We start from the raw sequence: 72,089 nt of genomic DNA, 5'->3' as shown, positions 1-72,089 counted from the left end.
TTGGCCATGAAGCATCTTCCAATTCCTTCATTTGGTGAGTCAAATATGTCGTAGGAGTTGGTTGACACAAGTGCTAGACCGGCAACACCTTCATCTTGAGTATCTTCGGAGTCGGAGTGATAACTTCTCTCGGAGTGGCTGTCGGAGTCAGAGCCGGATACCCATTCACCAACATGAGCTTGATGTCTTCGTTTTGTGTAGCTCCTTGATAATTTTTCCTTCCTTTCCTAATCCTTGCTTCTCCGTGAGTATCTTCGTTCATAACGATCATCTCTACTCCTTCTCTCTCTTGGTGGTGATTCTTTGCTTCTTCTTTTTGGAGAATCTTCTCTTCTCTTGTAGGGAGCCGTACACTCATTGGAATAGTGTCCGGGTCTTCCACAACTGTAGCAGTTTTGCTCTCGACTAGAAGATCTTTTGTCATTGTAGGACCTTGACTTGAAGCTTCTATCTTTGCTTCTACTCTTGTAGAACTTGTTGAAGTTCTTCACCATTAGGCTCAATTCTTCATTGAAGTTTTGTTTCTCACTTGATGATGTAGGGGCTTCAATGAGGCTTTGTAGGCACCACTTGATTTGTTGTGAAGTTCCTCTTTATCCTTAAGTGACATCTCATGAGCAACAATTCTTCCAATCACCTCCGTTGGCTTGAGATCTTTGTAATTGGGCATCATTTGGATCAATGTGCACATGGTATCATATTTTCCATCCAAGGCTCTTAGAATCTTCTTGATGATGAATCTATCGGTCATCTCTTCACTTCCTAAGCCGGAAATCTCATTTGTGATGAGAGCAAGCCTAGAGTACATTTCAGCGACACCTTCACCATCCTTCATTTTGAACTTGTCAAGTTGACTTTGAAGCACATCCAACTTGGATTCCTTGACGGAGTCGGTACCTTCGTGCATATCAATCAAAGTGTCCCAAATTTCCTTTGCATTCTCAAGACGGCTGATTTTGTTGAATTCTTCGGGGCACAATCCGTTGAAGAGAATATCACAAGCTTGAGCATTGTATTGCAACATCTTCAACTCATCCGCGGTAGCTTCACGGTTTGGTTCTTTCCCATCAAAGAAGTCACCTTGCAAACCAACACACACAATAGCCCAAACGGCGGGGTTATGTCCAAGAATATGCATTTTCATTTTATGCTTCCAACTAGCAAAATTAGTACCATCAAAGTAAGGACCTCTACGGTGATAATTTCCCTCGCTAGACGCCATACTCTCCTAGGTTGTGAAACCAAGGCTATGACCACCAAAAGCTATGGAGATCAAAGCAAATGGAGACCAAAGCTCTGATACCACTTGTAGGATCGAAAGTATGTCTAGAAGGGTGGTGATTAGACTACTTGACCAAATAAAAACTTAACCTTTTCCCAATTTTAGTTCTTGGCAGATTTTAGCTATTGTAGGACAAGTCAAGCAATCATCACACAATTCAAGCAAGCATGCAAAGAGTATATTGGCAGCGGAAAGTAAAGCATGCAACTTGCAAGAATGTAAAGGGAAGGGTTTGGAGAATTCAAACGCAATTGGAGACACGGATGTTTTTCCCGTGGTTCGGATAGGTGGTGCTATCCTACATCCACGTTGATGGAGACTTCAACCCACGAAGGGTAACGGTTGCGCAAGTCCACGGAGGGCTCCACCCACGAAGGGTAATGGTTGCGCGAGTCCACGGAGGGCTCCACCCACGAAGGGTCCACGAAGAAGCAACCACCCACGAAGGGTCCACGAAGAAGCAACCTTGTCTATCCCACCATGGCCATCGCCCACGAAGGACTTGCCTCACTAGCGGTAGATCTTCACGAAGTAGGCGATCTCCTTGCCCTTACAAACTCCTTATTTCAACTCCACAATCTTGTCGGAGGCTCCCAAGTGACACCTAGCCAATCTAGGAGACACCACTCTCCAAGAAGTAACAAATGGTGTGTTGATGATGAACTCCTTGCTCTTGTGCTTCAAATGATAGTCTCCCCAACACTCAACTCTCTCTCATAGGATTTTAATTTTGTGGAAAGAAAATTTGAGTGGAAAGCAACTTGGGGAAGGCTAGAGATCAAGATTCATATGGTAGGAATGGAATTGTGTATGTGTTCTGATGGCTCTCTCCACGAATGAAGAGGAGGTGGAGGGGTATATATAGCCTCCACACAAAATCCAACCGTTACACACAGTTTTCCAATCTCAGTGGGACCGAATCAACAAACTCGGTCGGACCGAAAAGGTAAACCTAGTGACCGTTAGAGATTTTCGGTGGGACTGACATGCAACTCAGTAGGACCGATATGGTTAGGGTTTGGGCATAACGTAATCTCGGTGAGACCGATTACACAAACTCGGTGAGACCGATTTTGGTAGCTAACCAGAGAGTTGGTCAGGCAAACTCGGTGGGACCGATTTGCTCTTTCGGTGAGACCGAAAAGTTACAAAAAGGAAACACTGAATTTACATTGCAATCTCGGTGGGACCGATCCGCTCTTTCGGTGAGACCGAAAGGTTACGAAAGGAAAACAGAGAGTTTGCAATCCCATCTCGGTGAGACCGAGATCCCTATCGGTAGAACCGATTTGCTTAGGGTTTGGCAATGGCTATGACAAGTGAAACTCGGTGGCGCCGTGTTGAAAGAATCGGTAGGACCGAGTTTGGCTTTGGGTTTAGGTCAAATGTGGATATGGGAAAGTAGCTGAGGATTTTGGAGCATATCACTAAGCACATGAAGCAAGAGGCTCATTAAGTAACACCTCATCCCTCCTTGATAGTATTGGCTCTTCCTAAAGACTCAATGTGATCTTGGATCACTAAAATATAAAATGAAGAGTCTTGAGCTTTTGAGCTTGAGCCAATCCTTTGTCCTTAGCATTTTGAGGGTTCCACTTTCAAATCCATACCATGCCAATCATTGAGCTTTCCTGAAATAGTCATCTTGGAATAGCATTAGCTCAATGAGCTATATGTTGTTATGAATTACCAAAACCACCTAGGGATAGTTGCACTTTCAATTAAGCATAGCAAAGTCATAGCAACATCAATCTCAGGACATGGTGGATACTAGGGATCAAACCCTAACAAATCTAACTCGATTACATGAGAAATCTCATCCAACCCATCACCGTCCAGCATGCCTACGGTGGAATTACTCATGCATGGTGGTGAGCATCATGAAATTGGTGATGGAGGAAGGTTGATGATGACGATGGTGATGGATTCCCCTCTCCGGAGCCCCGAACGGACTCCAGATCAGCCCTCCGGAGAGATTTTATGGCTTGGCGGTGGCTCCGTATCGTAAAACGTGATGAATCCTTCTCCCTGATTTTTTCTCGCTGAACACGAATATATGGAGTTCGAGTTGAGGTCGGTGGAGCACCAGGGGGTCCATGAGGCAGGGGGCGCGCCCAGGGGGTAGGCGTGCCCCCACCCTCGTGGACAGGGTGTGGCCCCCCTAGCCTTGATTCTTTTTCCAGTATTTTTTATATATTGCAAAAATAATCTTCGTTGATTTTCAGGTCATTCCACGAACTTTTATTTCTGCACAAAAATAAAACCATGGCAGTTTTGCTGAAAACAACGTCAGTCCTGGTTAGTTCCATTCAAATCATGCAAGTTAGAGTCCAAAACAAGGGCAAAAATGTTTGGAAAAGTAGATACGACGGAGACATATCAGAAGCAAAAACAAGGTGAGTTACTTACTCGTCAGTAGCTATGTATGCCCCCCTCTTGGCCAGGAGAGCGGTGCCCCCGAGCTTCTTGGGCACAAGCTTTGCCGCGCTCTCGGGAGTGGACGGCCGCGTGGCAGTAGGCTCTATGGCGGTGGCGGCCGGTGACAAGGTGGAGGCGTCGCCCTGGGGAAGTGACGTCGTCTCGTCCTTCTTCGGGGTCCCCCGCTTCAACCTCCTCAAGGGGGTGCTCCTGCACCTCGTGGCAACCCCGGTAGAGCGTGGCGACCCCTCGACTAGGTACTCACCGGTGTCATTGTCATCAGAGAGGACGCGGAGGAGCTCACTCTACCTCGGGGGAGAGGTCTCCCCGCGCCTTCCAAGTTCGCCTCCGGGTCCCCCTCCTCCTCCTCCTCGGAGTGCTCGCCGGAGGACACCGGCACCGGAGAGCTAGGGGGCTGTGAAGGTTTGGGCGGCACGAGCCCTCGCTCATTGAAGACGGGCATGGCGGAGGCCACCTTTGCCCCATCATCGCGGCGGTACAACGGGAGATAGGCTTCTCTGAGGCTTCGCGGGTCCTTCTCGATCAAGGTGCGCATGGCCTTGCTTAGCTCCTTGTCGGAAAGGCCGTCCAGGTGCAGCCAGGGCTTGTCCTCCACGCCCTTGAGGGTCCACAGAGGGCACGAGCGCGCCTGGAGCAGAGCCAGGCGTTGAGTCAGGAATTTCCTGACAAGCATGGCTGCTGTCAGCTTCCCCACCTTCAGGTCAGCCGTCATCTTTCTCCAGCATCAGCTCCGCCCAGGGGTCGACGAGCTTCTTGTGAGCCCACCGGTCCAGCTTCATCGGAAACGCGGTCGACAGCTCCAGCCGAGCATCGGAGTGCTTGGCGTCCATGAAGATCCACATATGCCGGAAGTCCTCCACCTTCTTCCTAGCCCTCGAGATCGTATTGCTGCGATGGGATGCGACGAAGCAGACACACCCGGAGCACAGGGTACCGCTCATCCGGAGGTAGAAGAAGTGGCGTAACAGCGCAACAGAGGGTGCCACCCCCACAAACGCCTCACAGTAGAAGGCGAAGATCGACAGGAGGAGGATCAAGTTGGGATGAAGATGAAGGGCGTGGATCTGGTAATGATTGAGGATGGCGAGGAAGAAACTGGAGAAGGGGGGACGAGCCCAGCAAAGATGATGTGCAGGAAGAAGGGGTAGAAGGTCTCCCCCAAGGTTTCTGGGCTGGCTGAGCCGACCTCGAGTGCCGTCTCCGCCCGCCCCCCTCGTTGGGGCTGCTCGCCGTCAGCGGGAGCATGGTGGCAAGATGCTTTTCCTCAGTGAAGATGGGTGCACGAGGGCCGACTCGAACAAGGGGGCCGAGCGCGCAGAAGGAGCTGCAAGCTTCGCTTTTTCGGTCGCCATCGGAGGCAAATCCGGGGAGAGGTTGGCAGATCTGGAGGCGCTATGAGGAGGAGAGAAGGGGATCTAAAGAAAGACGAAGGGAAGGAAATGAAGGCTCAGCGGCATGCTCTAGCCTTTTTGTCAGCCTAGGACGGTTGCTAAGGCTGCATGGGGAAGCAGAGACGCCCACGTCCCATCAAGCGCCACGCATCGACCGAGGCCTCAGGCGGTTGGGGCCCACGGCGCTCCACCCTTGCCCCTTGGCTTCGCCTCCAAGCCAAGTCCGAGCGTGCCTTGGGCCCGGGGGCTACTGTCGGTGTTCTGGGAATGAGGGTACCCAGACTTGCCCACCCGCGGCCCATGACGTGGCCCCATCGACAGCCTGGTATGGCCCATCTCCGGCACCAACAACACAAGACCCTCGCGATGGGCCAAGCCTCGCGAGGCGAACGAAGCCAAGACCTCCAGAGGGAGCGGCCTCCTTAGGCTGGCTCCTGAGAGGCGGAGATTTCTATGCAAGCCCTAACCTCGTGAGGCTCGAGTGAGGCAAGCTATGACGACCAAGGCCAGGCGGGCGCCAGCAGGCGCAGTACAACAGGTTTCCTCTTTGGTGCTAAATAGGCAAGAACAGACGCGGAGTCCCGAGGAATCAACCAAAGGTTTCCATTTCCATGAAAGAAGACCAAGACCGCTAGGACGGCAGGACAGAGGTCATCGTTGAGCCCACCACGGCGTCACAACCAGAGATTTTGTAGGCGAAGACCACCTTTCATCAGGATAAGATGTACTAGTTGTCTCCTTTTGAATTTGGCCGTTGTGGGATCCCTTCCCACCTTCGTTTTGGGGCAACCAAGGCCACTATAAATAGATCCTAGCCACCACCTTAGACGGAAATGTGTCATTCAGACTATCCTCACCAGCTCACACAAGCACAAGAACACACCTCCTGAGGTTCCTCCTCCTCTGTACTAGTTCATCCTCAGCCCACCTCGAGGCGAATCCACCACAAAGCAGGAGTAGAGTTTTACACCTTAAGGTGGCCCAAACCTGGGTAAAATGCCTTGTCCCATTTCCTTACAATTCATCGAGCTAGGACATGAGATCGACGGGTAGGCAGACTGGGAAGGTTGAGTTCTTCGCACGCACCCTAGAGTTTGAATCTATCAAGGGTCTGCGGAGCCCCGAATCTAACAATGACCATGTGTTGATACTCATCTATGGACAATATATGTCCATCGAGTCTCCCTAAATTTCCTAAAATATTTTTAAAACTTAAAAATAATTTTAACCTATTAAACATCATTTCTGGCCTTATGAAAATTCCTTTAAATAAAATTGAAAATTAACTTTTAAAATGATATTTTTGTGGTTTTAGGGAGTCCTATATCTAATAGGATTCAAATATAATTTCTGAAAGATTTTTCACATCCCAAATTAAGTACTTGTAGTTCAATCCTTAACTCGGGTTTTTTTGGAAAACCTAATTTATAAAATATGTTTTGGCCAAATTATTTGAAATAAAATACTATCTCTCCTATACACATGGCATGATCATTGGGCAAAGTTTTGGATCAAGGAGAAGGAGTATAAGAGTTGGAGGATTTATTTAATTTTTAGAGCACTTGCGAACAGCGGACAAAATCCAATCAAAGCAAAGTCCAAAACACCCAAAAGTTTTTGTCAAACCACATTTTATCATGATTTATTAGGTTAAGTGTTTTGGCATGAAAATCAGGGTGTGACACAAACGCTTTATCCTTGCAACTCGTTTGTGCTTGGATTGCCATTGCAGTCGGTATCCTGTGGTGCTACGTTTACGTTGTGCGACCCATCACAAACAGCTCACGATTATAGAACTGTATGCGAAGCTTGAATACATCCCAAATGATTCATCTGTCGTACCTGCATTGGATGAAGACCTATCGCATGCGTTCTTCTATGACCAAATGTTTGTGATGCACACAACATCATAAACAGTGCATAATTGCCAAGCATGTGTGATAAGGTGACTTTCACAAACATTTAATAAGAAGGAATTTTTTTCGATGCTCTTGTTAATCGCACACTTTTTTGTTGGCTGATCGTGTGTGAAGTAGAGATTGATCGCACACATAGTGGATCCTAGAAACGTGTCTGATCTCCACGTCTATCGCAGACGTTTCACTTTCGCAAACCCTGTGCAGTGTAATCCCTAATTTAAAAATCACATATTTTGAATTTGATAGTAGGCAATCACTTATTTCATAGAGAACCATGTTAATTACAAATATAGGTTCAACCACGAATGCATAATTCGATGCACATGTACATATACTAAAGAACTACAGAAGCACCAAGTAAAGAATGATGAACCACAGTTGTACTAAAGACTTTAAAGAGGGAGGTGAAAGACATTCTAGTTGCCGGAGAAGGTGAAGAGGGATGCCCATATTGTGCCCTCCTCCATGCGTAATGCGCACACGACTCTAGGCCAACCCCTTGTGATGGATGCCCGTCCATCCTTCACCGTCTTCGTTCGGACTTCTCGATGCTCATTGTAGTCTGGATGAAATACTTTAACCTGCATTGCGTGTCCACCAATCATGTACTTTGCGAGGTAATCTTGAGTAAACTGCTTTGGGAACCTTCATCGCTGGGTTGACTCGCCTTGGTGTTATCCTGAGAAAAAGAGGCATCAATGATTTCAATAAAAAGACGGTCGAGGGAGTCAAGTTCTACCTTTGACTCATCATGAACCATCGACGACTCGTCTCCGGCTGCCGGCTGATTTACAACAGCTGGCTTAGTTCTTCTTCACTTTGGGGCAGGTTTTGGTTTGTGTACTTCTTTCCTTCTCCAGAAAACATCAGTTGCCTGCAATTGTGATAAGACAGAAATCAATATTATGATGAGCGAGTCAAAACGGAGAACAATGCAAAGACACTTACTCGAGGCACGTGGTTCTTCAGACAAAAAGGAGCAAGGCCAGTTTGGCTAGATTTTTCCTGAGGCTCGCTTAGTAGCTTCTTCATAGCTTTGTTGATTTCAGTTTTGGTCATGTCAACTTCACTAACGCGTTTAATGTCGTTTGACTCACCATTGTAATTGTACATCAAGGCGGTTCGATGACTTAATGGTTGAACCCGCCGGCTAATCCAGCACCGGACCAAGTCAATTCCGATGAGGCCGTTTGCTTTCAAAGCCCTTATCTTGGAACTGAGGGGACAATTTTTGGCGTTCTTCATCAGTGCCCCACCCCGGATAGACATGGGTTGCGTTGAGATGATCTGGTCTGTAACCCGGCAGGGGATTCTCGTTGGCAGGGCGGTGTTCTTATAGTAAAACCATGTTGAGTTCCATCCTTTTGGATGACTCGCCAATTTTACCTCTGCAAAAGGGCAATCCTTCCATCTCTGGAGCGATATACCACCAAGTTCAACACTAGGGCCACCCGAGCATTCTGTCTAATGATTGATATAGAAGAACAATCTAAAAAGAGCAACAGTTGGCTCTATCGGAAGATAGACCTTGTAGAATACTTCAAGCTGGCATAAATTGGTCATTGAGTTGGGACTGATGTCTTCAGGACGGAGTTTGTAAAAGTGAAGGAAATCCCTAAGGAATTTTGAGCCAGGTGGCGTAGAACACCTTTGGACATGATCCACAAAGACAATGACCTCTCCTTGACCAGGCTAGGGCGGGATTTCCCCTTCTCGTACTCGCCAGTCAATAACATTCTAAGCTGATAGAAGACCTTGAGTCACAAGATTATCAACTACCAATTTGGCCACTCGAGATTTTGCCTAGTTTCATGTCGTAGTTTTCGACATGATGAGTCGCCGAAGGGTGAAATAATTTTAGACAAATATAAATGGCTAGTCATTTATAGATGACAAGTCACTCATGGTGTATACGACAAGAAGGCGGCTCAGTAAATAGTTATGAACAAGGGGCGAATCAACATGCACATAAGTCGCCCAAATTACAAATATGCCTAAAGGAGGAATAACTATAACTTCCGCTACGGGCAAGTCAGCTGCGTAATGATGAGCAGGCAAGGTAGGAGGTGACTTTTCCAAAATTGAAGACTCTAAAGTTTAGCTAAGTGTTGAACAAACAAGTTTCTACTGAAAGGTTTGCAATTTTGGATCTACAAAACAGTTCAAAAAGAGAAGATATTTTCTAAACCTAAGATGGACAGTGGAAGAAGTGGCTAGATCATTCATACTGACTAATGAAGATCTAAAGTTCTTAGATCTAAAAATGGTACTACAACTAGCAGCGGAGTGTTTTTTATAATAAAGGCACTCGGATCTAGATCTAAATCAACAAGTCACAGTGGTACAACCTACGGGCGTGGGAGAACACCGATGAACTAGGTAAAGACGACGAGGAACATCTACAGATCTAGAAGGGAGCAATGAGGCTTACCTAAAAGCGACAAAGGCTTTGAAGCTGTTCTTAGTGTTTTCTCTAGCGGCGCACAAAGCGTTGAGGGAGCAGTCGAGGTCGTCAGAGCCCTCAAGGTCATGGCGACGGAGCTCTTGACGTAGGCAGATGAGGTGAGAGGAAGAAGAAGAAGCGGGGGCGGCCAAAGTAGTAAAAGTGAAAAAGAAACCCCCTCGGGTATACTTATAAGGAAAATGAGAAGGAAAAGCGGCAGATGTGAAAAAAGAGAAGCCATGGTAATTCTTTGAGTAATGGATGCCTCGATTTTCAGGATTAACAGATATACACAAATATCCGTTGTGATTTCTTCTACCTCTTGAGCTTGCGTTGATTTTTCCCGTGAAGAGGAAAGGGTGATGCAGCAAAGTAGCGTAAGTATTACCCTCAGTTTTGAGAACCAAGGTATCAATCCAATAGGAGACAACGCGCAAGCCACCGAATACCTGCACAAACAAACACCAACCTTGCACCCAACGAGATAAAGGGGTTGTCAATTCCTTCACGGTTAATGGCAACGTAAGATCTGGTAGAGATGGATAAACGGTAAAGTAATATTTTTGGTATTTTTGGTTGATGGAATGGAAAGTAAAAGATTGCAAAAGAAAGGAAATAGGAAACTAGAATTGTAGATCAGAAACTTATATGATGGAAAATAGACATGCGGGCCATAAGTTTCACTAGAGGCTTCTCTCAAGATAGAAGATATTACGATGGGCGAACAAATTACTGCTGAGCAATTGATAGAAAATCGCAAAGTTATGACGATATCTGAGGCAATGATCATGAATATAGGCATCACTTCCATGTCAAGTAGATTGAAACAATTCTGCATCTACTACTATTACTCCACACATTGACCGCTATCCAGCATGCATCTAGAGTATTAAGTTCATAAAGAACGGAGTAACTCCTTAAGCAGGATGACATGATGTAGTGGAATTAACTCAAACAATATGATGAAAACCCCATGTTTTTATCCTCTATGGCAAGAATACAATACATGCCGGTTCCCCTTCTATCACTAGGATCGAGCACCGCAAGATTTAACCCAAAGCTAAGCACTTCTCCCATTGCAAGAAAAACCAATCTAGTTGGCCAAACCAAATCAATAGTTCGAAGAGACTTGCAAAGATATCAAATCATGCATAAAAGAATTCAGAGGAGATGAAAATAATATTCATAGATAAGTTGATCATAAATCCACAATTCATCGGATCACGGCAAACACACCGCAAAATAGTATTACATCGAATAGATCTCCAAGAACATCGAGGAGAACATTGTATTGAGAATCAAAGAGAGAGAAGAAGCCATCTAGCTACTAGCTATGGACCCGTAGGTGTGTGGTAAACTACTCACGTTTCATCGGAGAGGCAATGGTGTTGATGTATAAGCCCTCCATGATCGAATCCCCCTCTGGTGGGATGCCGGAAAAGGCCCCAAGATGGGATCTCACAGGTACAAAAGGTTGTGGTGATGGAAAAGTGGTTTCGTGGCTCCCCCAGAAGCTTTTAGGGTATATGAGTATATATAGGAGGAAGATCTAGATCAGGAGCCCACCGAGAGGCCCACAAGATTGGGGGGCATTCCCCAGCACCCTCGGCACGCCCTCCACCGTTGTGGACGCCTCCTGGCTGTTCTGACTTGCACTCCAAGTCTCCTGGGTGTCTTTTGGTCCAAGAAAAATCATCGTGAAAGTTTTATTCCGTTTGGACTCGGTTTGGTTTTCCTTTTCTGCGGAACTCTAAAACAATGAAAAACAGAAACTAACACTGGGCTCTAGGTTAATAGGTTAGTCCCAAAAATCATGTAAAATAGCATATTAATGCATACAAAACATCCAAAAAAGATAATATAATAGGATGGAACAATCAAAAATTATAGATACGTTGGAGATGTATCAAGCATTCCCAAGCTTAATTCCTGCTCATCCTTGAGTAGGTAAATGATAAAAACAAATTTTTTGATGTGGAATGCTACCTAACATATTTATCCATGTAATTCTCTTTATTGTGGCATCAATGTTCAGATCCGTAAGATTCAAAACGAAAGTTTAATATTGACATAAAAACAACAATACTTCAATCATACTAAAAAATAATTATGTCTTCTCGAAATAACATGGCCAAAGAAAGCTTATCCCTACAAAATCATATAGTCTGGCTATGCTCCATCTTCATCACACAAAATATTCAAATCATGCACAACGCCGATGACAAGCTAATCAATTGTTTCATACTTTTGACGTTCTCAAACCTTTTTAACTTTCCCGCAATACATGAGCGTGAGCCATGGACATAGCACTATAGGTGGAATAGACAGTGGTTGTCGAGAAGACAAAAAAGAAGGAGATAGTCTCACATCAACTAGGCGTATGAACGGGCTATGTAGATGCCCATTAATAGGTGTCAATGTGAGTGAGCAGGGATTGCCATGCAACAGATGCACTAGAGCTATAAGTTTATGAAAGCTCAAAAAGAAAACTAAGTGTGTGTGCATCCAACTTGCTTGCTCATGAAGACCTAGGACGTTTTGAGGAAGCTCATCGTTGTAATATACAAGCTAAGTTCTATAATGAAAAATTCCCACTAGTATATGAAATGGAAACTTTGTTTTTGCCACTCTAGTTTTTTCCCACTTTGATTATGCCACTCTAGAATTTGACATTTCACTTTTGCCACTCTTAGATTTTGACAATATATCACTTTTGCCATTCAGTGGTGTAACACCCTGGATATAACTTTCCCAATTTGTACTCCAACTCTTGCCGTTTCCGGCGCTAAGTTATTATATTTTCTCGGGTTCGGGTTTTTGTCTCCGTGTGTTGTTGTCGTTGTCATGCATCTCATATCATGTCATCATGTGCATTTCATTTGCATACGTGTTCATCTCATGCATTCGAGCATTTTCCCCGTTGTCCGTTTTGCATTCCGGCGCTTCGTTCTCCTCCGGTGGCCATTTCTAGCTTTCTTTCGTGTGTGGGGTTTAAACATTTCTGAATTGGACGGAGACTTGCCGAGCGGCCTTGGTTTACTACCGGTAGACCGCCTGTCAAGTTTTGTATCATTTGGACTTCGTTTGATACTCCAACGATTAACCGAGGGACCGAGAAGGCCTCGTGTGTGTTGCAGCCCAACACCTTTCCAATTTGGCCCAAAACCCACCAAAACCATCTCCATCATCTAGAGCGTTCGATCACGATTGCATGGCCGAAAACCGCACCTCATTTGGACTCTCCTAGCTCCTCCTATGCCTATGTAAAGATCCCCTGAAAATCTCCTTCTCCTTCCCCCCCGAAAACCCTAGATCTCATCATCGCGTGCCGTCGGACAATTCGCCACCGATGGACATTGTCCGGATTCACCCCGCCGCCACCACGTGTCGCCTCCTCATTCGCCGCCGCCACCATGCCCACTTGGCCGCCTCGCCGGCCCGCTGAGGCCCGCCGCGGGCCCTCCCGGGATCAGCCGCCAGCGCCGCCCCGCGCCTCCTCGCCCCCGACGCCGGCACCGACGCCCGCCGCTCCGCCGCCACCTCGAAGCGGTCCGGCCGCCCGCCGCCTCCGCGACATCGCCGCCCGGCCTCTCCCGAGCCTCTCCGGCCATCTCCGCGCGCTCGGCCGCCGACCCCGCCGACCTCGTCACCGGCGCATCCCCAGCCACGCCGGCCGCCTCCGCCGCCCTGCCCTACCTCAACTCCGGCCGTCCTCCTCCTCTCTGGCGAGTTCTCCAGCGTCTACAGTAACTCCGGCGTCCCTTGATCCGCGCGCTAGATCTGGATCTGAGGAGACTCTCAGTTGACTTTTGTTCCTAACCCTAGTCCAAGTGCTCATGTTCATAGCCTCGTAACTTTGCATCCGTAACTCCGTTTTGGCATATAGCATATCAAAATGTTCATCTCTGAGAGTACATCATTTCATTCCATTGCATCATTTTCATTTGAGTTCATCTTGATGCCCGAAATGCTGTTAGAAGAGGGCTACTTGAGATAATTGTCAGATCTGCTGCTCCATTTAGCTTTTTGTCATTTTTGCCATGATTATTGTGTGCATGATATGCCCATGAGCTCTACATGTGTTTTGTTAAGGGTTTTGCCATCTTTCCGGAGGTGCAACCCATGTATTTTGTGATGTGTGTGGTGACTAGCCCAAGCTTGCAAAGTGGTGCACATGGTAATTCTGATTTCAGGGACTTAGCATTTCCACTAAGTCCTTGATCTGTTTATCTCATATGGCCATATGTTCATGTTGTTTCCTAGCGATCCGTCCCTCTTTTGAGAATGATCAGTAAGGATGTTTTATTAATCTTGTAGTGCTCTATCCATCCATGTCTTTGTTTACAATTATGGAGCACCCTAGCTTGAGTCAATCGAGCTCTACTTTTGCTACTTCGTGAATCTGGGCAGATTGTCAACTTGTTTGCAATTTTGCCGATGATGTTGTAGTTGATGCGTGCATGCTATGCTATTGTTCTTGCCATGTCTAGCTTGAATTTTGTGTATTATTGATGGGTGTATGCTTAGCTTGTCATGACTTGCTCCGTTTTGAGTGCATCGAGCTCGTAAACATGCCTACTTGATATCTATTTTCAGCGTGCTCCAGTTTTCACAAAGTCTGTGATCTGATTATGTTTTTGCCATGTTCACATGCTTGCAATTGTATTTTCTGATCCCTTTTCGCTCAAGGTCACTAAGGGACTTTTGTTAAGCTCTTTGAGTAGCTCCTTGCCATGCTCTACTTTGACATGTTTAGTTCCTGTAGCATGTAGTTTTGTTGCTCCGAAGTGTGCTACCTGATCTGAAATTCCAGATAAGTGTTAATTTCACTAAGTCTGAAATCTGTTTGCCATATGCATTTTGCCATGCTTGTTTGAACCTGTTAATGGATGGATTGGCCGTAGCTCAGTGCTAGACATTTGTTAAGAATCTTGAATGCATCCCTGCCATATATTTTGCTGCCATGTTTTAGTGCTGAGCTTGCTCATCTCATTGCATTTAGATGGCTACTTGCTGTAAATCGCAGACCGGTGTCATATTTGTATTGCTTGCCTTTTCCAAACCGTAACTCCGATTCCAGCGTTCTTTATATCGTTTTCAAGCGATTTCATCTCTTCTTTCCAGTGGCACACTTGGATTCCCAAGTTGAGGCCAGGTTCATGCATCCCTTGTCAATTCTTGCATATGCATCCCGCATCGCATCCCGCATAGCATACCATCTTTGCATCATCTTGTTTGATCCTTGCACGTGGTTGATTGTGCCCTTGTTGCTTGTTTATCTTGTTTGGGTAGAGCCGGGAGACGAGTTCGCTAATGAGGAGCCCGTTGAGTTTGCTTTCGAGGATCTAGTCAACTCTGACAACTTTGCAGGCAAGATGATCATACCCTCGAAATCACTACTATCTTTGCTATGCTAGATTGCCCGCTCTTTTGCTATGCCATTGCTATGATGCCTACCATTTGCTTTCAAGCCTCCCAAATTTCCATGTCAAACCTCTAACCCATCATGTCCTAGCAAACCATTGATTGGCTACGTTACCGCTTTGCTCAGCCCCTCTTATAGCGTTGCTAGTTGCAGGTGAAGATGGAAGGCCGTTCCTCGTTGGAACAATATTTACTTGTTGGGATATCATTCTGAAGCGGTTATGGGCAGATGGGAATTTGTTAATGTCCGGTTGTAGATAACTTGAACCTTAATTTAATTAAAATGAATCAACTGAGTGTGTTACCGTGATGACCTATTCTCGGCGGAGTCCGGGAAGTGGACACGGTGTTGGAGTAATGTTTGCGCAGGTTGTTCTCTAGTTTCCCGCTTGCGCTTTGCCTCCTCTTCTCGCTCTCTTTTGCGAATAAGTTAGCCACCATATTTTGCTAGTCGCTTGCTGCAGCTCCACATATTTACCTTACCTTACCTATAAGCTTAAATAGTCTTGATCGCGAGGGTGCGAGATTGCTGAGTCCCTGTGGCTCACAGATTACTATTACACCAGTTGCAGGGCACGATGATTCCGCTCCAGGAGACGCGCTTGAGCTCAAGTGGGAGTTCGACGAGGACTCTCAACGATACTATGTTTCCTTTCCTGATGATCAGTAGTGGTGCCCAGTTGGGGGTGATCGGGACCGTGTCGCTTGTTGGGTTATCTTTTATTTTGGCGCCGTAGTCGGGCCATGAGTGTTTGGATGATGTAATGTTTTTATGTACTTGATGGACGTGGCGAGTGTAAGCCAACTATGTTATCTCCCCTTTATTACATATATTTTACATGGGATGTTGTGAAGATTGCCTAACTTGCGACATATGCCTTCAATGCGATTATACCTCTAAGTCGTGCCTCGACACGTGGGAGATATAGTCGCATCGAGGGTGTTACAAGTGGCAAAAGCAAAAAATTTAGAGTGGCAATTGAGATACATTGTCAAAAGCTAAGAGTGGCAAAAGTGAAATGAAAAATTATCGGTTTTTCCACGGAATGGCATTTGTGATGTATTGTCAAAACAATATAGAGACTCTCTATCATGAAGATCATGGTGCTACTTTGAAGCAAAAGTGTGGCAAAAAGGATAGTAACATTGTCCCTTCTCTCTTTTTCTATCATTTTTATTTTATCTTTTTTTGGGCCTTCTCTTTTTTATTTGTCCTTTCTCCTTTCCTTTTTTTATATTTCCTCACATGGGAAAATGCTCTAATAATGAAGATCATCACACTTCTATTTACTTACAACTCGATACAGGAACACAAATATAACTCTATGTGAATGCCTCCGGCAGTGTACCGGGATGTGCAATGAATCAAGAGCAACATGTAAAAAATGATGAACGGTGGCTTTGCCACAAATACGATGTCAACTACATGATCATGCAAAGCAATATGACAATGATGATGTATGTCATAGTAAACGGAACGGTGGAAAGTTGCATGGCAATGTATCTCGGAATGGCTATGGAAATGCCATAATAGGTAGGTATGGTGGCTGTTTGGAGGAAGATTATGTGGTGGGTTTATGGTGCTGGTGAAAGTTGTGCGGTACTAGAGAGGCTAGCAATGGTGGAAACGTGAGAGTGCGTATAATCCATGGACTCAACATTAGTCATAAATAACTCACATACTTATTGCAAAAATCTATTAGTCATCGAAACAAAGTACTACGTGCATGCTCCTAGGGGGATAGATTGGTAGGAAAATACGATCGCTCGTCCCCGACCGCCACTCATAAGGAAGACAATCAAAAAACATCTCATGCTCCAACTTCGTTACATAACGGTTCACCATACATGCATGCTACAGGACTTGCAAACCTTAACGCAAGTATTTCTCAAATTCACAACTAATCACTAGCATGGCTCTAATATCACCATCTTCATATCTCAAAACAATCATAAGGAATCAAACTTCTCATAGTATTCAATACACTTCATATGAAAGTCTTTATTATATCCCTCTTGGATGCCTATCATATTAGGAATAATTTCATAACCAAAGGAAATTACCATGCTGTTCTAGAAGACTCTAAAAATAATATAAGTGAAGTACGAGAGTTCATCAATTTCTATAAAATAAAACCACAGCCGTGCTCTAAAAAGATATAAGTGAAGCACTAGAGCAAATTTTTCCTAACTCAAAAGATATAAGTGAAGCACATAGAGCATTCCAATAAATCACGATTCATGCGTGTCTCTCCCAAAAGGTGTGTACAGCAAGGATGATTGTGGAAAAATAAAAAGAAAAGACTCAAATCATAGACACTCCAAGAAAAACACATATCATGTGGTGAATAAAAATATAGCCTTAAGTAAAGTTACCGATAGATGAAGATGAAAGAGGGGATGCCTTCCCGGGACATCCCCAAGCTTAGACCCTTTGGCCTCCTTGAATATTACCTTGGGGTGCCTTGGGAATCCCCAATCTTAGGCTATTGGCACTCCTTATTCCATAGTCCATCAAATCCTTACCCAAAACTTGAAAACTTCACAACAGAAAACTTCAACAGAAAATCTCGTAAGCTCCGTTAGTATAAGAAAATAAATCACCACATTTGGTACTGTTGTGAACTCATTATTTATTTATATTGGTGTAATATATACTTTATTCCAACTTCTCCATGGTTCAAACCCCCCGATACTAGCCATAGATTTATCAAAATAAGCAAACAACACACGAAAAAATAGAATCTATCAGAAATAGAACAGTCTATAGCAATCTGGATATTTGGAATATTCTGTAACTCCTAAAATCCTGGGAAATTAGGAAGTCTTGGAAAATTTATTTATTAATCCTATGCAGAAGGACTCAGTATTTTATCATGCTTCCGTAAAAAATGAAAACTAATCTCCTGGGCGCAAAATTTTCTATTTTTCAGCAGGATCAAATCAACTATCACCGTAAGCTATCCCAAAGGTCTTACTTGGCACAAACACTAATTAAAACATAAACCACATCTAACCAGAGATTAGATGAAATATTTCTTGCAAAATAGAACCTAAAAAGCAAAAACAAAAATAAAATTGGGTTGGCTCCCAACAAGCGATGTTCTTTAAAGCCTTTTAGTTAGGCATTGAGATTTCAATGATGCTCACATGAAAGACAAGAATTGAAGCACAAAGAGAGCATCATAAAATATGTGACAAGCACACTTAAGTCCAACATACTTCCTATGCATAGGTATTTTATAAGCAAATAAATTATCAAGGCAAGCAAAAACTAGCATATGCAAGGAAGAAGAATAAAACATAGACAATCTCAACATGAAGAGAGGTAATTTAGTAACATGAAAATTTCTACAATCATATTTCCCTCTCTCATAATAATTACATGTAGGATCATATTCAAATTCAAAAATATAGCTATTACATAGAAATTTCTCTACATGATCCACATGCATGCAAAGTTGACACTCTTTCGAAATAGTGGGATTAACATTAACTAAAGTCATGACCTCTCCAAACCCAATTTTATAAAAAAAATCATGATATTGAACATTATCCAAATATGTGTGATCTAAACTTGACACTCTTCCAAACCCACTTTCAATATTATTGCAAACATTATTATCAATCTCATATACATCATGGGGCTTAAATAAATTTTTAAGATCACAAGAAGAATCACCCCAATCATGATCATTGCAACAAATAGTGGACATAGAAAAACTAGCATCCCCAAGCTTAGGGTTTTGCATATTATTAGCACAATTTACATTAATATAATTTATAATAACATCATTGCAATCATGCTTTTGATTCAAGGAACTATCAAGTATGGGTGCAATAGCAATAATCTCATGTTTAACATAAGGAACTATAGGAAATTCATCTCCACAAATATTGGCATCATGGCCATAAGAATAGCAAGCATCATATTCATCAAGGGATATTTCAATCAAATCATCAGAATCATAATTATGTATAGATTCATGCATATCATTATTTTCTTCCAAAGCAATGGTCATTCTCTCAATAAATTCTTTGACATAGGCATTATGAGACTAGTTTTCATAGCAATATTTAGGTATGTCAAAAATTTTCAGATTTGTAGAGAGTAATATCATACTTTTCAATCAAAGAAGCAACTTCATAAGCACCCTTAAAGGCAACAAATTCTTCAATTTGTTTGATATCATAGTAACTATAAACACCCTTTTCATAAGAAGATAAGATTTCATTATCATTAAACTGACATAGGTAGGGAAGGTGTTTTTAGGGTTCTTAGAGAAACAAGTAAAATCATAAATTTAATAAAGATTCCAAGCATAGCATAGAATAGCAAACAATTTATTTGATTCCATAAGAGATTCCCTTTTTCAGACAAACGATGACACACAAAATGAGCATGTTCATTTGAAGATCTTCCCTCAACTAAACTAGTTGGGGTTTCAGCACGAGCACATATGGATCTAAGATGATCCAGCTAGAAAACTTTGAGTGGATCCATATCAATAGATATTTCGCAAGCAAAGATGCAAGCAAATAGAAGGCACATGGAAACACAAGAAACATAAGATCGAACAAAAGAGGGGCGTAGAAAAGGAAAATCTTTTCGAAAATCATTTTAGAAGTGGGGGAGAGGAAAAAGAGAGGCGAATGGAAAATAATGTAATGCAAGGGATGAGAGTTTACGATGGGTACTTGGTATGTCTCATCTTGGCATAGATATCCCCGGCAATGGCGCCAGAAATCCTTCTTTCTACATGTTGAGCTTGCGTTGGTTTTTCCCTTGAAGAGGAAAGGGTGATGCAGCAAAGTAGCGTAAGTATTTCCCTCAGTTTTGAGAACCAAGGTATCAATCCAGTAGGAGACAACGCGTAAGCCACTGAATAACTGCACAAACAAACACCAACCCTGCACCCAACGCAATAAAGGGGTTGTCAATCCCTTCACGGATATTTGCAATGTGAGATCTTATAGAGATGGATAAACGGTAAAGTAATATTTTTGGTATTTTTGGTTTATGGAAGACTGCAAAAGATTGCAAAAGAAAGTAAATAGGAAACTAGAAATGTAGACCAAAAACTTATATGTGTCGGATCACGGGTTTCGGCAAAACCCTTAAGGTTCGAACACTGGGGTGCGCACGAAGATCTCCCCCCTATCGATGCACGTCCTAACTTAGCCTAGATCTCACGAACTAGCTCGACGAACTTGCAACACAAAGGACACAAGATTTATACTGGTTCAGGCCACCGTTGTGGTGTAATACCCTACTCAAGTGTGGTGGTGGTGGATAGCCTCTTGGGCTGAGGATGAACAGTACATGGGGAAGAACAACCTCCTTAGGTTGAGGTGTTCTTGTGCTTGGTGCACTTGTGTGGCTGAGGATGATCTTCGATTCTCCCCCTGCCTATGGTGGTGGCTAGTCCTATTTATAGAGGCCATGGTCCTCTCCCCAATTATTGAGTGGGAAAGGAGCCAACAACGGCCAATTTGAAAGGGGAAAGCTAGTACAAGCTATCCTAACAAAAGGTGGTCTTCGCCTGCCAAAGGTTCTAGCGGTGACGCCGTCCTGGGCTGCACGGTGACCTCCATCTTGCCATCCTTCTGGTCTTGGTCTCGTTGCACTATATGGAAACCTTTGCTTTGATGCCTCGGTACTCCGCGCCTGTGCTTGCCCCTTAGCACTAAAGAGGAAACAAGGACGCTGCGCACGCTGGCGCCCGCCTGGCCTCGGTCGTCATGGCTCACGTCACGAGAACATCACGAGGTTTGCCCGACCTTGAACTCTCTGCCCCTCATGAGCCGGCCTGATGAGGCTGCTCCTGAGGAGGTCTTGTGTCATCCGCCTCGCGAGGCTTGGCCCCTCGCGAGGTTCTTGATTCCTTGTTGATGAAGATGGGCCGTACAGGTCTCTCAGCAAAGCCACGTCGTGGGCCGCAGGCAGGCAAGTCTGGGGACCCCCGTTCCCAGAACGCCAACAGTAGCCCACGGGCCCAAGGTGCGCTCGGGCTTGGCTTTGAGGCGAAGCCAAGGGTCAAGTGCGGAGCGCCGCGGGCCCCAATAGCCTGTGGCCTCTGTCGACGCGTGGCGGTTGATTGGACGTGGGCGTTGTCGCTTCCCGAGGCTGCCTCAGCAACTTCCCGACGTGACAAGTCCATGCGACAAGCAAGGAAAACCATCATCACCTGTGATCGTGGGGGTGCTGGTTGGGCTCCACCTGGTATAAGTGAGAGGGGGGCGGAGCCCCCGTCGCCCATCCTTCCTCTTCCTCTTCCGCTTCTTCTCCTTCCTTGCTCCTCTCCTGCCACCAATGGCGCCGTCAAGGAGGTTCACCGCCGCGGAGAAGGGGAAGGCCCCTCGCGAGGGGCCCAGCTCTCCGGTGCCCAAGCGTGGATGCGTCCGTCCCGCAAGCACACCGCAACCCCCGCCGCGGCTCCACGCAGCCGCGGTGGTGCCGCTTCGCGGGGCAGGGGTCGCTCCGGTTGTGGTGGTCCCTTCGATGAGGGGAGGCACGCCGTGGTCACACGGCCTCCCCGGCCACGCTTCCACTCGGCGGAGATGCTACTGGAGTTCGTTGTCTGGTCGGAGGACCCGACCGGCAACTGGCTTCAGCTCCCGCGCTTCCTTGTCGACGAGCTGCTGGCCTCAGCTCTTGGTGGGCTTTAGCTGCAGGCGGACGACTGCTCCTGTAGGGCTTCCTGGGTTGCGGTCGAGGCCTCCGCCGCGGGCAATGTAGCTCTGGCCCGCGGTTGGCAGACGTTCGCCCGCGCGCGCGGTCTGGGCAAGCGGTGCTCCCTTCACTTCAAGCACGACGGCGATGCGACCCTCTATGTGTCGGTGTTCGGGGAAGATGGTCGTCCCGTCGGGTGCCGCCCCGAGGTGAACGACGGTGAGGAGGTGCTCGGCCTTGGCGACGGCTGCGACGATGATGGGAGCGAACTCGCCCTTAGCGCCGACCGCGCCTCGTCTGGCTACGGCAGCTCTTCACCCAACGACAGCTCCAGCAGTGGCGGCTACGACCAGCTGCCACTCCGCCGTACCCGCTTCCAAGACGGTGGTGGGTCATCTCGTCGCCGCGCCTCCGTGCAGCACGAGGAGGGGTTCGACTGAGCTCAGGCGAGCGCTGGGGCCAGCGCCCATGGACCGTTGTAGGTGCCACTTATTTTGTTCTTCCTTTCCTTCCTGCATTAAAAAGAAACTAGAATGGGCCCCGGAGGGGCGTGTATCGAACTATGGTCCCAATCGTTATGTTATGTTTGCCGTTCCTGTCCCGTGTCGTAACATTATTGTTTTATGTAGGGATAACTTAGCTCGACTTGTTTTGAGTGACCTCCTCCTCATGAGGCGCTCGCTTCCTAGTGCTTGTCGAGGTCTCCTTGACCTGATATGCACTTAGGAACTACAAAAAATTCTTAAGAGGTTTATCGCTCACCCGGGGTTTGGTTATAGGCGCCGCTGACCTTGACTCAGTGCTTCGCGTCGCGATGCCCGTGGGGCACGGACCAGGAGAGGTGCGCCAGCTTGTGGGCTCAAACGAGGGTGCCTCACAAAAAGACAGAAGGAGGAAGCTCACGAAGGTACCTGTCCAGCCCCCTTGCGAGGGACGCAAGGGATAGTTTACGTCGACCAAAGAGGCGAAGGCAGAAAGCGATAAAACGGAACCAGCAATAGACACCAGAAAGCAAACTTCGATTAAAAGAGGGGCGAACCAACTTCGGAAAGCAAATGAAAAGCCGCATCCAGCACCTAGTCTAGTCTTCGACAACTTCTCACCAGCGCAGAGCTAAGTGCTGCCACTCGGCGTGGGTGGGAGCCCCCGAGGCCCAAGGGCGGCTCTCCTGAGGCTCCCGGGCGTGTACAGCCCCACTCATTATTATGTGAGAGTGTCACGGGCGGCAATTCTTCATAGGCATGGGGCCTTGCTTCACAGGCACTGGGCCTTCTTCACAGGCATTGGGCCTTCTTCACAGGCACTGGGCCTTTCTTCACAGGCATCGGGCCTTCTTCACAGGCACTGGGCCTTTCTTCACAGGCATCGGGCCTTCTTCACAGGCACTGGGCCTTTCTTCATGGGTAGAACTTCCGGAGGTGTTGGATGTTCCAGGTGTTCTAGACGGGTACCCCGTCCCGTGTCTCTAGGCGCGCGGCGCCAGGCCTGGAGACGTGGACGACCTTGAACGGGCCCTCCCACATAGGAGAGAGCTTATGCAGCCCCTCCCTGGAGAGCGCCCGCCTCAGGACGAGGTCACCCACCTCAAGAGTCCTGGACCATACGGTGCGGCAGTGGTACCACCGCAGCGCCTGTTGGTATCTTGCCGCCCGTAGTGGAGCTTCATGGCGTCGCTCCTCCCCCGGCACGAGATCCATCCCCCGCATGGCATCCTACTACATCTCATCAAATGCTAGGACCCGTGCGGCGCAATGCTCGACCTCGTGAGGGAGGACTGCTTCAGCTCCAAAGACGAGGAAGGGCGGGGTTTCGCCTATTGGCTTGGTGGCGGTGGTGCGGATCGACCACAGCACAGACTGGAGCTCGTCGTGCCAGCCCCTGCCGCAGGCCTCGAGCTTTTTCTTGAAGGTCCTAGTCTTGAGGCCCTTTAGGACCTCCGCGTTGGCGCGTTCGGCCTAGCCGTTGCTCCTGGGGTGTGCTACTGAGGCGTAGCAGATCTGCGTTCTAAGGTTAGCACAATATGACTTGAAGAGATTACTAGTGAACTGCGGGCCGTTATCGGTGATGATGCGGTTGGGGACCTTAAAGCGGCTCACGAGGCCCTTGATGAACTTGACTGCAGAGCCAGCTGGGATGGCGCGAACGGCTTCAACCTCCGGCCACTTGGTGAACTTGTCGATGGTGACGTAGAGGTATCGATAGCCCCCAGGCGCCCGAGGGAACGGGCCCAGAATATCTAGCCCCTAGACCATGAACGACCATGAGAGTGGGATAGTATGGAGGCCCTGAGCTGGCTGATGGATCTTCTTGGCGTGGAATTGGCAGGCCTCGCAGGACTTCACCAGCTCGGTTGCGTCGTTGAGTGTCGTAGGCCAGTAGAATCCACTTCGAAATGCCTTGCCGACGAGGGTTCATGACAACGAGTGGTGCCCATAGTCTCCGCCGTGTATGTCAGCTATCAGCTCTTTCCCCTTTTCTCTAGAGATGCAACACAGTGTAATGTTATTTGGTCGCTTTCTGTATAACTCACCGTCCTGGATGCAGTATGTCGTGGCCTGACGGGCCACGCGTTCCGCGACCTCCTCCTTCTCTGGCAGCACCCCTTGTATTAGGTATTCCTTGAATTCCTTGGTCCAGCATCCCTCTTGGGGATCGAGCGCTAGGAGTAGGCGTGTTCCTGAGGTCGGGCCGCAAGCTGGGGCTCCTGAGGCTGGCGGCTGTGGGAGTTCCTCCCGAGGCTGAGTTGCTCTCGAAAGCGGCGGCGCGGCTGATGGCTTGAACAGCCGCTCCTCGAAGACGCCAGGCTCCTGGGGCTGTCGCTTGGATGCTCTTGTGGCGATGTCATCTTCTTCCTTGTTGGTGCCTCGGGGCACGTACTGCAATTCCAGGCCCAGAAATTTCTTCTGCATCTTGCGTGCCTCCATGAGGTATGCCTCCATGTGCTCGTCCTTCGGCTCATACACCTTATTGGAGAAGTTGACGAGGAGCTATGAGTCGCCCCTGATGGTGAGACGCTTGACCCCTAGTGCCGCTGCAGCCTTCAGGCCGGCTATGAGGCCCTCGTATTCTGCAATGTTGTTGGAGACCTTCTTGCCCTGCTGGAAGCAGAGCTATACGGTGTAGTACAGCTTGTCCTGAGTGGGCGAGATGAGTACAGCTCCAGCCCCCGTGCCCTGACACGCGAAGGCGCCATCAAAATACATGACCCAGCCGTCAGGCGCCTCGCTTCCCAGCGAGAGGGACCGGTCCTTGCCTTGTTCAAATGCTGGGGCGTCTGTCCACTCTGCCACAAAATCAGCGAGCGCGGCCCCCTTGATGACCCTGGTGGTACTGAACTCTAGCTGGAATTCTTGCAACTCGATGTTCCATTCAGCGACTCTTCCGGCAGAGTTGGGGCTCCTGAGAACTCTCTCCAGTGGGTAGGTTGAGACGACCTTGATGGGGTGGCCCTAGAAGTAGTGCCGCAGCTTTCGCGAGGCGACTAGGAGTGCGAGTAGGAGCTTTTGAGGCATGGGGTATCGCGCTCTTGTGTCCCTCAACACCGTGCTAACGAAGTATACCGGGTGCTCGACGAGGGTTCATGTCCTGACGAGGTTTGCGTACCCTAGGAGCTGAGGATCCTCTTGAGGGGGTTGAGCCCCTGATGCTTGGTCGCTTGCCGAAGTCTTCGCGGGTTCGGGGGCGTTGTCCTGCCGAGCCTGACCCTCTGCCGCTGCTGCTTCGACCCTTGCGGCACCCTTCTGGTCCTTCGTCGTCTTTGCTGGAGGTGTGGCATGGCGCAATGTGCCCTTGGCTTGGTTTTCTTCCTGAACCGCCACCAGGGCCACGCTGGCTGAGTACGGACTAGCAGCCAGGTAGAGCACTAGTGGCTTGCAAGGTCGTGGCGCCACCATTACTGGTGGGCTGGTCTGGTATCTGTTGAGGTCTTGGAAATCTTGGTCGGCCTCCGGGGTCCACTCGAACGGGCCCGTCTTTTTCATTAGCTTGAAGAAGGGCAGGGCGCGCTCTCCCAGCTTGGAGATGAAGCGCCCCAATGCAGTCACTCTACCAACCAGCTTCTACATTTCCTTGAGGGTCTATGGTGGACTCATGTCTTCAATGTCCTTCACCTTTTCTGGGTTGGCCCCGATCCCCCTGTGGGACACCAGGAAATCCAGTAGCTTGCTGGAAGGGACGCCAAACACGCATTTCTACAGATTGAGCCGCAAGTCCACCTGGCGAAGGCTTTCAAAGGTCTACTCTAGGTGTCGGATCGAGGTCTCCGCCTCTCGAGACTTCACCACAATGTCATCAACATAGGCTTCAGCATTTGTCCCGAGCTGCTGGCCCAAGGTGATGTGCATGAGTCGCTGCAAGGTTCCGCCCGTGTTGCGCAGTCCGAACGGCATGCAGGTGTAGCAGTACACCCCACACGGGGTCAGGAAGGCCGTCTTCTCCACATCTTCTACCACCATCTTGATCTGGTGATATCCTGAGAACGCATCCAGGAAGCATAGAAAATCACACTCGGCGGTGGAGTCGGCGATCTGTTCAATGCGCGGAAGCGGGAACAGATCTTGGGGGCAGGCCTTGTTGAGGTTGGTGAAGTCGACGCACATCCGCTCCTTCCCGCCTTTCTTGGGTACGACGACGGGGTTCGCCAGCCACTCGGGGTAACGAACCTCGCGAATGACACTCGTGGCCTCCAACTTGCGGGTTTCTTGGACAATGAAAGCTTGCTTCTCTGTGGATTGCCGCCTTGCCTTCTACTTCACAGGGCATACATTGGGGCACACCTTCAGGTGGTGCTCTATTACCTCTCTTGGGACCCCTACCAGCTGGTCGGGCTCCCAGGCGGACACTTCCTTGTTTGCATGCAAAAACATCACTAGCGCCTCCTCCTGAGCGGGCTCGAGGTTGGCGCCTATGGTAAAGGTTGCCCCTGAGGACCCGTCCTCCTCGACCAACACTTGCTTGGTTTCTGCCTTGGCCTGAGTGAAGAACTGCTTCTTCTTGGTTGGTACGGCCCCCTTGGCCTTGGAAGTATCCGTGTCGGTGGGTCGCGCTGCCGCGGCGGCCTTGAGGGTGAGCTTGAGCACCGCCAGGGCCTCCTTGGCATCCCCCTTGATGGTGAGGACGCCCTGGCTCCCCGGCATCTTCATGAGATTGTTAGCAGGATGGGTTGCTGCCATGAACTGGGCCAAAGCTGGGTACCCGAGGATGGCGTTGTATGGAAGGCCAATGCGGGCGATGTTGAAGTCGATGAGCTCGGTGCGGTAGTTGTCACACGTGCCGAAGGTCACGGGGAGGCGGATATGCCCCAGGGAGCGGGCGGGGCCCCCGCCAACTCCCAAGAAAGGCTTGCTAGGGCGGAGTCGCTCAAACAGTACGTGAAGGAAGCTGAAGGCCTCGACAGAGAGCACATTGAGGCCGGCGCCGCCGTTGACGAGCGTCTTGGTGATGGATACGTGGCAGATGGTGGGTGCGCACAGCATCGGGAGCGCATCTGAACCGACGGTGGAGCTAGGATGGTCCTCCGAGTTGAAGGTGAGGTTGGCCTCAGGCGCGGCCCAGCCGGGCGGAGCCCCCAGGCGCTTGGAGGCGACGCCGATCTGGCGAAGGAACGGCTTGAAGTGCCGATCTGAGGGTGGTGCTTGCGAACCGCCGAGAAGAGCTGCGACGACAGGGGCCGCCGGTTCCCCGAAGCGTGTGATGAAGAGGCCGCGCAGCTCCTCCCAGGTGGCGACAAAAGACTCCGGCCAGTGGAGGAGCCAGCCGCGTGGCGCGCCCGCAAGGGTCATTGGGAACCAGCTGGCCATGACCGCCGATCTGAGGGTGGTGCTTGGGAACCAGTTGGCCATGACCGCAAGGGCCATTCGGAACCAATTGGCCGTGACCGCAAGGGCCATTGGGAACTAGTTGGCTATGAGCGCGCGGCCACCGTCGGTTCGGGTGCCGATCTGAGGGTGGTGCTTGCGAACCGCCAAGAGGAGCTGCGACAACGGGGGCCGCCGGTTCCTCGAAGTGTGTGATGAAGAGGCCGCGCATCTCCTCCCAGGTGGCGACAGAAGACTCCGGCAAGTGGAGGAGCCAGGCGCGCGGCGCGCCCGCAAGGGCCATTGGAAACCAGTTGGCCATGACCTTGTTGTCGCCCCGACTTCCAGGACGGCCTCCTCGTATGCCAGCAGGAAAGCCGACGGGTCCGCCGTGCCGTCGTAGCGTGGCAGCATCTCCTGCTTGAACTTGGGTGGTCACTGCACCCGCCGCAAGGCGGGGGAGAGCGCTCGGAGCCACCAAGCGCTGTTGTGGGCATTGGTAGATCCAGCTGGAGGGGCGTCCGCCATGGGGAGCGGGCGTGAAGATGGTGGAGCGCGAGCCAACGGAAGGAAGACTCTGGCGCACCCCTACCCAGTGCGCCAAATGTCGGATCACGGGTTCCGGCAAAACCCTTAAGGTTCGAACACTGGGGTGCGCAAGAAGATCTCCCCCCCTATCGATCCGCATCCTAACTTAGCCTTGATCTCACGAACTAGCTCGACGAACTCGCAACACAAAGGACACAAGATTTATACTGGTTCGGGCCACCGTTGTGGTGTAATACCCTATTACAGTGTGGTGGTGGTGTATTGCCTCTTGGGCTGAGGATGAACGGTACAAGGGGAAGAACAGCCTCCTCAGGTTGAGGTGTCCTTGTGCTTGGTGCACTTGTATAGCTGAGGATGATCGTCGATTCTCCCCCTGCCTTTGATGTTGGCTAGTCCTATTTATAGAGGCCCTGGTCCTCTCCCCAAATATTGAGCAGGAAGGGAGCCAACAACGGCCAATTTGAAAGGGGACAACTAGTACAAGCTATCCTGAAAAAGGTGGTCTTCGCCTGCGAAAGGTTCTGGCAGTGACGCCATCCTGGGCTCCACGGTGACCTCCGTCTTGCCGTTATTCTGGTCTTGGTCTCGTTGCACAAATATGGAAACCTTTGCTTGATGCCTCGGTACTCCACGCCTGCCCCTTAGCACTAAAGAGGAAACAAGGACGCTGCACGCTGGCACCCACCTGGCCTCGGTCATCATGGCTCACGTCACGAGAACCTCATGAGGTTTGCCCGACCTTGAACTCTCCTCCCCTCACGAGCCGGCCTGATGAGGCTTCTCCTGAGGAGGTCTTGTGTCGTCTGCCTCGCGAGGCTTGGCCCCTCGTGAGGGTCTTGATTCCTTGTTGATGAAGATTGGCCATACAGGCCTGCCAGCAAAGCCACGCCGTGGGCCGCAAGCAGGCAAGTCTGGGGACCGCCGTTCCCAAAACACCGACAATACAATGGAAAATAGACCCGGGTCCATAGGTTTCACTAGAGGCGAAGTTATGACGATATTCAAGGCAATTACTTCCGTGTCAAGTAGACCGAAATGGTTCTGCATCTACTACTATTACTCCACACATCGACCGCTATCCAGAATGTGTCTAGACTATTAAGTTCATAAAGAACGGAGTAACGCCTTCAGCTTGATGACATGATGTGGAGGAATTAACTCAAACAATATGATGAAAACCCCATATTTTTATCCTCGATGGCAGCAATACAATACGTGTCGGTTCCCCTTCTGTCACTAGGATCGAGCAACACAAGATTGAACCCTAAGCTAAGAACTTCTCCCATTGCAAGAAAAACCAATCTAGTTGGGCAAACCAAATCGATAGTTCAAAGAGACTTGCAAAGATATCAAATCATGCATAAAAGAATTCAAAGGAGATTCAGATAATATTCATAGATAATCTGATCATAAATCCACAATTCATCGGATCTCAGCAGACACAATGCAAATGAGTATTACATCAAATAGATCTCCAAGAACGTCGAGGAGAACTTTGTATTGAGAATCAAAGACAGAGAAGAAGCCAACTAGCTACTAGCTATGGAACCGTAGGTCGGTGGTAAACTACTTACGCTTCATCGGAGAGGCAATGGTGTTGATGTAGAAGCCCTCCGTGATAGAATCCCCCTATGGCAGGATGCCGGAAAAGGCTCGAAGATGGGATATCACGGGTACAGAAGGTTGCGGCGATGGAAAAGTGGTGCTCCCCCAGAAGTTTTTAGGGTATATGAGTATATATAGGAGGAAGATCTAGGTCAGGAGGCCACCGAGGGGCCCACAAGGTTGGGGGCGCGCCCTCCACCCTTGTGGCCGCCTCGTGGCTCTTCTGACTTGCACTCCAAGTCTCCTGGGTGTCTTCTGGTCCAAGAAAAATCATAGCGAAAGTCTTATTCCATTTGGACTCCGTTTGGTATTCCTTTTCTGCAAAACTCTAAAACAAGGAAAAAAAGAAACTAGCACTTGGCTCTAGGTTAATAGGTTAGTCCCAAAAATCATATAAAATAGCATATTAATGCATAAAACATCCAAAATAGATAATATAGTAGCATGGAACAATAAAAAATTATAGATACGTTGGAGACATATCAATGTCATGCTAGAGATCCTGGAAATCCGGAAGATGACGTCATGATTCAAAGACATCAAAAAATAACAAGTATGAAAACATCACGAGCCAGAGTTCGAAGACTCAGAAATGATGCAAAGATGGCGGGAAGATAGCCCGCCATGTTCATCTGGTTGAAGATTGACATGATTGAAGTCAAATCAATATGGGGGCTAATGTTGGGGATATAACCCCATGATATGACCCGCCCATTTAGGGTCGAGTCCTTCCATGGCGACTTGGAGAGAAGGACTCAACACGCGGGCTATGATGTCCAGAAGACTGGTCAGGAAGATGAGTCACCAGGTGGGCTGACTCATGGCCCAGGGCCTTGAGTACTACTTTTGCCAAGACGCCAAAGGAATATTCTTACTTCAGAAACAAGACAAGTAGGAAGTCATGTCAATACACGGCTTATAGTATGACTTGGACTCCGTTACAAGCCCAGGGCCACAACCTATATATAAAGGGGAGCCTCTGAGGCAGAGAGGACAAAGTTACAAGCTCTCAAGTACTAGGTTAGCCAAGTCGCACCCTTGTAATCGAGATGATCGTCATCAATAAACACAAAGCAGGACGTAGGCTTTTATCTCCACCCTGAGGGCCCGAACCTAGGTAAATCCTTGTCTCGTGATTCCGATCAACTCCATTCAAGTAATCTCCTAGCGGTGATGGCCTCACGACTAAGTCCTTTCACGAGGACATCTGCCATGACAAAACCATGACACCTGGTGTTTTTGGTAATTCATGTCAACATACATATTGTTTGACTAATACTTTTACCTACTATATTTCAGATAAGTTCAACAATAGCATTGCAAGGACATGAGGATGTGGACCCCTTGAAAATTCTAAGGACATGGAATTGGCAAAGCTTCAAGACTCTTCATTTTTTGTTAAGTGATTCAAGATCACATTGAGTCCATAGGAAAGCCAATACTATTAAAAGGAGATGAGATTTTGATCATGGCTCAATTGCTCAAGTGCTTACTGATATTGCTCCAAAAATCCTCAAACACTTTCTCCACTCCACATATTTCCATCCCCTAAAGTTTCATCTCAGTCCCACCGAAAACATCTACCCCGAATCCACCGAGTTGATCATATATACCACTAGAGCCAAACCCTAGAATTTTGATCTCACCGAGATTGCCATCAATCTCACCGAGTTGCTGTGACCAAATTTCTGTAGTACAATTTATTCACTTCAGAATCACTGAGTTGAAATGATCGGAACTACCGAAACGAAGTCCTGCCTAGGTTATCGCATCTTGATATGTCCGAGATTTCCACTTTGGTCGCACTGAAAAGCCCAACGTTCATATGTTTTACACAGGTCGGTCTCACCGAGTATTCTGATCGATGTCACCGAGTTGATTCAAAAGTGTATAATGTTTGGATTTTGGGTGAAGGATATATATACCCCTCCACCCCGACCTACTCTCTAAGAGATTCATCAGAATGAATCTACACTTCCACCATTCATTTTCCGAGAGAGAACCACCTACTCATGTGTTGAGATCAAGAGATTCCAATCTAACCATTTGAACCTTGGTTTCTAGCCTCCTCAAGTTGGTTTCCACTCCAATCCTTCTTTTACCCAAGCTAAATTCATGACAGAAGGATTGAGTGTTGAGGAGACTATCATTTGAAGCACAAGAGCAAGGAGTTCATCATCAACAACACCATCTACTACCATTTGGAGAGTGGTGTCGCCTAGATTGGTTAGGTGTCACTTGGGAGCCTCCAAGAGATTGTGGAGTTGAACCAATGATTTTGTAAGAGGAAGGAGATCGCCTACTTTGTGAAGATCTACCCGAGTGAGGTTAGTCTTCATGAACATAAGCCATGGTGGAATAGACAAGGTTGCTTCTTGTGGACCCTTCATGGGCGGAGCCCTCTGTGGACTGACGTGGCTATTTCCCTCCATGGGTTGAAGTCTCCATCAATGTGGACGTACGATAGCATCACCTATCGGAACCACGCCAAAAACCACTGTGTCTTCATTGCATTTGATCTTCCATCTCTACCCATTTACTTTCCGCACAATTGCATTTCCGCTGCACAATCTCTAGATATGCATGTGTCGGAAGTTTTGGGTTTATCCTAACTAGTGCCAAAATCTGCCTAAGTTTCAAGAAAACAAAAAATTGCACCTTTGGTTGGTTAAGAGTCCATTCACCCCCTCTAGACCTATCTTCTCAATCCTACAATTGGTATTAGATCTCTAGTCTCCATTGCTTTGGTTTAATCACCGTTGGAGGAAGATGGATGTGTCTACTTTGGGGGGGGGGGTCTTATATGTAGAGCGCCCACTCTTGATGAAGAGTACTAAAACTCTTAAAAAATGAAGTGTTTGATATCTTTGATGAATTCAACTTGAGCAAGTATATTCATAGTCCTTATGTGCATCCTATTAAACACTTACACCCAACTCTTAAAGAGGAAATTGACATGCTTAGTAATCTTAGAGTCGTCAATCTTATCATTTGTGGATTACCTAAAAATGTGCTTGTGTGTATGCAAAAATTTGAATGCGCCTATACTTTGTGGAAGAATTTAGAGATGCACTTTCCTAGTTACTCACTAAAGAACCTCAATGAGATTACTTAAACCCTAGTGATCCTAATTTTGATGAATGACTATTTGAGGTTCATGATCTCATGCGTGATTTGGAACAATTAGCAACAGCATAATGGAAGCCATTAGAATTCACAAACTTGCACATTGTAATGATCATAAGTCTACTGAATTCATTAACCTAGGTGATGATCACATACATGATGATGATGATGTTGTTGAACATGGCTATTATGACGAGGACAAAAAATTCAACATTGAATATGAGAAGACTATGCGAAATTTTAGTCTCATTGAAAATCTTCGAGATTACATGACCGGAGGAAAAGAATGGATTCTTGATAGTGGATGCACCGATCACATGACTGCAGATATAGACATGTTTCGTGAGCTTGCTAATAATGATGGTCCATGCAAGTATGTAACTTTTTGGAGACAACTCCAAGGGTAGGTACTTGGCCTTGGTAAGGTGTCCATATCAAATGATAGCTCCATTCAAAATGTAATTCGTGTTGAATCTATTGGTTACAATCTTCTTTCCATATCTAGACTATCCGATTTTGGTTTCAATGTTCTATTTACCAAAGTAGATTGCCAAGTGTTTCTTTGAGATAATAATAATATGGTCTTTACCGGTATCCGTAGAGGTGATCTATACATTTTTTATTTCACTAAAAGAGCCCAACCTCGCACACGTCTTATTGCAAAATCTTCTAAAGGTTGGTTATGGCATAGAAGGCCAGGACATGCTGGCATGCGAAATCTTGATAAACTTGTTAAAGGAGATCATATTATTGGTGTGAAAGATGTTATCTTGGACAAGGATAGACTTTCTAGTGCTTGCCAAGCAGGAAAACAAGTTGGAGGAAGTCATCCCGTGAAGAACATCATGACCATGAGGAGACCAGCTGAGCTACTCCATATGGATCTCTTCGGTCCCAATGCTTACAAGATCATTGGTGGTAACTCTTTCGGTTTGGTCATTATTGATGATTTTTTCCAGATTTACGTGGGTGTTCTTTCTCGATGAAAAATCACAGGTACAAAAGATATTCAAGAACTTCTCTAGGAAGACCCAAAATCAATTTGAAGTGAAGATCAAGAAAGTTCGGTGCGACCATGAAAAGGAGTTCAAGAACGCAAATGTGGATACCTTTCTTGAGGAAAAAGGCATCTGACATGAGTTCTTGGCTATGTACACACCTCAACAAAATGGAGTTGTTGAGAGGAAGAACCGACCCTCATCGAGATGGCAAGAACGATGCTAGATGAATACAAGATGCCAAAACACTTGTGGGTGGAAGCGGTGTAGACGGCTTTTCATACTACAAGTCGACTTTATCTTCACAAGCTTCTTGTTAAAACAACATATGAGATACTCACCCGGTAACAAGCCGCAAGTTGGATACTTTTGAGTATTTGTCTCAAAGTTCTACGTTCTTGATAAGCATAGTTGTTCAAAATTTGCTCCTAAATATCATGAAGATTTCCTACTCGGTTACGGATCTAACTGTCACACTTACCGTGTCTACAACAGCTTCACTTGAAAAGTTGAAGAGACGGTAGACGTGAAGTTTGATGAATCCAGTGGCTCGCAAGTCAAGAAATTGCTAATTGATGTAGGAGAAAAAGATCCTTTGGAAGCAATCCATGACTTGTCTGTCAATAAGATTCGTCCGACGGAGGTGAGTACTTCGTCCATTCAAGTGCAAGCCTCAACTTCACATCACGGTGAACCACACGTTGACATGGAGGCATCTAGATGAGGGACATGTCAAGAAGAAGAAAATGAAGAAGTAGAACAAGAAGATTCACCTTGACCTCCTTCTTCGTCTCCTCAATAAAACAACAATCCCAACAACAACGACGAAGAAGAAGATGATGATGAGGAAGCTTCACCACAACCCAAGCAAAAGCTACCTCGAGTCAGAGCAAGAATTGTCAAGCATCATCACGTCTAACCAATTCTTGAGATGTGAAATCCGAGAGAATTACTCGCTCTAAATCTCATTTAGTTAACTATTGTGAGCATTACTCATTCATCTCTAGTATTGAGCCTATGAAGGTTGCTGAATCCCTCAAAGATCCCGATTGGGTGAATGCTATGCACAAAGAACTGCACAACTTGTAGAGGAATCAAATGTGGACATTGGTTGAGAAGCCCAAGGAGGAACAAAACGTCAATGGAACTAAATGAGTGTTTTGTAACAAGCAAGATGAAGATGGCCAAGTCATACGCAATCAGGCTCGTCTCGTGGCTCAAGGATACACTCAAGTCGAAGGTATGGACTATGGTGAGACTTATGCCCCCGTTGCTAGACTTGAGTCCATTCGTATTCTACTTGCTTATGCCAATCACCATGATATCACCCTCTATCAAATGGACATTAAAAGTGCTTTCTTAAATGGTGAAATTTAGGAGGAAGTTTATGTTAAACAATGTCCCAGCTTTGTTAATCCCAACAAACCAAACTATGTTTACAAACTTCGTAAAGCTCTCTATGATCTCAAACAAGCTCCTAGAGTGTGGTATAAATGCTTGATATGTCTCCAACATATCTATAATTTTTGATTGTTCCATGCCATTATATTATCATCCTTGGATGTCTTACAATCATTTTATAGTCATTTTATATCATTTTTTGGTACTAACCTATTGACATAGTGCCCAGTGCCACTTGCAGTTTTCTACAAGTTTTTTACATTGCAGGAAATCAATATCAAACGGAGTCCAAACGCAGCAAAAAATTTTGTGGAATTTTTATGGACCAGAAGACACCCAATGGGCCGAAGAAGCACCTCAGGAGTGCCTCGAGGGGGACACAATCCACCAGGCACGCTTGGGCCCCCGGGCGCTCCCAGGTGGGTTGTGCCCACCTCGGCGGCCTCCCGCACTGCCTCTTTGCTCTATAAATACCTCAATATTCGAGAAACCCTAGGGGAGTCGACGAAAATCAATTCCAGCTGCCGCAAGTTCCAAAACCACTAGATCCAATATAGACACCATCACGGACGGGTTCATCATGTTCATTGGTGCCTCTCCGATGATGCGTGAGTAGTGTTTTGTAGACCTACGGATCCATAGTTAGTAGCTAGATGGATTTATCTCTCTCTCTCTTTTGATTCTCAATACAGTGGTCTCTTGGAGATCCATATGATGTAGTTCTTTTTGCGCTGTGTTTGTTGGGATCCGATGAACTTTGAGTTTATGATCAGATCTATCTTTTTATCCACAAAAGTTATTTGAGTCTTCTTTGATCTCTTATATGCATGATTGCTTATAGCCTCGTATTTCTTCTCCGATATTTGGGTTTTGTTTGGCCAACTTGATCCATTTATCTTGCAATGGGAAGACGTGCTTTGTGATGGGTTCGATCTTACGGTGCTTGATCCCAGTGACAAAAGGGGAACCGACATGTATGTATCATTGCTATTAAGGATAACAAGATGGCGTCTATTTCTACATAAATAGATCTTGTCTACATCATGTCATTGTTCTTTTGCATTACTCCATTTCTCCATGAACTTAATACACTAGATGCATGCTGAATAGCAGTCGATGTGTGGAGTAATAGTAGTAGATGCAGGCAGGAGTCGGTCTACTAATCTTGGACGTGATGCCTATATAATGATCATTGCCTGGATATCATCATGATTATTTGAAGTTCTATCAGTTGCCCAATAGTAATTCGTTTACCCACCGTTTGCTATTTTTCTTGAGAGAAGCCACTAGTGAAATCTACGGCCCCCGGGTCTCTTCTTTATTATATTTGCCTTTGCGATCTATTTTTATGTTCTTTTATTTTCAGATCTATTAATCCAAAAATACAAAAATACCTTCCTGCACTTTATCTTAATTTTCTTTTATTCGAGATCTATTTATCCAATCTATCATATTTAATCCCGCCTATTTGCCAAGTTCTGGCGCCGTTGCCCGAAAGGGATTGACAACACCTTTAATACGTCAGGTTGCGAGTATTTTTTATTTGTGTGAAGGTGCCGTTCACATAGTTTTGCATGGTTCTCCTACTGGTTCGATAACCTTGGTCTCATCATTGAGGCAAATACCTACCATAGTTGTGCTGCATCATCCCTTCCTCTTTGGGGAAATACCAACGTAGTTCAAGCCGCATCAAAAGGAATTTCTGGCGCCGTTGCAGGGGAGACATCATCAACATCTACCAGGTTCCTTATCACGAATCTCATCTCCTTGTAATTTACATTATTTGCCATTTTCCTCTCCCCCACTTCACAAAAAATTTCCGTTTTATTCGCCCTCTTTTTGTTCGTCATTTTCTCGTCAGATCTACCCTTTTGTTTGCAATCATGAGTGACTTTGGTATGCCAGAAACAGATGATGGCTTTACTCCTAAAATTGGACGATCTAGCAATCTGGATGCTAAAACTTTTGTTTTGGGGAAAGGGAATGTTATAGGAAAAGAACCTATCCAAGAATATTTCAATTGTTTGGAAAATTTAAGTCTTGATGATGTTCCTATACTTAAGAGGACTAAATCTTATGCAGAAGCTATTTCAGCACTAGTTTAGAAACTTGAAAATAAATTTATTCGTACTCATCCTACCTTGCAAAGATTGTTCTTTGAACTACCCATTATAAAAAGACCCAAGGCTAAAAAGTTGGCTACTCTTGTTCTTATGAATGAATTTGACTATATAATACGGGAAGCTAGGGAAATCTTTGTTTTTTATGGTATGAATCGTGAAAAAACCATGATAGATGAAATTCTTTATAATAGTTATTATGCGTTGAGTCATTTGCTTGAGGATAATCAAATATTTATGACAATCTTAGAAAGGAAGTCCCTATTTTAGATATAATCCAAAAAGTTTTCAATGATGCTAATCAACATTATTCTTGGATTGTTGCCGGAAATCAAAAGGGTTATAATGAAGCAACTTGATAGTGCTAAGATTTCCATGGATAATATATTTTATGTTGTCCTTGCAAAACCTCTTGACAAGAACACCTCTAAGAAAATCAAGGAGAAAGATGACAATAATTAGATCCCTCCTTTATGCCTAGCTAGGGGCGTAAAACGATAGCGCTTGTTGGGAGCCAACCCAATGAATTAAATTTATTTTTGTATTTTTCCTTTATGTTCTTGAGTGTTTGCACAATTATGCTACATTTAGGATTGTGTTTTTTGTGTTTTATTTGGTGTTTGTACCAAGCAAAGCCTTTGGGATCATGTTGGGTGATAGTTGATTTGATCTTGCTGAAAACAGAAACTTTTGCACTCACAAAAATAATTCTCATTTTTAACAGAAGCATGATAAAATATCAATTCTTTCTGAATAATATTAATATACAAATTGCTCACTTGGTCATAATTTTTAGGAATTTTTGGACTTACAGAAGTATTTGAAATATCCAAATTGCTACAGACTGTTCTATTTCTTGATAGATTCTGTTTTCTTTGCGTTGTGTGCTTGTTTTGATGAATCTATGGTTTTGTTTGAAGAGTTTTTGCCATACAAAAGTTGGACATAGTATATATAATGGAAGAATAAAATATGAATGGGTTTGCAACAATACTTATAGTAGTGATTTGCTTTCTTATACTAACGGATCTCACAAAGGTTTTGTTCAATTTTGTGTGATTGAAGTTTTCAAGTTATGGGTGAGATTACGATGGATGAAGGAATAAGGAGTAAGAAGAGCATAATCTTGGGGATTCCCATCGCATCCCAAGCTATTATCCAAAGAGAAGCAACAAACTAAGCTTTAGGATGCCCAAGTGGCATCCCCACTCTCTTCTAACGAGCATCGGTTTTTTACTCGGAACTATATTTTTATTCGTCACACATTATGAGTTTTGCTTGGAGCATCTTGTATGATATGAGTCTTTTCTTGTTTTGATTTTATTTGAAGTCTTAAATCCTTGCTGTGTACGCCTATTTGTGAGAGCCAAAATTATGCCATGACTTGTTAGAATTGCTCTCTATGCTTCACTTAAATCTTTATGAGCCAAAATTACGGTGTGCTCAATTATTTTTGAAGATATGCCCTCATGCTTCACTTAGATTTATTTGAGAGTTAGTAATTTTTTTAGAAATTCTCTCTTGCTTCACTTAAATTATTTGAGAGAAAGAATTATGATGCTCATGATCTTCACTTATATTTGTTTGAGCTTATTAAAGCAACATATAAAATTAGTCCCAAAGTGATAGATATCCCATGAGGATATAATAAAAACTTTCATGAAGATCATTGGACAAAATTAACTTGATTCTTTGTAATAGTTTTGAGATATGATGATGTGATATATGAGTCATCTTGATGAGTAATTATGCTTTAGTAAGAATATTGGTGTTAAGGTTTGTGATTCCCTATGCAAGGACGCAAGTCAATAGTTATGCAATGAAATTACATCCTACTTGCACTACTGCAGGATGCTGGTAACATGACACTACGATCAGAGACCCTTCAACGAAACTGTGTGCGATGCAATAATCACAAACGGCGGTGTAAAAACCCATCAAAAAAGGTGCAAAATGTTTGCGATGATGGATGCATCAAAGACGGTTCGGATTTTAGTTGCGTGTGCGATGCAGGGCATACGGTTCAGTTCAATTAACTGTTTGCGATGAGGAGGAACAAAAGAAATGGGCAGACAGATGAAGGTGTGTGTGATACACAGCATACGGTTCACTCGGATGAACTATTTGTGATTAGGCAACACAAAAGAAACGGGCAGCCTGATGAAGGTGTGTGCGATGTACAGTATATGGTTCACTCGGATGAACTGTTTGTGATTAGGAAACACAGAGGAAACAGGCAGCCAGATGAAGGAGTGTGCAATGTATATCAAACGGTTCACTCAGATGAACTGTTTGTGATTAGGCAACACAAAAGAAACGGTCATCCGAATTAAGGTGTGTGCGATGTACAACATACGGTTCACTCGGATGAACTGTTTGTGATTAGGCAACACAAAAGAAATGGTCAGCCAGATCAAGGTCTGTGCAATATACGACATGCGGTTCACTCGGCCTTGCGTCAGTGTGTGACCTCTATGGCAACTGTTCGCTCACCACTAGCCTCTTCTTGTACCGTGGCAACCGTCCACTGCCTCTTCGCCTTTCCCTCTCGATTTGGAACTACTGTCGCATGCTCTTCCTCCCTCCATTTGCCTTCACCCTTTCCTTCCGCCATTGTTCGATCATCTTCTCCATGGAGGGAACATGCCAGATACGACCCCATTATTCTTGCCCCGATCTGAAAGATGAAGTCGTGGAGGAACTCATTGATCAGTTCGACGTGATCAACTCGGCTAGCATGGTAGGTTCGTTCAAGACCATTCTCGACTCAACTAATAACATCACTACAAGGAACCCAAGGGTCCAAGAGCGGTTTGATCTCCCCTATCTTCTTTGTCGTGATCCTGCTGACTGGCGTAGGGATGAGGGAAGCCTTGCCTTGTGCAAGTTGATGCTGCTTGATAATGATACATATGATGTTAAGATGCCATCGCTTGAGGGAAAGGCTTGCACAGGAGTAAATGGAGATCGAGTTGTTTCTATTGGGTACAACTGTGAGTGGGAACTTGTGAATGTGTACACTCGTCACTAGGTTCCACTTCCAAAAATCTCAAACTACCCAGAGGTTGAGTACACCGGTATTCTACGTGAGTTCAAGTACGATCATGGTGACTGTCGTCTACGGAAGATAGCAATTTGTCGAGTTCCCAACCTCTCTTGGGATTACATGAACTATGAAGTTGTTGATATCTTTGACAAGCTTGTTGCCGTATTTACTCCCACGCCTTGATGGATATTGCTCAAAAATCAATATCTGTACACAGATGACTACTGTGATGCAATTCAATACGAGGTTCTTGTGTTTGCTACCACCACTCGTGGCACTGTTTTTGCATGGAATCATGATGCTTTCGGTACGTTTGTCTTCCGCTGTAATTATAATTGTTTCATCCACATGCATGCGGGTTAGCTAGTTTCCCTTTACTAACTAATCTTCTTGTGTTTCCAAGGTCCTGTGAACATTCCACCACCTGTAGTTGAAAAGTTTTATAACCAAGGGGGAGACGACGATGCTGATGATCACGAGCATGAGGATGAGTAGGACCCATATACTCAGTGGCGCCTGGCAACTTATTCCGATGGATCACCTCTTCTTGTCTGTATATAGGGCACTACTGATGTTACTAAGGAAGCAGGTGTTGTCTCGCACGGTCGCACTCTCCCGACCTATTCCAACATCCATTGTAGGGTATTCTGGATGGATACTAGTGTACTAGCACCAACACCTTCTCCATGGTTCAATATTTAATGTCTTGGAGGAAACTCGCTCTTCCTTGGATAAAACTATCCAATGATGGTGGAAGGGGATCCAGCTGTTGTTGACACAACGTTACTACCATTTATGAGAAGCAACTGTGTATATACCTGCACATTGCTATGCTTCCCTACCGTCCTAATATGGGTCCTGACATAGGCCGCTTCAGGCTGGATGATCAGTCTTGCGTTGGTCTCGAGATTGACAGTAGCTGGCCCTTCCCAGAGAATCACTTCTGGTTCAAAGCAAGCGTTTCCAACGCCAAGGAGTGGTTGAGCTGAAGATCATTTCATCGCTTTGTTATTTGTTGTGTGAGAAAAACTTTACTTTACTAGAATGTTTTGTTGGAAATGATTTATAATCCAACGTGTATCCTCGTTGTCGTTGTGGGTTGATGACTTGTTGTATGTAATCAATGGTACATTTGCATATGCGTCCATCAACTCACGCCTGCTAGTGGTGTCCATATGAACAGTGCTAGTGATTTAGTTGCAAAAATTAGATAGTGCTAGTGGTTTTTAGCTGCATATTTTGACAAATTGGAGTGTTACAGGGTTAACAAATGGCAATGTTACTAGATAAACAAATGTAAATCTTTCCAATTTGACAAATGGCAACATACGCAAAATGACAGATGCAAATCTTACCCAATTGTTTCTACGTTGTTGCACATGGGTCATGCAAAACAACTGTTTGTGTTGAAGGGATGCACAAACCCTGCACTGCGAGGGAAGACCATAGCTCTCACTTTGCATACGGGTGTTCAATCTAAAATGTTTGCGATCAAGAGCTGCAGAAATCCTGCTCGACACATTTTCCCTTGGCTTCCTGGGGAAGCTATTGGTTTGCATACGGGTGTTCTAAATAAAATGTTTGCAATGAGTGTTTTATATTTAAATACCATTGATGTTTTTTTTCAAAAGAAAATCATTTGATAAGTCTGTACATTAAGAGAGAAAAACACAAGTTCATTCAAACCATATCTTTCATTCAGTCACACTGCGAATTTATATTCATATGATCGAGAATTCGAGATAAAGTATTAAAACCCCAAAAAAACTATTTCCGTCGACAGCGGAGGGGGAGTGCCGCACCGTCGTTGTCATTGTCGTCCTCCGGGACGCCGTTGTTGAAGTCTTCAAGGCAGCACGAAATGTTCTTCACTTGTAAATCAAACATCATGTCGTCGCGCGATCGACGGGCGGGGCATGGGGGGACGGCAACTAGCGCCGCTGAGAGGTAGCGGTCGACGGCAGCGTCCCATGCTGCTGAGGACCGGCGCCACGGTGGTTGGAGGGGTGCTCATTGGCAGGGGCACGAGCGCGGCGGGTGCAGCCAAACGCACGGGGGCCGGCGCCATGGTGGGTGGAGGGGCGCACACGGGCACGGGCGCTGCCGCTGGCATGTACACGAGCTCGCGCGGGATCCGCGGTGACCTCGCTGATGCCCGCGGCTTCTAGCTCTGCGATAGTGCACGGCGACCAGCCCGTCAATGCTACGGCGCGGGGATGGGAGCTAGGGCAGCAACCGCCGCGACCAGCTCATTCTAGGCCATGTCCATGAGGTCCCATTCCTCCTTATTTTCTACCTCCTCCGGCTCAGAGTCGACTTCACCAAACTTGAAGACTAGTGGCAGATGATCATTCTACACCATGGCGTTGGTGGAGGTCTGTGGGAGGGAGGGGAATGGGAGGCGAATAGTGGCTTGGGTGCCATTAATGGAGAGGAAGGTGGGTGGCCATGGACGTCAAAGGTCTCGCTTTCTAGTGAGCCTGCGCAACGTACAGCTTGCACGCTTCCCGGTGAGCCTATGCATTGGAGGACAGCTTGTAGGCCTCTTGGTCAGCCTGCGCACCGGACTCCGCTCGCACGCCTCCCGTTCAGTCATGGTCAAGCAGTTTTCCGCATGGCACCTCCTATAGCCATTAAAACGAAGACATGTGGCATCACGTGAATGGTTAACAGAATGCACACGATTTGAGTCATACAACCGTTTGAGATATTAAAGTGGCAGCTATTTTTTTCAAAATGCCTCTGTTGGCTCTAGTGCGCCTTCTCTCAAAATGGACATGAAAAATACCACAACATGTCGGGTGCCATTCCATGAAAGCATGCCAAGTTTCATGAATTTCAGAAGAGTTTTGAATTTACTATAATTTAAAAACAAAGTATCTCAATGTTTTGACGGCAATCAATGGTGCCCTGGTGTTTGAAATTTATTCCCATTTCTTGCATTCCAAATGACCTTCAAACATAGAAGAATTCCAAATGACCAAAATTCCACTAGATGCACCCACAGATGGAGAAAAAGCAAACTGATCAAAGCGCCTAGGGCAGAAGGACCGAATCTTCCTAATGTCAAAATGCTCCACTTAGTTTCCTGCAAACAAATTATGGAGCAGTGACTCTCCTCGATCTTAGCTCTAATATCACGCTGGCGAGCTTTAGAATTCAAACCATGCACATTCCAACACAGCACATTCCAATTACGAAACGATGTAGTCTCCATAAATAACTAACATAAAATGGTAGAATCCAACTGAACTGCGTAACAGTCCAACTATAGCCCCACCAGAGAAGCACACATCGATTTCAGAAAAGTTCAGAGCGACATTCAAACAAGATCAAATAAAAGAAAAATGATAGATGACCAGATGTGGCCCTGGTCCCAAAAATGATCTCCATAGTTCACTCATCATGAGAACCATCATCTCGTGGAGCTTGCTGGGGAGGAGCCATAAGCTTCTCCACTGATAACTCGTCTGGAGCAATGCCAAGTGAAGCGCCAATTGCCTGCATTGTAGCGATTGGCGTCGGATGTGGCAGGGGCATATCTTGGCTTGCCGCAGAGTCGAGCTTGAGCTGCTTGGCCTTGGGGCAACGAAGAGGAGTTGTCTTGGCAGGAATTGCAAAAGTGGGCTTCATACCAGTCCTCTTGCTGCAACTGCGGGTCATCTGTGTGATAGAAAAATCCAGGATCTCTTCAACACGCTTAACAACATGCTTGGGGCGACAAGATTGCCTCAGCCTCTTACCCAAGGGCGAGGGAATGATAGAGGCGAACTGAAATTCATCCTGGGTATGATCCTGCGTCTGCAAGTCGGAACCCTATGGGTCGTTAGGCAACTCCTGAAACACAACATAGGAGTGTGACTATTGGCAGAAATCGAGCTTGAAGTGAACCAGGGACTGCCAGCGTTGCTCCAAATGAGACGATCCCAACTTGACAGGCACTGGCGGCAGGCAAAGCCCTGGTAGAAAGGCCGGAATATTCTTGATCAGAAACTTTGGGATCTTTCCCAAATCATTGCTGGGGGTAACATTGGCGCATAGAACACCCTAACAATACCCAGATTGATGGGATCAAGTGGTCCTTCTGGATGAATGGGCATCAACAGTTGTTTTACCTCCTCCATATCAGCATCATCATCATCAGAGTCCATAGATGGGTTGAGGATCATGGAGTTTTGGTCCTGGGCGATTGGGTCATGCACAGGTGCTTGAGCAGGCTTATTGACTGGTTCCTCCCATGGGCCCCATCCAACATCATTGTTCAAATTCTGACACCATCCATGAACATCATTATGTCCTTCATCATGACCAGGGGCACCGCGTTCCACCCCAATGCAGGGTAAGGCGGCATGGCCCAGAATGGCTGAGGAGGAGGATTAGCGCCCGACATTGGATGTGGATTGCCATCAAGGGGCATAGGGTCCTCATCTGCTGGAATCATAGCCTCAGCAAAGTCACCATCTAGAATATAGCAGTCAGCCATCCAAGAAACTATTGCACCTCCCCAATTAGAAAATTCCCGAAAAGCAACAGAGCGTGAAATCAGAGCATTGTCAGGGAAAGATGCACGAACCAAGGACCCGACTTTCCGCCTATCTATGCTATTCCAATAGTGGAACTGGCCAAAAACACTAACCATATCCGCAATGCACTGTGTGTTACGATTATCTAGAGGTATGCCAATGAACATCAACCATCCCTTCCTGTGACCATGCAAAGCTCTGAAACCCCCCTGGTCATGTGGGATAAATCTGACAAAGAACTCATTGACATCCTCATCTAGCCCCAAAGGAAAAGGCGGATGCAAAGTGAATGAACCACGAACCATAAGATCTTCCATCTCAAATAATCCTACTCCTTGGAACCAAGCTTGAGCAGAGAGAACAGGGACATGCATGGTCTGGACTAAGAAGTTAAGCACCTGCTACCAACGAACACCGACCAGATGAGCCGGGGGGACAGGCTCGACGATAGCCACCATGTATTTCTCGTTCGCGTAGGGCGGAGGGATCGCTGGGGTGTAGTAGGTGCGAGGCAGACAATCTGCTCCACCATCTACAATGTCGAAGCCAGCAAGGACGAAGCGAAACGGATCGATCTCGTACACCACCATTGGGGGGCGGAAGAGGATCAGAGCTAGACGCAGCCTAGTGGTGCGTGGTTTGCTACGGGAGTGGCAATGGCGATAACAGTGGCGTAGCAGGAGTTGGGGTTCTCTGCAGGGGAGGCGTTTGTTCTTGGGAAACCGAAGAGGCAGGGGAAGCAGAATTAATTTCCTTCCTCGCATGATTTCCAAATCCAGGTGATGGGACTTTGGGCACCCAAAGGGATAAGTCAGGGGCGTGGCCGGTGCAATCTTTTTTAATATGACCAGAACAAAAATAGTTCCTGCACCGTATCAGGTTCGTGCAGTTCTCTGACATGTGGTGCATGCCCAAACAATTCTTACAATCCCAATAACTTGCATCTAAATCCTCAATCATCTCATCAAAACTTTGTAAATCATTGATAATATCTTTTGGAGAGGGAAACTGAATCACCGGGGAATATGGGTTGTCAACTTCATCATCTGATAGGCAAATGGGGTGGGAGCTAGAGCCCAGGGCCATGCTAGACCCCAAAGTCATAACGAAAGGCAATGCGGGTGAATCCAGGCTTGCCGTGGCAGGTAACAACAAACCGCCTAAAAATCCGGACGTGACACATGCATGGAATAAACCCTGTGGGGATGGCGGTAACGATCCAAACTGGATCACTGACCTCGCCAACGGTGAAGATGCCGACGACGGAGAAGAAGCAGCTTCATACTCAGAAACCTCATAGCCTGCCTCCCGGGCAATAGTGACCTCATCAGCTGTTGGCCCATAACTATAACCTTTCCTGGCTTGGTATTGCATGAACATAGCAAACTGAATATGCTTGTGAGGCTTAGATCTAGCAGGTTGAGAACGGAGGGAAGATTTTGTTGGGACATGTTGCATGGATTCCAAACCCAACCGATCTCCCCTCTTAGTGGGACTAACCAAAGTCCACTAATGGGCGCATTCAGATTGCCACAATCTAAATTCTTTTTCCCAATCCGGGCCACCATGACCTCAGAGGTGAAAATAACATTTGAATTGGGAGCAAAAAAAACTTCTTTGATGCAGAATAAAGAACACCACCTCTTTGCATGAAACATTGAACGAGAAAACTCCATTGTTAAGGAAAGATACCTTAAGCTGAGAACAATAACCTCCAAGAGCATATTCAAGCGCAAGGCCAACGTTCTCCTCATCCAGACGAAAATAATGCCTTGCAAAGGAGACCACCATGATGAAATGGCCCGTGTCCTTCGTGGGGTGCTTCGATCTGTTGAAGGTGCATTGGATCTCCTGCGCCAACTTCATCCCCAGGGAGAAATCCAATCCCATTGAGATTGCTGGATGGACCGCCATGAAGAAAAAAACAACCAGTGGGGAGAGGGAGGGACACCGGAGATGGTGAGCCAATCAGATGGCAAAACCCACTGTGGGTTGTGGAGATCGCCGGCGGTGGTGGGTGGCAAGGGTTAGGGAGGCGGTTGGGAGGTGGGAGGCGCCATGACCACACTAAGTTGACAACGCCCTGTGCAGCCAAAGAACACACTTGTTAGTATCAATTTGCTGTCATCCAAACACTGTCGCTATGCTGTTGCAGTTATATTTACCTTCCTCATAAAATGTTGAATTTGTTATTTATTGTACATGAGTAAGAACTTGTAGTGTTGTTGTAGTTAATTATAGCTTCTAATGTCCCAGAATTTGGTTGTTGTATCAGTAGCAGTTAATTCATTTGCACATTGATCTTTTTGAGAATATATGTCATAATTAACATGTTTCTTCAGTTTTTCAAAATAAGAATTGGTGATTTTCTATGTTGTTATAAACCCATTTCCCCTACAATTGTTACTGATCTAGTTTTAAATATTATAGGATGAATGAAAGTGTTCTTACCTAGAGTGGGTTGATCAAGAGTGGCCACAATCTTTGAAGATGTGCCTAGGAAAGCTGTCGGCGTTCTGGGAATGGGGGTCCCTAGACTTGCCTACCTGCGGCCCATGGCGGGGCTCTGCGAGCGAGCCCGTATGGCCCATCTTCACCAACAAGCATTCAAGAACCTCGCGAGGGGCCAAGCCTCGCGAGGCGGACGACACAAGACCTCCTTGGGAAAGGCCTCACCAGGCTGGCTCGCGAGGGGTGGAGAGATCAAGGCGAGGAAAACCTCGCAAGGTTCCAATGACGTGAGCCATGACGATCGAGACCAGGCGGGTGCCAGGCGGGGGCCAGCATGCACAGTGACCTTGTTTCCTCTTTGGTGCTAAGGAGGCAAGCGTAGGCGAGGGGTATCGAGGCGACAAGCAAAGGTTTCCATATCGATGCAACGAGATCAAGACCAGCAGGACGGCAAGACAGAGGTCACCATGGAGCCCAAGGCGGCGTCACCACCAGAGCCTTTGGCAGGCGAAGACTACTTTTGTGGGGATAACTTGTACTAGTTGTCCCCTTCCAAATTGGCCGTTGTTGGCTCCCTTCCCGCTCAATATTTGGGGAGAGGACCAGGGCCTCTAGAAATAGGATTAGCCACCACGGTAGGAGGCGAACAGAGCCTCAGCGATCTCAACTTGAACTAGATCCAACCCATCCTCACAACCACCAAGCACAAGAACACCTCCCCTCAGGAGGCTGTTCTTCCCATTTGTACTGTTCATCCTTAGTTCAAGAGGCAATCCACCACACCACACTGGAGTAGGGTATTGCACCACAATGGTGGCCTGAACCAGTATAAATCTTGTGTCTCTTGTGTTGCGAGTTCGTCGAGCTAAGCTTAGAGATTCCGGCGAGGCTGAGGGCGTGATTCGGTAGGGGGAGACCTTCGTGCGCACCCAGTGTTCAAACCTTAAGGGTTTCGCCAGAACCCGAGATCCGACATTTGGCACGCCAGGTATGGGTGCGCCGGAGCTCTTTTTTCCGCTAGTTGATCTGCTTGTTGGTCCCCCGACACTCCGTGGCTCTGATGTCCGGCGACTCAAGGATCAACGCCGACTGCTGGGCAGCCTGGCCAGCCCGGGCGGCACCGCCCGCCCAAGAAGACCTCAACCTAGCGTCTCAGGCAGCATGCGCACCATCGAACACTGCGGGGCGTGGGCGACGCGGTCACCCTCCGCCCGCCCTTACTCCGCGACAAGTACGAGCAGCCGCAAGAGCCTCAAGCCACGCCGCTGCCACGACGCCACACACCCAATGGGAGCAAGCAAACATGATGGCCGCGCTCAAAGTGGTTCCGGAGCTGCTGCGATGCCGGTTAATGGAGAGCCGTCGGGATTCATTGCTGGAGCGTGTCGCCGAGCTCTTGGATGCTGTGGCCTTAGGAGCACCACCATTCTGCTCTCTACTCACGCCTCAAGCCGCGGCCGGGTCGCGTTGTGGGCCTCGCCGCGCCCGCGTGCCCATGAGCGCACCACCAGGCTTCATCGACACCGGCGCAACCAACGGAGCTGGACGCCCGCTCGCACCCGCGCCACCTCCGGTGGGCGCAGGCACGAGTGCTGCCACCTATAGCCCCAGCGGGATGCAACCCTACCACCCTCAAGGCGGCACGTTGGGCGGGGCAACATGGAGCGTGGGGCACTATAGCAAGGTCTTTGAGGCGACGGCCTCGGAGGCCTACGTGCCCCGCATGGTGGACCAGGAGTAAATGCTGGAAGACGACCCTGGCTCGTTCCTCGAGCCGGGCTTGGAGGAGGAGGCGCCAGAAGTCGGCACCTTTTAGGAGCCCTCCGGAAGCCTCACCAACCGCTCCGGCGACAACAGCTACAGGGTACCACTAATACCTCAGGAGCAGGCTTACGCTAACCATGGGACGTGGGAGTATCATGTCGCAGGAGTGGATGGCGGCCCCAGCTCGTCGGCCTCCCTGCCGCCAGGGGGCATATTGGGGACTGCAGGAGAGGGGCCGAGAGCAAGGCCGCTCTCCGCGCCGCACGGAGCAAGGCGTCCCCCGGAGGTAGGCCCTCTCTCGAGGAGGCGCTCTAGAGCCTTCCCCGGGCAGAGGAGCCATGGTCACTGAGGGAGCCACTAGCGTCCCCTTTGCCCCTTGGTGTCGTCCTGGTTTCCGATCGCCCCCAATGGTGGTTGAGGGAGGCACAAGGCGGGGCCCTCGTCTGGCGATATGAAGTAAGGCTCACGCCTGTGAAGGTCTCCAATCGTGACACTCTCACGTAATAATGAGTGGGGCTGTACACGCCCCAGAGTCTCAGGAGTGCCGCCCTCGGGCCTCAGCGGCTCCCTCCCATGTCCTAGTGGCAGCACTTAACTCCGCGCTACTGAGAAGACAAGAAGACTAGACTAGGCACCGGACACGGCCATTTGCTTTGGATCTCTTTTCTGTAACCATGCCTTCTAGATTTGGATTTATGTTGAAGTTGAATTTTCATTGATGCGCACCGGGGGTGCCTTTTCTCGTTCGAGCGATTTCTTCCTATCTGGTTCTTGCATTAATCAGAGTTCGCGCCTGTGGCTTCCCCCTCACGGGCCTCTCGCGAGCGGGGCTAGGCGTGGCGCACACACGCCACACGCATGTCGCGCCACGACTAGTGCTTGCTTATCACACGGCCCCCTCAGGCGTGTCGACGAGTTCCTCAGGAGCTTCCCAGAAACTCGCAACCTCATGAGCCGGTTTGGGGCTCGTCCAGGCTAAGGTAAACCGCAACAACAAACTTGCCCCAGGATACGTGAGTTCACGAAGACACATATTCAACTCGACCTAAAAAGATAGAGGCAGTAGTATATTTACATGAGGGGCTTCCCCTCCAAAAATGCTCTTACAACCTCTAGGTCCGCGCCCGAGCTTCTGCGTGTAGGACAAACAGCTGGGAAACACAGGATCAGTCGGACATGTTGCTCCCTACGTCCCCCGGATCACCCTTAGATGTGTCGCTGGCATCGCTGCCACCATCGCTAGCATCACCATCACCTCCACCAGCGCCGCCATCACCATCGTCCACCACGTCGCCTTCGTCCGCCGCGACCACCACCACATCATCATCGGAAGTGAAGGCCCTGACCAGCGCGTCCACACTGTCTTCCACCGATCACGCCAGGTCACCCCGGATGACCTCGGGTACGGGAGCGATGGCGGCGTCAAAATCAAAGTTGGGATCGGTGTTTTGGAGATGGCCGAAGACGAGGGAGAACGCACGCCCAAGAAGGCCGCGGCACCTCTCTTCAACAAGTTGGAGAGCTCTCTCGAAACGATTCTCCAGGCGCGTCACCACGTCGGTAAAGAAGCGGAGGTGGCTGGCGTAGTCGTTCGCGTGGGGATGAGGAGCATTCTCATCGCAAATGTGGCCCAACACCGCATTGGCCCTATTCTTGAGGCCCTCGAGCATGGGGGCGTGCATGCACTCCAGCGTTTGCCGTTGAAGCACTTCCTCCCTGTTCTGCTGCATGATGGACTCAGTGTTGGCGACCCACTGCTGGAGAGGAAGCAGCTTGGCGCGGGAAGAGGCCAGCTCAGCCTGCGCCGAGGCCAGGGCTGCTGCGGTGGCCATCTCGCGCCGTTCCGCCTCAGTCATCCTAGACTTGAGGGCAGCAGTCCTGCCTGCGGCATCGGCTGCTACAAACTCCAACTTCAGGTCGTACCTGCCCTCAAGATCCGCGCGAGCATCGACCACCCGCCGATCAACCTCCTCCTGGGCCCTGGCCTCATGCACGACAACGGCGTCTTCCGCTTGGGCAACCTGATGCTCCCTTGTCTCTAGTCGCTCGAGCTCAAGGCTACGCTCAACGGCTTCCAGCGCCAGCACCTCCTCGCGGTTCCGGATCTCTTCCTCTTTGGCGGGCGTCCCCCTCAATGACGCAAGGGCGGCTCTGCTCGCCTCCACTTCTTACTGCATGGAGGTGCTCCAGGCTTGGAGCTCCCACGCGCGCTTCTTTGCGGCCTCGCGAGGGCGGACAGCTTCCTGGGCCTCTTCTTGACCTCGGGAGCAGGCCTCTCGCGAGGCTGCGAGAGAAACCTCGGCCTTCGCGTTATCAAGCTCGCGCTGGTGGCACCCGAGGTTGATAGCCACATTTAGCTTATGCCGCTCCTCCGCCAACCGAAGACCCTCAGCCATGAGGCGCGCATCCACATCCACGAGTTCTTCACCAAGCCGGTTCATCGCACCCATTGCCTCCCGAAAAAGCTCGTGGCGGACGACGCTCCTTTCATGCGTCGATTTGAGCATACTTTCAGCAGGGACCCGCAGATGGGGCCCGAAGTGGCTCGCCCCCTTTTAGCAGGGGCTGGGGGCTGGCACCCACCCAGTTGCAGGCTAGGCCTCACGAGGAGCCCGAACGAGTGGAGGCCCACTGCTTGAAGAGGATCCCGAGACCGAAGCCACCCAGCTGCCGTCCACGACCAGGGGAGGTACCCTTTGCAGGCTTGCTGTATTCCTAGCAAGGCCGTGAAGGAGAGACGGCGAGGGCGCAAGCTCAAGACTCCTTGTCGACGGGCTGGCTTCCCCGGTTGACTCCACGTCGTGAGTAGCGCGCAGGCTTGCAATGCTCATGTCTAGCGGGAGAAACGAGGAGGTTGCTTCTATGGAGATTCCGCGGCCTTGGCGGAAGGGATCCTGAAGAGACATCGTCAGGAAGGGAAGCAGCACGCAGAGAATCACCAACATAAGGTACTTAAACATCAACGGCGATGTACTTTCTCCGTTTTAACGGCCCAAAGGTGCCGCTACCGCGGCTTCTGGACCCCTTCCTCTTGCAGAGCTCTTCGAAGTCCACGCAAAGCCGACCGAAGTGCTGGACATGGCGGCCAACACGAGGCACAACTGGAGAAGCGCTCAAAGGGGTAGCCTCAGGAGCGCCAAGCTGAGGGGAGCTATCGGGCTCTGCCTCGCAGCGACCTGCCGAGGCCTCAGGAGCCTCGGCCTTGGGAGACGCGGGCTGCATCGCCCCCTCAGCCGCCTCCCCAGAGAAAGAATCATGAGTTCTTGAGGACAACGCCTCGGGAGCCTTGGGCAACATCAGCACCTCGGCACCTGCGCCATTGGCCTCCAGCGGTGCTCGCCCCCCTGCATCCACACTTGGGGCGAGCTCGATGCCAGCGGCAAGGAGGGGAACCACATCGACGGGGTTCTCACGAGGCCCCACTAGACTGACTACCTTGTTCGAGCAGTGGTACAGCAGGCAACTCTTCCCCGGCATGTCATCTGGTGACGGGACACCCGTCGGGACCTCGAGCACCGTTCGATGCGCCTCAAGGGGGAGCCTGGACTCCTGAAGTATCATGCGGTCCTTGCTGCTGAGCAAGGCCCACATTGGTCGAGAATGGTGCTGAAGTGGAGCAACCCGGCGCCGGACGAACTCCTTCCCCACCATAGGCGCGGTCACGCCAAGGTCTTTCAGCCCCTTCAGCCTAAGCCAGACGAGGGCATGGCGTGAATTGGTGAGCCTTTGATGGCACCAACCGGAGTTGGGAATCGCAGGCACCGACGGAGAATGGAGCAGTGAGCTGAACACTCCGACATCAACGAATACCCACCGTGTCCGAAACTCGCTCGTGGATGGTGAGCGCTCGAAGTCAATCCCCGCGCTTGTCGTTGCTGCCTCGCCCTAGAAGCTCAGGCACCCCGAGCTCTATCGGGGATCAATAAGGTGCAATAAGAAGAAGTGGTAGAGAAGGGCCACGGAAGGAGCAATGCCCACCATGGCCTCGCAAACAAAGGAGAAGACGGCAAGAAGGGTCACGGATTAGGGATCAAGGTGCAGCATGTGGATCTGATAATGGGCAAGCACTGCGTTGAAGAAGGCAGAGAAAGGAGGAACCAGGCCAGCCCAAAGGGCGTCGATGAAGAATGGGACCTCGGTGGCTGTCCGGTCGATACGAGCACGAGACGCAGGCCAGGCCACCGTCGTTCCCCACTCATTGAAGCTGTAGGCAAGCATGGGATGCACCTTGTCCATGGCTTCTTGGTTTAGCACCAGCGACCTGCCAACAGCAGGCTCAGCAGCCGGGCATAGCCCGGCAAAGGACAGGGGACTCTTCCCTTTCTCCGACTGGTCTGGTGCCATGGAAATGGGAGGATTGAGGTCAGATTGGATCAGGGCGAGAGGCCGAGCTTTGAGGAAGCGGAATAATTGGCGAGTGCGCGGCAACAACGGGAGGGAACCCGTGTAGACCGTGGTGGCCTCCTAGCTAGGCGGGTATCAAGGCAGCATGCGGAAGCGGAGACGCCACGTCCAATCAAACGCCACACGTCGACGAGGGCCGCAGGCTATTGGGGCCCACGGTGCTTCGCACTTGCCCCTTGGCTTCGCCTCGAAGCCAAGCCCGAGTGTGCCTTGGGCCCGGGGGCTACTGTCGGCGTTTTGGAAACAGAGGTCCCCAGACTTGCCTGCCTGCGGCCCACAGCGTGGCTCTGCGAGCCAGCCCATATGGCCCATCTTCACCAACAAGCATTCAAGAACCTCGCGAGGGGCCAAGCCTCACGAAGCGGACGACACAAGACCTCCTCGGGAGCGGCCTCACCAGGCTGGCTCGTGAGGGGTGGAGAGATCAAGGCGAGGCAAACCTCACGAGGTTCCAACGACGTGAGCCATGACGATCGAGACCAGGTGGGCGCCAACGCGCACAGTGTCCTTGTTTCCTCTTTGGTTCTAAGGAGGCAATGAGACCAAAACCAGCAGAACAGCAAGACGGAGGTCACCATGGAGCCCAAGGCGGCGTTACCACCAGATCCTTTGGTAAGCGAAGTCTGCTTTTGTCAGGATAATGTATACTAGTTGTCCCCTTTCAAATTGGCCGTTGTTGACTCCCTTCCCGCTCAATATTTGGGGAGAGGACCAGGGCCTCTATAATAGGATTAGCCACCACTTTAGGAGGCGAATAGAGCCTTAGCCATCTCAACTTGGACTAGATCCAACCCATCCTCACACCCACCAAGCACAAGAACACCTCCCCTCAGGAGGCTGTTCTTCCCCTTATACTGTTCATCCTCAGCTCGAGAGGCAATGAACGACACCACACTGGAGTAGGGTATTACACCACAACGGTGGCCTGAACCAGTATAAATCTTGTGTCTCTTATGTTGCGAGTTCGTCGAGCTAAGCTTAGAGATTCCCGCGAGGCTGAGGGCGTGATTCGGTAGGGGGAGACCTTCGTGCGCACCCCAGTGTTCGAACCTTAAGGGTTTTGCCGGAACCCAAGATCTGACAGAAGCTCTGGAGCATGTATGAGGAAGAGAACAAACGTAGGCTTAGAGAAACTTTTGTCAATGTTGAAGAATATTTGAAGATGCGGGATAAAAAGAGGAAGGTGGAGAATGAGCTCAGATTTTTTAAATCAGACTTTGCTAAGATGGTGTTGGCGAAGGAGGAGGCACTTTCCCAGTTAGCCAGTGCAAAACAGGTTCTTACTGAACTGAAAGTAGAGGTGGATAAGACGAGCCTGGATGATCTCGATTAGGGAAATGAATATATTGTTCTTAGGAAGTTGAACTAGCTATATGTTGTACACTGCTGTTTTCATGTAGCCATCGTACTATGATGTTATAATATATTTGTGGGCCTGATATGAAATTGGCAAACAGTTGTTCAATATGAAATGTGAATTTGCGTAATACTAGAATTATTAATTGTAAACTAATAAACCTGCTAAATGTGTCATGGACCTTTGCAAACGGTTCTAGCAGTAAAACTGCTTGTGATGGATAGCCCAATACCACACAATTTTCTTCATCAAATCGTGTGTGATGCAGTTGATAAAAGCAAACGGTTAACTAAGGCAGACCATGTGTGATAGTTACACCTTTCACACACGAGCCTACACATAAAACTATGTGGGATGTACATACGAACAGAAACGTTTTCCTTGGACTGACTGCGTGTGATATACATACCTACGGAAATGTTTTTTTTGGGATTCACCGTGTGGGATGTACATACCTATGAAAATGTTTTTCTGGGATTCACCGTGTGGGTTGTACATACCTACGTAAATGTTTTTCTGGGATTCACCGTGTGGGATGTACATACCTATGGAAATGTTTTTCTAGGATTCACCGTGTGGGATGTACATACCTATGGAAATGGTTGGGTTTTGCTGCCTCGCCCGATCGCACACGGCCCCAGCCTGTGTCCGAGGAGGGCTTATCCCCGATGATTTCTAGGTCGTGTGGGAAGGACCCCCTATCACCCACACTCACTTGGCGACACTTCCAAATGTCGTCGCGGAAAGGGGTTGAAAACCGTTTGTATAGCACCGACGTGTTCCAGTGTTGGGTGCATTATTTGGTGTTAATTATGCTCAATGCTCGCTTATGAAAATTTTCTTTTCTTGGTTGGTTGCTTCCCAATCTTTATACTAGCCTTCACTTGCACTAAGTATGATCACTACTTGTGCATCCAAAAATACTTTAAACCAGTTTTGCCATATGAGTCCACCATACCTACCTATATGCGGTATTTATGTGCCGTTCTAAGAAAATTTGTATGTGCCAGCTCTAATTTTCAAAATAAACTTCTCTTTTGTGTGCTCGTACCGCTCATGAAACAGTAGGGGGTGGCTAATATATTTCCATGCTAGGTGTTATTCTCACGATGAGTTTTTATTTACTTGTCACTGCATGAGAGTATGGAATAGGTATTAGGGATGCCCAGTCCCGAAATGAAAAATGAATTTATTTTATGTTGTCAAATAATAAATTCCTTGGAAAGTGTCGGTATGGAAGACACCCATGGATACGGCTAGCCATGGAAAGTGAAAGTATGGTGGAAAAAGGAATAAACTTTATTTTCTGTTTGGGAACTGCCAATGTCGGTGCAACAGACCCTGGGTCAATTGCCTAGACTGTGGACAGGCACAAGAGCAGAATTGAAGCATCAGCTGGAGTCAGAGATTGAAGAACCAAGAGATTTAAAGAACCAACATGCATCTCAGAGGAATCAAGATCAAGCTAGAGGAATCAAGACCTGCCGGGGCTCCCGGAAGCAAAACCACCCACCAACCACTCAAGCATGACCCATGTCGTCAATCAGTGTGGTGTCAAGCCGCAATGTGATTAAGTGGAGCCATTCGCCACATGGCGGCCGTGTCCTACAGAAGGAACATACAGATGACACCCGTCCCGCGGCATGTCAATAGAACAAGCGCGCAGCTGGCGAGAAAGCCCGACAAGCCTTGTCGGGCAATTGTAAGTGCATCTAGTGCCACCCCTAGTTGGTTTTGGAGTATTGACGACAAACCTAGTTGAGGGACTAATGTGTTTGTGAGAATTGTAGGATAACACAGGTAGAAGTCCCTCATTGATTCGGTTTTCCTACCAGAGATGACCCCTAAAAATGTATGAAGACATTGAAGTCAAAGGTGGTATGTGAAGACATTCACATTGAAGACTATGACAAGAGAATACATCGCATGAAGACTATGGAGCGCGAAGACTTAGATCTTTCGTAGTTCTTTTTCTTCTTTGTTCAGTCATAGGAACCACCGTACTGTTAAGTGGGGTCAAAGAGAACCAGTCAGAATGACTGAAGTGATGCTTAACCAAAATCCTATGTCTTCAAGTGAAGACTATGAGAGCGAATCTTGTCCAGAGTTGGAAAAGTCTGCTTTGCTTGTAGCCCAAGTAAAGTTGCCATGTGTGTTTGAAATCTGACCGTTGGAACACGTGTCAGTTCCTTAGTGACCCAGGGTCATTTCGGACAAATCAGGTCGGGTTGCCTAGTGGCTATAAATAGCCCATCCCCTACAACCATAAACGGTTGGCTGCTCAGAGTTAAAGTACGGCTGTTGTCGTTTGAGAGCAACCCACCTCGAAGCCTTTGAGAGAGAATTCCTTGCAAGGATAAAGTCCTAACCACCCAGAGCCAAAGAGTGTTAGGCATCACTTAAGTCGTCCTGTCTGTGTGATCTGAAGACTTATTACACTTGAGGACTGTGAATCCTCCAGCCGGTTAGGCGTCGCGTTCTGAGCATCCAATAGTCATTGTGGATCGCCGGTGAACGAAGTCTGTGAAGGTTTGGAAGTCTACCTTGAAGACTTACCAGAGTGATTGGGCGAGGTCTGCGTGACCTTAGCTCAAGGGGAATACGGTGAGGACTAAGGGTTCTGAGCTGCGTGTTCAGGACTGGGTGTCCGGGACTGTGTGTCCTCAGGTTTAAATACCTATCCGCCCTAACCAGACGTACAGTTGTCACAGCAACTGGAACTGGTCCAACAAATCATTGTCTTCAACGAGTCACTGGTTTCATCCTTCCCTTCCCTTTACTTACTGTTGGTCCTTGTGAAGTCATTGCATGATTGCATTATCTTTTGTCTTCACTGAGTGATTGCCTGTTCTGATTGGCTTCACAATATCTTCCTACCTGATCCTTACTGCCTAGCTGCTATTAGTCATTGTGCTTTCACTTCATTGATTACTTGACTAAGGTTTGCCTAGTGTAGTCTACCTTCCGCTGCGTGGTAATAGGTTTACTTCTATCATTTGTCTTCGAAACTTCCCTGTTTTGAAGACTTCCATAAAAATCACCTATTCACCCCCCTCTAGTCGATCACTAGCACTTTCAATTGGTATCAGAGCAAAGTACTCCCTTGTTCTGTGTGATTCGGTTTAACCACCTGGAGTTTTAGCTATGTTGACTGCAGGGATAATCAAAGTCTCCGCTGCGTGCCCCGTCTTCGATGGAACTGAATATCCCTACTGGAAGAATAAGATGCACATGCATCTTGAAGCCATTGATGTCGACCTATGGTATGTCGTCAAGAACGGTGTTCCTAAGGCTGGAGAAGGTTTCACTGCTGCTGATGTCAAGAAGTTCGTTCAACTGGACTCTACTGCCAAGAATATCATCTGTGGTCATCTGACCAAAGGACAGTATGGCCGTGTGAGTGCGTTGGAGACTTCCAAGCTAATCTGGGACTGGCTCTCCAAGGTCAACGAAGGCGTCTCCACCCAGAGAGATCAAAGAATCAGTGTCCTTCGCAACCTCTTCATCTCCTTCAAGAGAAATGACAATGAGAATGTCCAGCTCACGTTCGATCGACTCACTAACATCACAAATGAGCTTCAAGCCCTCGGCGCCACTGAGATCACCAAGCATGAAGTCGTCAAGACACTCCTGAGATCACTTGGCAGTTCGTTTGACACCCTAGCCCTGATGATTCAAGAAAGCCCTGATTTCAAGACACTCGATCCGTCTGACATACTAGAGAGGCTCAACAGACACGAGTTTCAGCTTTCTGAGAAAAGAGACATCTACGGTCCCAGCTATGGGCGAACTCGTGCCTTGAAGGAGAAAGCTGTCACCTCATCTGAAGAAGAATCTGACAGCAGTTCTGATGATCCTGAAGACATTGGAAAGGAGCTTGCTATGCTCGTGAAGAAGTTCCAAAAATTCACCAAGAAAAAAGGGTTCAGAAAGTCTTCACGATCAAGCTCAAGGAATGATGAAGCTTCTGCTCATGACTACAAGAAGAGAACATGTCACAAGTGCAAGAAAACTGGCCACTTCATCTTTGAGTGTCCACAGTGGGACAATGAGAACAAAAATAAGAAGAAGAGCAAGGAATATGGCTCTGACGACAAGAAGAAGAAGAAGAAATACTCAAAGTCTTCTTCCAAGTCTTCCTCAAAGTCTTCATCACACAAGAAGAGCTCATCTGGCAAGGCACGTGCATTTGTTGGCAAGGAAATGGATTCTGAGGAGGTGTCTGCTTCTGAGGAGGCGGAGGTGGAGTCTGAGGAGGAGTCCGATTCTGGCGTTGCGAGTCTGGCTACAGCATACGTTTCCAAGTCCATCTTCAACACTGAAGACAATGACTTCATCACCGACACCGATGCGAATGACAAGGACTACTCCACTCCTTTGTACTGCTTCATGGCACGCAGTGCCAAGGTAAACACATGCACTACTCACTATCAAACATCCAGTGATGATGAATCTGATTGTGATTCCAAACCTAGCTACAAAACACTTGCTAAAATTGCAACTGAACAACAGAAAGCTATGGAACACATTCAAAAACTGTTAGAAAAAAGCGATGATCTATTAGATGCTAAAATGACTCGATCTCAGTCCTTAGTTGAAGACATAAAAAATCTTCACATTAAGTATGAGGAACTTGAAAGTCGTCATGAAACGCTCTCAACAACTCATGAAAGGCTTTCCTATGATTATCTTCAAAGGAAGCAAGACCTTGAGAAATTGAGAGCGGCTCATGAAGATCTTCAAAAGGAAAACGAGTCACTTCGCGCCAAACAGATCAGTTCAGCTCAGGAAGGATTTGAACCACCATGTCTTAAATGCATTGAGCGTGATAACGCTACTTCTGTTGCTGAATGTTCTACTGCTGCTACTGTTGCAATATCTGCACCTGTTGATGTGGTAACTAACCCCTCTGCTGAGGATACCACTGCTATTGCTGATGAGAATGCTAGGTTGAAGACACTGCTTGAAACAGGGATGTACAAAAGTCTCAAAGGGCATCAGACACTATGTGATGTCCTCAAAAGGCAGATCCTGAACCGAAACCCTAGGAAAGAGGGTGTTGGGTTCGAAAGGAAAATGAATGCCGATGGCTCTTACTGGAAACCTGAGCAGTACCCCAAAACCACATGGGTTGCTGCAAAGGAACCTTCAGTGGATCCATCCACCCTATCTGGCTTCACTTGTGCTAATCCCATTGTTATTGATGAATCCTTTGATGCAAACTACAAACTGTTTAAGAATCAGAATGGTGAAGTGTTTGCCAGGTATATTGGTACCAACTGCAGGAATGGACCGCCTATGAAGAAGATCTGGGTGCCAAAAAGGTGTTTGGAGAATCTTCCTGTGAATGTCATCATGACACCACAGGTGAAGAAGACAAACCCCAGACCACAGGCTTCATATGGTCCAAAGGCTTCATACAGACAGAGGACTCACCGGAGTCGCACTGACGCAAATGTTTTGCAGGGAAGCCATACTCAGGCCTATGAATATGAGCGCGGTTCATCAAACCGCCATGTTCATAAGACCAAGAACTATTCTGCTTATTGTTATGAGTACTATTGTCCACCTGCAAGACATTTTGCTAGGGCTCCAAAGCCAAAGTTCTCAGATGCTGCACTTAGACTCATTGCTTCAAAGCCACCCTTGAAGATGTGGGTGGCTAAGAAAGCTTAACTCTCTTTTGCATGGAAAGGTCTCTAGCAGAAAACCAAAATCGTCTGACGCTATTGCTGGGGACCTTAAACATCTTGTAGGGCACAAGATGAAATGCCCAAATGGTCTTATTATGTACTTTGTTCCTGAATCACTTGCTACTCGCCCTATCAGTCCAAATCTTGATCTAAGCTTTCATAACCCACTGGTTCGTCAAATGTTTTTGCTTCACAATTCTCTTCGTGAAGCCTATCCCCCTAACTGCACTGTAGGGTACGACACCAGCAGCTTCAGAATGGATTATTGATAGTGGGTGTACCAATCACATGACTGGCAAGAGAAGCCTTCTTATGGACTCAACCTTACGTCCATCCGACAAAAGTCACATCACATTTGCTTACACTGGTAAAATTAAGGTATTGGGTCTTGGTAGAGTTGCAATCTCAAAGGATCAACACATGGATAAAGTCATGCTTGTTGAATCCCTTGGTTTCAACTTAATGTCTGTCTCAATGCTTTGTGATTTAAATATGATTGTGATGTTTGGAAAATATCGTTGCCTTCTTCTAATGGAATCTGACAAGTCTCTAGTGTTTGAAGGGTATCGGAAAGATGATTTGTACGTGGTAGATTTCTCAGCAGGACCATAGCTTGCCGTATGTCTTCTAGCAAAAGCTTCAGAATGCTGGCTTTGGCATCGGAGGCCAGGGCATGCTGGCATGAGGAACCTGCACACCCTTGCAAAGAAGAAGCATGTCATAGGCATCGAGGGCGTCCAGTTCAAGAAAGATCACTTATGCGGTGCCTGTGAAGCAGGAAAGATGACGCTGGCCAAGCATCCCTCGAAGACAATCATGACAATGACTCGACCCTTCGAACTACTCCACATGGATCTTTCCGGTCCCACTCATTACTCAACTCTTACTACTACTGCTTGTCTCTATGGCTTTGTCATTGTTGATGATTATTCTAGATATACTTGGATGCATATAATCCTCTGCAAGACTGAAGTGCAGGATGTCTTCAGATGCTTCGCCGATCGAGCAATGAACAACTATGGCGCCAAGATAAAACACATCAGAAGTGAAAATGGCACTGAATTCAAGAACACTGGCCTGGATACATATCTTGATACTTTGGGCATCACACATGAATTCTCAGCTCCATACACGCCACAGCAGAATGGCGTCGTCGAACGCAAGAACAGAACACTTATTGAGATGGCCCGAACGATGCTTGATGAATACAAGACTCCAAGAAAGTTCTGGCCTAAAGCCATTGATATTGCATGCCATACAATCAACCGTGTTTATCTTCACAAGCTTCTGAACAAGACATCTTATGAGCTCCTTACTGGCAAGAAGCCAAATGTCAGTTACTTCAGAGTATTTGGCGCCAGGTGCTAGATCAAGGATCCACATCACACTTCAAAATTTGCACCAAAAGCACATGAGGGTTTTATGCTTGGATATGAAAAGGATTCACACTCCAACAGAGTCTTCAATCTCTTTCATTATAAAGTGGTTGAAATAGTGGATGTGCGGTTCGATGAGACTAACGGCTCACAAAGAGAGCACCTGCCAAATGTGCTAGATGAAGTTCCATCCAGTGAATCAATCAAACTTATGGGAACTGGAGAAATCATACCTTCTGAAGCTCAACCTAAAGAGGAACTTATCATCTCCGCACCTGATCAACCTGAAGACAATCCCTCTAACAATGACAATGATCAGCAAGAGCAAAATCTTCGTCCTGTACATCCTCGTGTTGCAAATGAAGTGTAGATTGAGAGAATAATTGATAGCATCAATGCACCAGGTCCACTCACTCGTTCAAGGGCAACACAGCTAGCAAATTTCTGTGGATACTTCGCATTCGTCTCAATAACAGAACCCAAGAAAGTTGAAGAAGCCTTCATGGAACCTAAATGGATTCAAGCTATGCAAGAAGAGCTTCAACAATTTGAGCTGAATAATGTATGGGAACTGGTTAAGCGTCTTGATCCTCGGAAGCACAATATAATAGGCACCAAATGGATATATCGCAACAAGCAAGATGCGCATGGTCAAGTTGTCAGAAACAAAGCTCGTCTCGTTGCTCAAGGATACACTCAAGTTGAAGGGATTGACTTTGATGAAACATTTGCTCCTGTGGCTAGACTTGAAGCTATCCGCATACTGCTGGCCTATGCAAATCATCATAATATTCTATTGTATCAAATGGATGTGAAGAGTGCCTTTCTCAATGGCAAGATTGAAGAAGAGGTGTATGTTGCACAATCGCCTGGTTTTGAAGATCCAAAACATCCTGACATGGTGTACAAGCTCAACAAGGCACTGTATGGCCTCAAACAAGCCCCTCGGGCTTGGTATGACAGACTCAAATACTTCCTGAAGAGCAAAGGCTTCACACCTGGTTCCCTCGACCCCACTCTCTTCATGAAGACATATGATGGTGAACTGTTTGTGTGCCAAATATATGTGGATGACATTATCTTCGGCTGCACCAATCAGAAATATAGTGAAGAGTTTGGATATATGATGCAAGAGCAATATCAGATGTCCATGATGGGTGAGCTGAAGTTCTTCCTTGGTCTTCAAATACGTCAGCAACGCAACGGCATCTTTATATCTCAACAGAAGTACCTCAAAGATTGCCTGAAGAAGTTTGGTATGCAAGACTGCAAGGGCTTCACGACGCCAATGCCAGCCAAACATCATCTGGGTCCCGACGACAATGGTAAAGAGTTTGATCAAAAGGTATACCGCTCCATGATTGGTTCTTTACTTTATCTATGTGCATCTAGGCTAGATATTATGCTTAGTGTTTGCATGTGTGCTCGATTCTAAGCGACACCAAAGGAATCGCATCACTTAGCTGTGAAGCGAATTCTTTGATATTTGGCTTACGCCCCAACTCTAGGATTATGGTATCCAAAGGGCTCAGAGTTTGATCTGGTTGGATTCTCGGATGCTGATTATGCTGGTGACAAGGTGGATCGCAAGTCTACATCAGGCACATGTCATTTTCTGGGATGATCACTTGTATGTTGGTCTTCAAAGAAGCAGAACTGTGTATCTCTCTCCCCACTGCTGAATCTGAATACATTGCTGCTGGATCTTGCTACGCTCAGCTTCTGTGGATGAAGCAAACACTCAAATACTATGGCATTCATCTGAAGCAAGTGCCACTCTACTGCGACAACGAAAGCGCCATCAAGATTGCCAACAACCCAGTTCAGCACTCAAAGACAAAGCACATTGAGATTTGTCATCACTTTCTCAGAGATCATGTTGTGAAGGAAGATATTGATATCATACACCTCAACACTGAAGAGCAATTGGAAGATATCTTCACCAAGTCCTTGGATGAGAAGAGATTTTGCAAGTTACGGTGTGAGCTAAATATCTTGGAATCCTCAAATGTCCTGTGATCAGGCACACATCCTAACACTTATGCATATTGATTACTTAGATGTGCAACACACGAAGTAAAGTATATCTTCAATCAATGAAGACATACATTCTAAGTGTGAATACATTAATGAGGAATTTGACTTCGGAGCTCCACGATAATTGTGCGTCGTGTCTGGGTCTAATACTTCCTATACGGTGGGTAACGCCACCACCAAATGTTCTGTTTGATGTGTTTCACTCATGGCATTACATTTGCTATGTCTTCACATTTGGTTTGGCTTCAATCTCAACATGTCTTCATGATTATCTTCACTATGTTGATTATATATATACTAGTGTTCTGTCCTCTACAACATTCACTTATAGCTACGTCTTCTTGTTGAATCTTTTGAACTAAGTGAATGTGATCGGACCCTAACCTATCTATGCTTTCTATCTCAAACTCTATCTCTCCAAATCATATGCATTCTCTTGAAACTGTCAAATGTCTTCTCTGCGTCCTTGTCAGCAGAAGATACAGAGACAAACATTAAGTCCGCTTTCAATACTAATTCCTTCACCTGAAACCCGGAGAAGTGGGAACGACCACCCGACAATCCAGGCGTGCATGGGACGTGCAACAACCTCCGATATGCTACATGATAGCCACGTGTTCCTCATATGTGAATCGCCAGGGGCACCTGTGTAATAACACTGAGCCGTCCCTGTCCCTATAAATACACGCCTCACCTCAGTCATTATCCTTTCTTCCACTCTTGCACGAACCCTAGTGCCACCGCTAGCCCTCGACGACGCCGGCGACGAAGCGCTTAGCTGCCGCAACCTCTCTGACGCCGTCTTCACGCCGACCATGGACATCGTCTTCTCCGCCATCGCCGTAGGTGTCCTCCATTGCCAAGTTAGGGCACGGATGATCAAACTGCTCGGCCTCCTCGTGTGGTAAATAAAACTTCCTTTTTACGGCCCCTGTGATCCTATAGATTCTTCACTTTCTACCACAAGCAATTTCTGTTCACACAAGTTGGATCTATTTCATACTGCATCTCATAATATGCCTAGTATATTCACTTATGCTTCACAAAGTAGCTAGATTCCTCACTTGTACTGATTTGTGGATTCGTACAAATCTGGAACCAACTCCTTATCTATGAGTGAATGTCTTTGCACGATGAGGTCAATGTCTTCTAAACTGATTTATCTTCAAAATCTTCTGAGAATGCATATGACTTCTTCCCCTTCCCTCGCACCTTAATGCTGTCATAGGTACATGTCCGTGGGAGAATCCCTTGGTTCTCATAGTCTGCATTCATTTGCAGAATTCTTACAGCATCATATAAATTCTCCCGAAGCCAGTTCCTGTTTGTCCAGCAAGCGAAAGCCTTTGAACGTATTGAAGCCATTCAGTTTAAAGTTCATGGCTGCAGAGAAATCAGCAAGGAAGGGTGGCAGAAAGCATCGAGGAGAAACATCAAGAGATCTGCCCGATGACCTCTCAGAGCTGTACAAGACAGATCTTGAAGAGGATTACAATCAGCGCAAGACACGAATCCAATGGATTCGACGATATTGGGAAGAACAGTGCTTGAAGTAGAAGTTTGTGACAAAGGAATATGCTGAGAAGAATGCCATCAAGCGACCATGGGGAGACATCCTATACAGAAATCTTCAACCCAGGTCCAGAGATGAAGCCATTGAACAAGGCTTCTATCCCTGCATGGTCCATGGACCACAGCCTGTGGATGCTGACCCATCGTCACTGCTATGGTGTCGTGACGACAATCTATTCAAGCCCAACTTGCAGTTTTCCCAGAATTCGGCGAAGCAGAACAAGAAGTCATTGGGATTAGACTTCAACCCTGGTCCCTCTGCTCCCCGTGCCGATGGCACCCGTGAAGCTGAACCCAATCTTGTTGGGCCCTTCTACAACCTGGAAGGTCTCATCACTCATATCGTGGTTCAAGGGACAGCCGTGGATGAGCCTGCAGATGACGCTGAATCTGATGAAGCGCCTACAGCGCCGAAGCCAAAGAAACTGAAGCATCCTAAAGCTTCAAAGCCTGTCTCAGCACCGAAAATCTCATGGGCGAAGCCACTGGCTACTGCACCTCCTGAAGGCAGTGTGCAGTATGAAGATTTGTCACGCATCTCCAAGCCCTCGAAAGTTAAGATGCCTTTGCAACACACCAGCCAAGAACTGACTGCTGCTGCTATTCTGCACAACGACGCTATTGATCTATCCAGCGATGAAGATCTTACAGATGACGACCTTGAGCAACTGATCAAGAGAAAAGAAGAAGCAGAAATCTTCAATGATCTGCCTCTCTTTGACGTGGCAATCATCCACAACTTCATTGATGAGTAGTTTGACACGCCCAACCTCAGCTTTGAAGATCTGCAACTTCCAATTGGCCTCAGTGTCGCCTTCCATGGCGCCATTGCTTGAGAGCTAGCTCTAGCTCAGCGCATCGTCGAACTGAAGCAAAAGATTGACTTTGAGAAAGCCCAGTTCAAGAAGCACATGGCCAAGCTCAGCATGCAAGAGGTGAAAAACTTCAAGATTATGCTGCACGAGCTCAAAAAAGCCTTTCTCAAGAAACATGTAGAAGCTCAAGGTTCTCGTGAGCGCATGAAGATCCTGGCTGACAAGAGTGTGCAAGCCTACAATGAGGCTGAGAAGCGCAAGGACCTTGGTCATCCTGGCATCGACCCCAGGATGGCTGCAAAGCAGAAAAAGAAGCCAGCTGTGGCCGCACCCGACGCACCAAGGCAGGAAGCACATCCCATTGTCTTCCCAGCCAGCATGGCTGGCTCGAAGCCAAAGGCCAGGTCAAACGCTTTAGAACTGAAGAAGACGAGGACTGCTGAGGCTGAAGCCAGAAAGAGGAAACATTCTGAAGCCTCTGATGCTGCTCCCTCCAAGAAGAAGCGGAAGACCAAGAAGGAACCGGCTGCTCCCACAGAGCCCCTGGTTGTTGAACCTATCTCAATGGTTCGCCCTGCATCTACACACCAAGAGCGCCAACTGATTGTCCATGAGCCTGCTTCCATAGAGGCTCATACAGTTGAAGACATTCCAGCAGTCGATCCCATCGCTTCTGAAGACATTGGTCACCATGACAATGTTGAAGATGATGTAGTTCTTCCTCAGATTGAGCACCAACAGGTATCATCGCCTGTGCTTACGCACAGCGAACTCATCAGCATTGGTCGTCCTCTGACGGCAACTACTCAGGATGCATCATGGGCTGACCACCCACAACAACAAGAAGAAGATGACCTTGAGGCCCAGCCAACTCCATCTCCAAAGGCGTCGCCAGCATTACGCAGGCTTCGCAAAGGACCAAGGCCTCCAGTCTCCGAGTCTGAAGCTAAAGCTACTGAAGACATTCCGGCTGCATCAGCCAATGACACCCAAGAAGAAGAACGTGTCCCCACTCCCCCAACTACTGAAGAAGATGTTCTCGAGGAGAACATGTCTGTGCCCGACCCTCCAGCTCATCAAGTGGAGGTAGAAAATCTTGAGGCTGCCACCACCAACACGAATGAAGCCACTGACATCGTCATGGCTGAAGCAAATGTGGAGCCTTCACCAACCCATGAACCAGATGTCAGCGAAGCCAATGATTCTACTGCTCCTGTTCCTGCGCCTGTTGCTGGTCCTTAGTTTGACTATCATATTGAGCATAGGCCTCAGGTACAGAAGCCAATGCCAAGGTTGCCCAGGTTTCCAGATCCTGCATCAGCACCTGGATCCTTCAATGTCAACGGCTTCAAAGCAGACAGCACCTTCTTCAATAGCTCCAAGAACCCCTACTCAAGGGAACGAATATCTTCAGATCGGTTCTGGAGCTATCCGCAGCGAAGCTATTACTCATGCATTCTGTACAATCAAGGTCGCATCTTCCCACATATGTGTCTTGACACCGAAGCAATAGCTGGTCTGCCCTGCTTGGAAGAAGCTCTGGATTGCTTCAAAGAGGTTGGATTGTTACCTTTCGTCACCGACCAAGAGCACTGGAATGAAGAGTTGCTGCTCCAATTTTATGCCACTCTTCTCATACGTGGTTACGACAGAGATCCGAAGACTTGGGTCCTTGAGTGGATGACAGGAAATGTTCATCACGAAGCCAAAGCCTTTGACATCATTGAGCTCACTGGTCTGCCCACTCCTGGAGATCTCTATGAACCTGGCTGTCAGCTTCACAGTGAAGCCATGGAGAGCATCTTTCAGAAGCCTGAACCAAACATGAGTCAGATGCTCAGTATGATGAAGCCTTTGCCTCCAGATGCTGCCTATCTTAAGGAGTTCCTTGTTGAAGACCTAGAGTATCTGCCACGGACTATCTATCACATTATAAGGCGAACTCTCTGGCCTATCAAAGGACATTCCCCATATGCAAAGCTAGAAGGTGCAATGAAGACTTTGGTCTTCTATATTCTTCACGGCAAATGCTTCAACGCACAAGACTTCTTCATCTGCCAACTTGCTGCTTCAGGATCTGATCTTTTTGGCTTGAAGTTCTATGCTCCATGGATAATGCGGCTGATCAAACTCCACTCAGCTATCTCATATCAGCCCTCTGCTCGCAATCATCGGATCTTTATGCCTAACGTGGATATGTCCGTTGAAGCCCTCTATCCAGAGCCTGCCAAGGAGCCTCTTAGTCTTCAGAATGCGGAGCATCAAAGTTTCTCTCAGAACATTGAAGGAGTTGAAGCAGTCACTCGTGTTTATCCTCTGGCTGGCACTACACGCGCACCTCATCGTGCCCTAACTAAAGCCACTGAAAGCACTATTGCCCAACGGACCAAGAAGGGATCTCGTGTTCTCAATGACCGAGAGCTTCTGGTTGCTCTTCATCAGAAACAGGATAGGCATCATGACTGGCTGAAGCGCCAAATGCACAGCCTCTTGGTGGATGTCAACTGCATTCGCAACCTTGCCACCAAGAATTCCTTTGTTGCCCATGAAACTTGTTGGCGTACATGGAAAGGGCTGACTCTTATGTGCTCTGAGGATGATCTTCAAGAGGATGGCTTCTCTGAACGTTTCAAGTTTGACTCCACACCTCCCCGAAGGGCTGTGCTGCGACGAACTCCCTCACTTGAAGACTCTGAGTTCTCTTCCTCTGCGGCAACTGTGAATGCCAGAGTGATCGAGGACGAAGACGATGCTACTTCACCGCCCCCTCCTTCAGCACGCGTCGACAATGCCCCGAGCTCGTCTGCACCGCCTAACAACACCGACGACCTTGCTACTTCACCTACTCCTCATGGGAACGAGTAGATGCTCTATGTCTTCAAACCTTTTTGGTCCTTACTGACAAAAGGGGGAGAAACACATGAGTTTGATAGTCTTCAAGTGGGTCCATATGGGTGGTTACTTGAGTTGATACATTTGGTTCTTTGAGTTGTAACACTTGAACTCGATGGTCATCTGCTACTTATTCGCTACTTTGTGATGCGATGATAAATTCCGCATGTGCGACGATAAATTCCGCACTTAGATCATTTTGCAGACGTCCATTTTCCATTATGCATGTCATTATCTTCACATACTTTTCATGCATGATGAATTGTCATCATAAGTTGAAGAGGATCTCCACAAGTACAACCTGCCATGTGCATTTGCATTCCAAAAGCAAATTACTTATATGCACATCTTCAGGGGGAGCCCTTGCAACTTATGAAGACAATTCCTTATCCTTTACAATTTCACATATTATATTCCCCGTTGAAAACTTCAACTAGTTTGTCATCAATCACCAAAAAGGGGGAGATTGTAAGTGCATCTAGTGCCACCCCTAGTTGGTTTTGGAGTATTGACGACAAACCTAGTTGAGGGACTAATGTGTTTGTGAGAATTGCAGGATAACACAGGTAGAAGTCCCTCATTGATTTGGTTTTCCTACCAGAGATGACCCCTAAAATGTATGAAGACATTGAAGTCAAAGGTGGTATGTGAAGACATTCACATTGAAGACTATGACAAGAGAATACATCGTATGAAGACTATGGAGCGCGAAGACTTAGATATTTCGTAGTTATTTTTCTTCTTTGTTGAGTCATAGGAACCACCGTACTGTTAAGTGGGGTCCAAGAGAACTAGTCAAAATGACTGAAGTGATGCTTAACCAAAATCCTATGTCTTCGAGTGAAGACTATGAGAGAGAATCTTGTCCAGAGTTGGACAAGTCAGCTTTGCTTGTAGCCCAAGTAAAGTTGTCGTGTGTGTTTGAAATCTGACCGTTGGAACACGTGTCAGTTCCTTAGTGACCCAGGGTCATTTCGGACAAATCAGGTCGGGTTGCCTAGTGGCTATAAATAGCCCACCCCCTACAACCATAAACGTTTGGCTGCTCAGAGTTAAAGTACGACTGTTGTCGTTTGAGAGCAACCCACCTCGAAGCCTTTGAGAGATAATTCCTTGTGAGGATAAAGTCCTAACCACCCAGAGCCAAAGAGTGTTAGGCATCACTTAAGTCGTCCTGTCTGTGTGATCTGAAGACTTATTACACTTGAGGACTGTGAATCCTCCAGCCGGTTAGGCGTCGCGTTCTGAGCATCCAAGAGTCATTGTGGATCGCCGGTGAACGAAGTCTGTGAAGGTTTGGGAGTCTACCTTGAAGACTTACCAGAGTGATTGGGCGAGGTCTGCGTGACCTTAGCTCAAGGGGAATACGGTGAGGACTAAGGGTTCTGAGCTGCGTTTTCAGGATTGGGTGTCCGGCACTGTGTGTCCTCAGGTTTAAATACCTAGCCGCCCTAACCAGACGTACAGTTGTCACAGCAACTGGAACTGGTCCAACAAATCATTGTCTTCAACGAGTCACTGGTTTCATCCTTCCCTTCCCTTTACTTACTATTGGTCCTTGTGAAGTCATTGCATGATTGCATTATCTTTTGTCTTCACTGAGTGACTGCTTGTTCTGATTGGCTTCACAATATCTTCCTACCCGATCCTTACTGCCTAGCTGCTATTAGTCATTGTGCTTTCACTTCATTGATTACTTGACTAAGGTTTGCCTAGTGTAGTCTACCTTCCGCTGCATGGTAATAGGTTTAGTTCTATCGTTTGTCTTCAAAACTTCCCTGTTTTGAAGACTTTCATAAAAATCGCCTATTCACCCCCCTCTAGTCGATCACTAGCACTTTCAGCAACCGGTGATGTGACACTAAGCGGTGCATTTAATGCACCCTGCCAGCCTGCAGACTTAGGTATAATAGCACTATTTTCTATCATCGCAGTGGATAATGACCACTTTGCCATTGTGGTGACTCCTTCACTACTGCAGGATGCTGCTAACGCGACACTACGATTAGAGACCGTTCAACGAAAATGTGTGTGATGCAATAATCGCAAACGATGGTGTAAAAAACCGTCAAAAAGGTGCAAAATGTTTGCGATGACGGATGCATCAAACACGGTTCAAATTTTAGTTGCATGTGCAATGCAGGGCATACGGTTCAGTTCAATTAACTGTTTGCGATGAGTCAACACAAAAGAAATGGGCAGCCAGATGAAGGCGTGTGCGATATACAACAAACAATTCACTCGAATGAACTATTTGTGATTAGGCAACACAAAAGGAACGGCGGCCAGATCAAGGTGTGTGCGATATACGGTGCAGTTAACTCGGCCTTGTCGTTAGTGTGTGACCTCTGTGGCAACCGTTCGCTTCACACTAGCCTCTTCTTGTACCGGGGCAACCGTCCTCCGCCTCTTCACCTTCCCCTCTCGATTTGGAACTCCTGTTGCACACTCTTCCTCCCTCCATTTTCCTTCACCCCAATCAGAAAGATGACGTGGTGGAGGAACTCATTGACCGATGCGACATCATCACCTCGTCTAGCATGGCAGGTTCGTTCAAGACTATTCTCGGCTCAACTAATAACATCATTACAAGCAACCCAAGGGTCCAGGAGCGGTTTGATCTCCCCTATCTTATTCGTCATGACCCTGATCACTAGCGCGGGAACGATGGAAGCCTCGCCTTGTGCAAGTTGATGCCGCTTGATAATGATACATGTGATGCTAAGATGCCATCGCTTGAGCGTAAGGCTTGGGCAGATGGAAATTGAGATTGGGTAGTTTATATTGGGTAGAACTGCGAGTGGGAACTTGTGAATGTGTACACTCGTCATCGGGTTCCACTTCCAAAAATCTCAGACTGCCCTAAAGTTGATCACACCAGTATTCTACGTACGTCCAAATACAATCATGGTGACTGTCATCTACGGCAATTTGTCGAGTTCCCAACCGCTCTTGGAATTACATGAACTATGAAGTTGTTGCTATCTTCGAGAA

Source organism: Triticum urartu, chromosome 5, assembly GCF_003073215.2.
Source record: "Triticum urartu cultivar G1812 chromosome 5, Tu2.1, whole genome shotgun sequence".
Taxonomy (NCBI): Eukaryota; Viridiplantae; Streptophyta; class Magnoliopsida; order Poales; family Poaceae; genus Triticum; species Triticum urartu.
This window is presented reverse-complemented; position numbering follows the sequence as displayed.